This window comes from Stegastes partitus, unplaced genomic scaffold (assembly GCF_000690725.1).
Source record: "Stegastes partitus isolate 25-593 unplaced genomic scaffold, Stegastes_partitus-1.0.2 Scaffold1995, whole genome shotgun sequence".
Taxonomy (NCBI): domain Eukaryota; kingdom Metazoa; phylum Chordata; class Actinopteri; family Pomacentridae; genus Stegastes; species Stegastes partitus.
Window position 1 is genome coordinate 1 of NW_007579726.1, and position 66,815 is coordinate 66,815.

At 39.7% G+C, this 66,815-nt stretch overlaps 2 protein-coding genes and 1 long non-coding RNA gene across 4 annotated transcripts; 1 reads left to right on the forward strand and 2 right to left on the reverse strand.

Moving 5' to 3' along the window:
• Window positions 1–1,493: 1,493 nt before the first annotated feature.
• Window positions 1,494–21,663, reverse strand: LOC103373487 (histone-lysine N-methyltransferase NSD2-like). The gene is made up of 22 exons (XM_008303384.1): window positions 21,556–21,663; window positions 19,459–20,108; window positions 18,647–18,821; window positions 18,320–18,483; window positions 17,242–17,682; window positions 16,475–16,682; window positions 14,593–14,699; window positions 14,316–14,427; window positions 14,057–14,172; window positions 13,873–13,962; window positions 12,667–12,793; window positions 12,370–12,570; window positions 11,360–11,539; window positions 9,767–9,923; window positions 9,476–9,678; window positions 8,996–9,099; window positions 8,594–8,863; window positions 7,379–7,495; window positions 6,881–7,022; window positions 5,628–5,734; window positions 5,233–5,431; window positions 1,494–4,163 (listed from the first exon to the last, which is right to left on the reverse strand). Exons 2-22 carry the CDS (start codon window positions 20,077–20,079, stop codon window positions 3,847–3,849), a joined length of 4,158 nt encoding a protein of 1,385 aa, XP_008301606.1. The 5' UTR covers window positions 20,080–20,108; window positions 21,556–21,663; the 3' UTR covers window positions 1,494–3,846.
• A 3,385-nt stretch (window positions 21,664–25,048) lies between these two features.
• On the forward strand, window positions 25,049–53,866 carry letm1 (leucine zipper-EF-hand containing transmembrane protein 1). 2 transcript variants are annotated; one of them, XM_008303385.1, is made up of 14 exons: window positions 25,049–25,336; window positions 34,083–34,140; window positions 35,692–36,187; window positions 41,305–41,448; window positions 41,636–41,773; window positions 42,415–42,618; window positions 42,759–42,878; window positions 43,538–43,669; window positions 43,772–43,930; window positions 44,344–44,463; window positions 46,053–46,187; window positions 46,876–47,069; window positions 50,725–50,881; window positions 52,214–53,866. In XM_008303385.1, exons 1-14 carry the CDS (start codon window positions 25,258–25,260, stop codon window positions 52,364–52,366), a joined length of 2,289 nt encoding a protein of 762 aa, XP_008301607.1. In that variant the 5' UTR covers window positions 25,049–25,257; the 3' UTR covers window positions 52,367–53,866. The 2 variants fall into 2 exon arrangements, with proteins under 2 accessions (XP_008301607.1, XP_008301608.1); XM_008303386.1 differs by having other exon boundaries at window positions 50,743–50,881.
• A 1,896-nt stretch (window positions 53,867–55,762) lies between these two features.
• On the reverse strand, window positions 55,763–58,350 carry LOC103373489 (uncharacterized). Its single transcript, XR_521068.1, has 2 exons — window positions 56,410–58,350; window positions 55,763–56,340 (listed from the first exon to the last, which is right to left on the reverse strand). It is a non-coding gene; the product is annotated as an uncharacterized LOC103373489 (long non-coding RNA).
• Between the last annotated feature and the right edge of the window lie 8,465 nt (window positions 58,351–66,815).

A 66,815-nucleotide genomic window follows, 5' to 3' on the forward strand; every position in this document is an offset into this window, starting at 1 on the left:
TTAACTGCTGGTTGGAGAAAACTGGAGCCAAAACTAAAGATCTACATTGTTTCTGTTTTGTTTTTTTAAGATCGATTTTTGTCATTTCGTTATACCTTTTGATTTAATGACTTGGGTTTGGTTTGGCACAGTTTTTCTTTGTGTACTTGTTTTTACAAAATTGCAGGCTGAATAGGTTTTTTGTTTTTCCATCTGCAAAGTAGAAGTAACTCATATGTAGTACAATAATGTTTGATTCTGTGTGGTTAAAACCTGGAACGTCTGCTAAAGTCACACTTTTACATTTGCTGATAAAGAAGCTGATTCATCTTTCTGAGGCTTGAGCTGAACAGGGATGAAGCCTACATTGAAGAAACAAGTCGTACAAACTGCAGAACAATCAAAGACTGATCCAGGACCTGCTGCAGCCAAAACACAGAAACTAAAGTCTGAATGTAAATTATCTGCTGAGCCTTGTCAACATGTAGCTCACCTGGCTGAGCGGGTGACCCATAATCAGAGGCTATAGATCCCTGATGCAGCAGTCGTGGGTTCGACTCCCGCTCATGACCCTTTGCTGCAGGTCTCTCTCCACTTTCCTGTCTCTCTCCACTGCTCTAAATAAAGGCAAAAGCCCAGAAAATATATGTTTGGTTTTTTTTAAACAACTTTAGCAGCTGTTCCAGGTTTTAACCAGCTGAAGTTCACAGAAAAAGAAGCTTATTTCTTTTTACTGTATATGAGTTACTTCTGCGTTTACAGAAGCAAATAAGAAAACTGGAGCAGCCAAAAAAAACAGTTTAACCTGCAGTTTAGTGAGTAAAAGACACTTTAAATTGTGTTTTACATCTAATTTACTCTAAAGTGTAATTCTCAAGGAGGCAAATCGTTAAATTAAATATTATATCAAACTGAGAGAAATCAATTTCTAAAACTTCTTTTTAAAAAAAAAAAAAAAGAAGCAATGAACTTGGCCAATTGTTACTCCATCCAACTCCATATAGTGAATAATTGAGCGAATAAAAGATGAATCTTTAGTTTTAGCTCCAACCAGCAGTTAGGATTTGAATCATGCTGTACAGGACTCAGAAAAGACTGAATATTTCTGAATTTAAGAAAGCATTTTTCACCTCTGGTCGTCGGGATAACTAACAAATAGAACTGAAAACAAAATGAGAAGATAAAGCCTTGCAGCGACGAGCGAAAATAATGCTGGTAACCCTTTATAGTTACTCTATAAATAACGTTTAACTGATGCATGACTCATGATGAATTAATAAAGATGACTTCAGGTTGCACACGTTTAACAAAAAACCTTCAATCAGTGCAGCTGGATTTAATTTTAAACCATATCTATGAAGAAATAAAGCCCACAATCATCACGAGTCCTGCGTTATTTCAGCTTTACTTCAACACAAGTGAATGATTTGTCACCAAAATAACATCTGAACCCAAATTTCAGGGCTTCAGACCAACTTGAAGCCACGTTGGAGACAAAACAGACATACAGCGGATGAACGTTTGACCACTTTTTTTTATTGCACGATTCAACTGACGTGAGATCCTGCACAAAAGTGTTTCAGCACTGCATCAGGGGAGGAAAAAAAAACAACAAAAAAAAACATACAACGTGGAGAGATTGTATGATATTTACAATAGATGCATCACTATGACCACTTATACATTATGTACATATTAGTCTCTGGTTCGCTATGACAGTAGTTACAGAGTGAAACCCTCTAACGCCACGTTACGCCTCAGCTCTACAGGGAATTACAGTGCTTAGGAAAAGAAAACGACGACTGGCTGGACTACATTCACTCAACACAAGAATCAGGGTTAGGATGACGGTCGGTACGCAGGAGGAGGAGGAGGAGGAGGAGGAGGACACTCGTACGACACTCGCTGCACTTTCACAGGTGGGACAAAAAAAAGAACAAAAAAAAAGTGCAGGTACGTTAAAAAACAAAACAAAAACAGCCTCCTGTTGCGTCTGTACAAGTCTAATGTGGGGTTTTTTTTCCTTTTCTGGGGATGTTTTTGGAGATTAAAGGTCAAACACGAGCACCAACGAAAACCTCCCAGAACAGCTGATTGAATCTTCAGAACGTCTCGAAGCACTTTTTAAATCAGCATGATGATGACCGAGTGTGGTTGAGGTGGATAAAAGTGGATTTTTCTTGCCTTTTCTGGTAAAATAAGACGATTTTCACTCGTTTAGAGCTCAAAAATTCAACAGAAACTAATCAGAGAAGGCGTAGAAATCCTGATTTGCCGACATAATGAGCAGATTTAAGGCGTCGTGGGAAATAAAATCGTTATTTTGGACGCTTTAAATTCAGCTAGGAGTCGAGCAGCACCGGCACTCACTTAAGATTTTGACTTAAAAATGATAGAAATGAGGTTGAGGTGAAAACGATGTGGATTTCTGAAAGCCTGAGTTGTTCCCCTGATGGCTAAAAACATCCAGGCTGCTGTTAATTATGTTCTCAGTGGTCCTAACGCCAAAGACTTTCACTTAACGTCACCATTTTCAGCTCTTACATCCGTTTAGGTTTAATGAGGCTTTTAGCGAGTAGTGGAGCTTTCTGCAGTGATAATAAAGACCTGAATGTCAGTTTTGAAGCATGAGCGTGTTGTAGGGAGCCGGTGTGGACAGAAAACAGGGTTTCACAGCTGAGATGTGAGTCCTAACATCCCCACCGCGCCGCGCAATCCCCTCGACAGACGATAAACTGAGTTACGAGGTGTCGGCCAGCGTTAAAGCGTCCGACGATAATCGGACTTTGAAGCCTCCTGAGGATTAAAAAAATAACACCGAGGGTCGATAAAAAGTCCAGCGTTCAGGTTCCAGACAGCATCACGGGAGTATTTATACCTAAAAAAAACAAACTTTGTACCTCAGATTTTCAAATACTAAAAAAAACAAAAAAAAGCACCAAAAGGACTCGGCTGTGAAACACAAGTCTCGCTCTCATTCCTTCATTTTTTAAATTTTTTTTTGTTAAATCATCAAACGGAGAGCGTCGAAAACCTCCCGGTAGTGTTTGTTTCTTAGCGGCGGTTTAACCCCTCGTTCTCTGGACGTGACTTGCAGCATCTTTGAGAGAAAAAAATAAACGAAAAAAAAAAAAAGCTGAGCTAAAACAAGATAACAGGTTGTAAAATAGCATCTACAGTTAAACGATCTACGGCTACTGAAGCCTACCCATAGTGTCTCGTTTGATAGGAAATCTGGCATATATATACTATATATATAAAAATAAAAACCATCCATTTGGCAACCTGTTTGACGCCGTACACCAACTCCAGTCATAATAATTTTGGTCTTTGATATACACATATATAGATATAGCGATAAAACTCTGCTGTTCAAGGTAATCCGTGTTGAGTGAAGGAGGGGAGGGCGACTGAGATTCAAGTTAGCAGACGGCCAGTCTAACTTCAGGCTGGATTTTGTCGGGTTTCTTTTGTTTTTCTAATAAAACGACACAAACAACAACAACAACAAACAAAAACAAGGCAGTTTGGTTGGTGGAAGAGTGAATCCAGTAGCTGAAGTAGGTGTCCTGACCTGCTCGTTTGTGCTTTACCACAGATGGTTCGACTCAGTGCAGACAAACAGAAAAACAACAAATAAAAACCTGAAAACGATGATAATAATAATAATAACAAAGAACGAGCGGCTAGCTGAAGGCCGAGCACGTGAGAGATCAGCGGCGTTCCCTGATGACGAAGATGTACAGTGCCTTGGTTCCTGTGATTCTGAAACACGACGGAGGGAGGGGAGGGTAAAAAAAAAAAAAAAAAAAAAGAAGAAGGATGTGAGAGTCTTGGTTTGGTCTGTTGGCGCCCTGAAAGGTCACTTCAGGCCTCGGCTGCTTTCCTCTTGGAGCCCTTCGTTTTGGCCTCGGCTCCGTCCGCCTTCCTGGAGCCTTTAGCGGGGAGGCCGGTGTTAGCGACGGCGGCGGCAGCGTTGGTCTCCGAGCCGGCGGCGTCTTGCGCCGGGCCGTCGGCTCCCTCCAGCTCGTCGTGCTCCATGCAGCACAGCTGGCCGGTGGCGGGCCACGGACGCAGCGCCCCCTCCTGGTGGGCCTTGCAGAAGGAGTTGGGGCAGAGCTGGCAGAAGGCCTCCGAGTTCTTCCCGCAGACGTCACAGTGGTGCCAGGGGCAGTCCCAGCGGCCTGCAGGGGGCACAAGAGCAGGGTGAGCAGGAAGCACACATTAGTCCCTCCAGTCTCTGGCTGGAATACATCCACCAGACACAAATCAGGATTACGTTTTTAACAACACAAAAACTTAAAGCAGTGTCTGGAAAAGATGGAGAGATAAATCTGAGCACAACTGATGAAGCAGAAGGTGAATAAAAACTGATTGTTTTGGGATTTTTTGTTGCTTTTCTGGTGAAAGACTGAACATTATTACTTTTTTTAGACAGTGAAAACTCAAAAGCATTGCTGAACCGTAAAAACAATCCACACATTGACTACTTACAGTCATTCAGAACTGCAACTATAAATAGAATAAACGACTAGTTACCATTCTGTGAACTGATTAATCAGTTTGAGCCATTTTTGAAGGAAAAAAAACCCAAGTTGAAACTGAAAATTTGAGCATTTTCTCAGCTTCTTTTCTCCTCTATGACAGTAAACTGAACATAATTGAGTTTTGGACAAAACAAGACGTTTGAGGACGTCGTTTTGGGCTTTGAATGGCATTTTCCATCGTTTTCTGACGTTTTTAAAACCAAGCAGCCAAACGATTAGTTGAGGAAATAATCCACAGCCACATTATAAATCCTCACATATGAGCATCTGGAACCAGCAAATGTTTGGGATTTTTACTGGAAGACCACAAACGACTGACTTATTTACCGCTAATCTATTCAGCTCAATTAGAATTCAACTAGTCTGCAGTCAAGTCCAGAGCGACATAAACCCAGAAACCAGAACAAATCAAGTGGAAAAACTACGGTATGTGTTTAAAAATAATCTCAAATGAAGCTGAAATGTGTAAAACGTACACAAGTCAACCAATTTACGGGCAGTTTTGGAGTCAAACGGTTCTCTAATCCTGCAGAAAGTCCTCTGTAGAAGATCTAGTGTGTGGAGATTAAATATTATGAAAGTCTGCAGTTTTTTTCATGTTCGACCTTTGAGCTATCAGTCCTGTTCCTTGCTGATAATCTGAACAAACTCTGGTGTGATCCTGCAGTAAAAAGCTAAAGCTGCAGCGTCTCAGGTGTTTTCTCACCGAAGGGTCTCTTGGTGAGGTTCAGGCAGGACAGGTGATAAGCTTTGGTGCAGGTTTTCTTATCACAGAGCACCAGCTGCCCTCCGTCTCTGCAGCGGAAACACTCGTCCTCGGACTTCTTCTTCCCCTCAGTTTTCCTCTTCTTGTATTTCCTCTTCAACCTCTTTCCTTTTGGATCGGCTGCATGGCCGTTGGAGTTCTGCGGAGGAGGTGGAAAACCTTAAAACTTAACCGATGTAGTTTTTCCAGCGAGCTCGTTCTACCACCGTGACCACTCAAACTTCAACAGCAGCTGTTAGTCAGTTAAACTCAGGTTTCTGAGCTGATACTTGCTGTGAATTGCGTTAATAATCTAAATCACATGAAGAAGTTGCAGCTGTGGTTGTGAAGCTCACCTTCGGTCGATCTCCCAGAAAACCGCTGCAGTTCGGAGCTCCGCAGCGGCAGACAGTCTTCTCGTTGCCGAGGCAGTCCAGGTTGTAGTTGAAGGTTAACTCGGTCCCTGAGACCCGAAACATCAAAAACAGGAAAATAAATAAAAGATATAATATTTAAAAATAAATAAATAAATCGTCCAACTTGGTAGAATAACTCCATGAGGCGCGTTCCATCCCAAATCATCACATTTTTAGAGTAACTTCTACTCGACCAGCTCTGATTTGTGTTTTAAAACATCCACATTCTGTGCTGTAAAATTTAAAAGATATTTGTCAAATTTTAGAAGGATACATCAAATGCTTTCCAGGATATGTTTTTTGTTTTATTTTTTAAATTGCCCACTTTCAGCACAGTTTTTGAACTTTAAGGTCTCAAGAAGTATTAAAGATAAAAGGTTAAAAAAAATTAAAATACACCAATATATACTTTTTAAATGATATTGGGAGAATTATTTTGAAACTCGAGGACGTGACTTGGCTCAGACCATCTACCAATATTTGTGTTTTTGTGGAACAACTTGTCAAACCTGCTTCATCGGTTATGGAAGCTAAACAATAACAATTTGACCTATTTTATTTTGTGATGAAGTATTTCAAAATAAATAGTATTTTATTTTTCTTTTATTTTTATTATTGTGACATGCAGCTGAATGTGGTTCAGTAAATGCTACTAGTGGACTCCTGCTTTATCTTTTTTTTTTGCTATTGTGAGTTTGACGGGACTTTTTATGGCAGCTTTTTTTTAAACCTATAATCACAGACTTCTACAGATACTTGTCCAATACTGCAGATTCTGAATCATCAACATGTCGAGAAATACCTGAAAATTTCAGGCTTTAATCTTTAACAGCCACAAATTTCAATACAGAAGAAAAAATGTTGAAAGTGGGTCGATGGTTAATTTTAAAGAAAATGTTATATTATGAAGTATTTGATAAATTAAGACAAAAATTCCAAAAAACATATCTTCATAAATATCTAAACAGACAAACAGAAATTCTCTACAAATTTGCTACATTTTAAAATTAATTATCTTGAAAAGTACGTGATAAATCAATCTAAAATTTACAGATACAAGTTTAAATATTAAAAGATTATGGTAAAAAAAAAAAAACACAGCTTCAAGCGAGTGAGAATTGGCTGAGCAGAAGGCCCCATGATGACTAGAGGTGGAATAACCCATAAACGACTAAAATAAAACCTTCTCTCACCTGACGGGATGTCACAGACGGCGAACAGACCGACCCGAGTGTCGCCGTTCACCGTCCACTTCTGAGTCTCACAGTTGGGCTGACAGCTGTGGTTCATGAAGCGAGAGTAGTTTCCTTTCGGACCGGCGTCGATGATTCGGTCCTTAAAAAACACAACAGAAAGAAATTCTAGTTTCCTCCACCTGAACCTTTTGTTATATTTCTTGCAATAAAAACCAACAACAAACACCTCCTTCCTGCGGTTTGTATCGTATTACCAGCAGATCTGTTTAATATCTGTGGTTGTAAATGTCGTATTGGCTACTGTAATGCTGCAGTTGTCTGTCACGCAACATTCCCAATGCAATACTGTTCATGTAGCTCCCAGTGGAAACGGCTGCTGCTGCTGCTGGGCAAACAGAACCCGACACACTGCGGAGCTGCCCGGAGACACTCAACAGAACCCACACGGGAACACAAAGCACAGCAGACACAACACAGCATAGGACCGGCGCCGACCTTGTCGATGGTGAGCATGTAGAAGTCGGTGATGTTGTTCTCGTGGGCGTACTTGATCCTCGCCCGGCACTCCTCCTCGTCGATCAGCTCCCCGATGTACTCGTTCACAAACTCCCCCTGTTTGAGAAACGCTGTGATCAGAGCGGACACCAGCCTTTTCCCACAAACATGGGCACTTTAAACACGCTCTCTTGCACATATCTACAGCTGTATATTGCAGATAAACAATCATTTTCTTCTATAACCTCCTGCTGCTTGTTTAAAACGGATCAAACTTCTTGTGTGTGTTCACATGTCTGGCCAAGAAAGCAGATTCTTATATCAGCGGGTCATAACAGATGGCCGATAACGATGTCAGCTGAAGGTTTACAGCTTTGTTTGAAAATCTCACATAAAAATAAATAAATCTGAAGCCTGTTCTTATTTTTCTAAGTGAATGTATGCGTTTAAAAGTAGTATTTTAGTTCTGCTGCTGCCAGTGAATCATTAGGATAACAGCTGGTATGATAATATGTTAATTCTGCGTCAGGAAAGATTTAATAGTCTTTACTGATGGGCGGGAAAAGTGTGCATCTATCATCAACCGATCAAATGAATTGGAAAATATCAACATCTGCATTCCAATGTTTATGTTTTACAGCCTTATATCACAGCATTTCATTTCAAAGTGAGAATCCTGCCTGTAATATTTATCAGCATTGTATATAAACTACTCTCGGTAGATGGTTTACTGCTACAAAAGCACCAGAAATACTTCAGCATGCACTCCAAGTAAAGCCAACCAGTGCAGGGTTTTTTTAGAGGAGAGTTTGTAACATTTAAAAATAAATTAAGCGACTGCAAACGAATGTCTTGACATTTTAAAAGATTTTGAAAAAATGAAACCGTTACTGGAAGAATCAGAACTCTGGTGGACAAACTACAGAGAAGAGTGACCTGTAATAAAACAAGTCTTTGGCTTTTCTGTATTGTAGTTGTTTACAGGCTGACACCAACATTAATTAATCTAAAATGAGCCTTGCAGACCCTAATGAAGACTTACAAGTTGATGTATGTTGGTCTGTTTGTTCGCTTATTTGCTTGAAGAATAAATTATGTCAATGCCTTGGGTGGTTTTTTTAGACATACTGACCATTATCAAGTGTAATATGTGCGTTTTCTTTTGACGTCTCACACCTGAGACGGCGTTTCATGGCAGGACGACCCTCTGCTCACCTTCTTGATGTCCCTCAGGGAGATCAGACCCCAGCCTTTGCCCGGCGTCTTGATGATCTGGGTCTCCGGGTAGAGGCGTTTGGTGAAGTCCTGGTTGCAGCAGCGCTCCCCGCTGGGACACACCTGAGGGTGGCACTCGTACTGCAGCATGCGGTTCAGGCACTCGGACTCGAACCCGCACGGCCTCTCGTCGGTCGGCTTGCAGTTGCACTTGGGGATCTCGGAGATGTCGGCGGTGTAGACCTGAACCTTGCCGAAGGGTTTGTTGACCTGAGAGGAGGGAGCAGTAGGGAAAAAAAAGCTATATATCTCTCCTCCATTTATTTATTGATGTGCAGCAAACTCCTCTCATGCAGCAGGTTTGTATCTGAAACATAAAAAGCAAAGAGTGGCTTTTCAGACCTTGATAAATTTATACGGGGGCGGTTTTCGGCTGTTCTCTTGAGCTTCCTTGGCCTCTCGCTTCAACTTCATCTCCTTGAATCGAGCTTCAGCCTCCAACAGAGCTGCAGAGAGGACAAAAAACAGCATAAAAACACAGTACATTTAGTTTAATCTGGGGAAATATTCATTTCAACGCTTAGTTAAAGGCGATCCTTCAAAATAAAAGTCCTTCTGGTTTATACTGAGCAGCAGGTGAGCTGATATTTACACAAAACACATCATTTATTGCGGCTTTTCATGGACTTTTGTACAAGGTTAAAACAGGAAGCTGCATTTTTTACTAGATATTCTTGATCTACAATTAAGTCAATGTAAAAAAGGAATCAGAGAAGACAGAAGTGATTCCTGCAATTATTTCTGTTTTTTGTTCTTTTCATTAGCAATCATTTGACTAAGACATGAATAAAATATTGCAAAGCGGCGGCGGAGACCCCTCACCGTTCTTGAAGACTTTGCCGATGCCGGTCCTCTGATGCTTGCTGCCCCTGTCGCCCTCCATGTAGGGAAACACTCGGCCCTGGTGGGTCCAGAAGTAATCCTTGGAGCCGAAGAAGAACACCGGGAACTCTCCGATCTCGTGCTTAAGGTGCTGGATGTTGGTGGGAATGCTTCTTGGGTGGTGGATTTCTGCCGGCCACCATCTAAGAAGAATATAAAAAGCCAGGAGCAAGAATAAGTCACTTGTTCAGTTTAAAAGCAAAAAGAAGCAGCAGCGTCTGTTCTTCTCACCTGTATGTTCCCAGTTTGACCCAGATGATGTCCCTGTACTTGGGCTTCTTCCCGGCTCGGCAGTCGTTGCAGAACCAGCTCCCGTCGGGCATGGCGATGTTCAGGCAGTCAGGGTGGAAAGCCGCGGGGCAAGACTCGCAGCACAGCAGCTGGCCTCCTGCAGCACGAAAACATAAACCGAATTAAACCTGAGAGGACGCGGAGTAATTTCGATGTTCACTTATGAGTCAGCTCCGTTTTTATAGAGCATCCTTCTGCACAGGGGTGATAAAAACAAGCTTAGTCTGACTAAAAGCCAAAAAGAAAAGGAAAACAAGCTGCCGCATAGGTGTTTGTTAATCGACTCAAACACATGCTGTTGCGTCCTTTGTGAGACAACAAGGAACAAGGCTGGCGGATTTCTGCAGGGCTTCGCTTTGGTGGCTAAAACTCCCAAACATAAAAGCAACCAGACGGCTAGAAAAGACGAGCTCTCCTTCTGTGTTTCTGCATCATCTCGAGCACACAAAACTGGCAGCGACTTCGACTGAAAATCGCCTCCCAGGAGCCGTTCTTCTGATTTTCTAGCAGCATGCGAGATTAACGGCTCCGCAGTCAAGATTTAGAGCGGTCGGTCGTGCCAAAACGGTTTTCTAACTGCCCTTCAGAGAGATTAGGGCAATGGTTTTCATGCTACACTCTGTTGCTCCGGGGCAACACTAGGAAAATCTACAACCTTTTAACGTCACATAACTCTCTTTCTGCAGAGCTGCTGTTGCTGTGCATTAAAGCAGAGACTCCTGCAGAGTTTTAAACGCCGACTCTGCATATTGCCATGATGTTAATAAGTGCAGCTACTGTTGATGCAGTTATCTGCGAAATAAACCGATCGATAGCCAGTGTGAGGCACAATCTGGGCAGCTTAACACCTCTGCTGAATAAAAGAGGGAAAAATGTATAGCACAGTGGTTCTTCTTTAAAATCAGAGGAGGTCTAGTTCAATATTCAGAAGCATCGCATTAGAAAAAGTTTGAAGCAAAAAGGACATTTAGTTAAATAACTGCCTTTTCTGTAGAAATGCCTTTTTATGCTCGCTTGAGGTGATTTTTCACTTTCTTGAAAGACTAATTGCGCTTCAAGGGAGATGAAAACACCTTTTCTAAATAAGTTTTGACGCTAAAAACATTTAATTCACACGACTGATCGGCTGTTTCTTTGGTCTTCGTCTCTGGACAGCATGAAACACGACCAATACCAGTTGAACAAACACAACTTGCCTGATTTTGTCTCACAGATGGACAAAGTTTCGTTTATTTCTTTCAAGTATATTTTGCAACAACAGTTTTTTTCCCCCCCAGCTTCGTCTACTGTTGTTACGTAGCGTTTATCACGACCTTATCAAAAGCAGTTAATGGAAACAAGTCTAATTCACAATTTTTCTTTAAATATTTTTGAGATATTTAAAAAATTCGCCTCAGAATTCACTTGAAAATTATACAGAATCACAACTGTCGTCATCTGACATTAATCTCAGCTGCACAAAAGTGCCTCAAAACAAAAGCCATCAACACCAGTAGCTGCCCTCCCCCGCCGACAACAGGAGAGGTGACGAACCTTTAGAGCAGACGAAGCACCAGCTGACGTTGACGTGACTGTGGTGGCTGTAGCCCTTCTTGGCGTTGAAGTGGTTGGTGCAGATGATGGCGGTGTTGGTGATCATCTCGCTCCCCGCGGCCACGCACTGGTCGCCGACGTGATACGCTACCGGGCAGCGCAGGCAACGCATCAACCTCCCTACAGCGCAGAGAGAGAGAGGATTGGACACCAGATTACACTTAATATACTGATGAACAGCTCTGCAGCACATACAGATCTTCACTGTTGATTATTTACTTGATTAACTGATAAGCTTTTTGGTCTATCGAGTCGTAGAAAACGTTGAAAAATGTCAGTGCTTCCCAAAGCCCAACATAAAATAAAATCACATATGTTGCCCAAAAGTCAAAGAATAAAGAAACCAGAAAACATTCACATTGAAGAAGCAGGAATCAGAGAATTATGACTTTATTTATTCTAAAAAAAAAAAAACCAGACTCAAACCACCTATTCAGTCATGAAAATAGATATTAATTCAGTAGTTGACAATGAATTGATGGATTTGTTGCAGCTCTACTGGTGAACAGAAACTCAGTAACCCAAAATAATGAAACCATCATTTAATAGCTGAAACTACTTTTAGTCACAAAGACGTCAGACCTCTGATATTTTCACATTAAACTATAATTTGCTTTTGTCTTCAGGTCCAAACAAGACAATTCCTGTTGCAGAAACATTTCTGCAGATAAATTCTGAATCCTACATGTAGTTTTTCACTGTACTTTCCACACCTTTATTGATACAGATGTTTTTTCACGTGTAAAATATTTCTGTCCATTAATCATCATCTCATCTAACTTTTCTGAAACTCAAAATGTCATAATGCCTTCCTGGTTGATAAGAATGACGATTTGTTGCCTTTACAGCTGTAAAATCACAAACTTTCAACCTGCTCAGCTTAAAAAAGCATCGTGTGTGAATGTACAAACTGATGATAACTAAATCAGAAGAAGCTTAAGCTGACTCACCCTTGGTCGACCTTTGCTTGGTGCGGCAGCCGTAGTGGCAGCTGAGGCAGGCGTGGAGCGGGCAGCGGAAGCCCCTGTTGTCGAACACCGTCAGGGGGTTCAGGCGGACGCAGGCCTCGTGGTAAAACTTGCCGCAGTGCGGGACGTGACAGCGGCGGACTTTACCATCCGACTGCTTGCAGTTGAAGCACGCGTGAACTCCTGAGAAGACAAAAAGGGAGGAACGCGCTACTAATGTTACTGCTGTTGAAAACTCTCTCGAGGTCGGTTTCCGTGGACGAGGCGCGGCGTCCTCACCTGTGCTGCACGCCTGGCACTGCAGCTTGTCGTCGAGTTTGAGGGACGAACCCAGACAGTGGAGGTGAAACATCCCTAAACACTGACCTTCGCAGGGCACCAGGTCGTCACCGGCCTGCTCACACACCTGCACAAAATCACATACACTCAGTTTAAAACGCAGCAGAAACAGAGACACGTGGAACCAGAATTACAGCGCTTCCCACTGCAGGAACTTTGCAACCATTGTGCACGTTCTGACTGCAAGAACCACCCTCATAGAACTTCTTTCAGAATAAAGTACCGACTTCGGCATCTCAGTTTTGGTTAACTTGGAGAGAACAAACATCAATTTTTACTCTTTCAATTACACTGCCGAGTAACAGCCTTCTCCTCTCGAACATAACCATCAACATAAAAGTCTACATGCAATATAGGCAAGACAAAATATATAAAACTAAAAAAACAGCACTTACAGCAGCTTTGACCATTGCACCACAAAAACAAAAATACTGCTGGATAACCTGATCCAAGTGGAACAAGTTCTGGAGTTTCAAAATGGTTCTCCAAATACAACTCAGATTTATTTTTAAATGTGTGTATATTTTCCATTTTCTGGCTTTAACAGCTCGTGAGATATTGTCGTTGAAACGTAGCATCAAGTTTCGTGCTGAAAGTGGGTCGAGAGACAATAAAAAAGATCTCTCAGAAAGTATTTGATGGATAAAATTTAAAATTGCACTGATATATTTATAAATATCCAAAATTGTAGGCAAATCAGAAATGGTCCATTTTTTTTATGGTTGCAATTGTCCATCATACATCATGTGAGAGGTGTACATGGTGTTTATAGACTTTATTATTTATATTATTTCCCTCTATTTCGTACATTTTGTCTGCATCTATTACGCATTAATTTTTCCTCATTTCTGCTTATGTATTTTGAGCTGCTGCAGTAATTTTATGAGTTGCACCCAGTTATGACTATTTTTCAGCGTTTTGGTGCACAATAAGTCAACATTGTGGTTGTGTTTATGTCTAACAGGGTGCTATTTATAATGCACAGCACTTTGGTTCAACTCCTGCTGTTTTAAATGTGCTTTATCAATCAAACTGACTTGACATGAAGCTGTTGGATCCTACATAGCAACTGTGTGAAAAACCATAAATCACTGAAAAAAACCACCGTATGTCCTTATCCTACAAATTAAAATAGTGAAGACCTACCTGACAGACGAACTCTTTCTTCCGCTCACCCTTCTTCGTCCCGTCCAAACTGTCGCTGGGAGAATCAGGACGTCCTTCACTCCCAGAACCCTGCAAAATTTAGTTGGTAAAGATGAGGCATGAAGAAAAAAGGTGAATCTTTGATAACAAGTTGGTGTGATTTAAGGTTAAAACCGCCTCTCACCTCAGGATCAGGACACGGCGAGGACCGCCTCTTCTTCGCCTTGGAGGGCGTCGCCTGATTCTCTCCGTCCTGCTTCCTTTTCCTCCTGCGCTTTGGTTTCGCTGCATCTTCGTCACCTGCGTGCAGTCAGAATGTTTGGACATTAATGACAGAGCCAATATGTCCGTAAAGCAACTCACAGGAGGTGTCAATTCAAAGGACAAGCCAAGAAATGGTGCTTGTATTGTTGTAACGGTGCAAATACAGAGTGGTTCTATACCAGTAAGGGGACCTTTAGGCTTTTTCACCCATTTCTTGGGCTCTTTCACATCTTTTACGTCAGCTTTCTTTCTTCTTCTCCGCTTTTTCTCAGTTCCTTCTGAATTCAAAGCCTGTGAAGGTAAACTCTCTGTCAGCATTTGGATGTGAAAATCAACATCAGCATTTTTGTAAAGCACAAGATAATTCAACTTTTCAATGGGCAAAGTAGCTCCAATATCAACTAATAAAAAACAGGTGAAATTTTGTGTCTGACATCACCTCAGGTAGAAACTCACCTGTTTTTCAGCGTCTTTGCCAGTTCTGCGTCTCTTTTTAGGCTGCTGGTCCTTGTCGGCCGTGTCTGCTAGCGGCCTTTTAGACATCTTCTTTCGCTCCCTCTTCACTAAAAAAACGAAAGATGTTATTTAACACTTTAATCTGGTTCATTTTAAGACATTTTAACTGTTTTCAGGCAGTTTATCAAAAAAAATGTTTTAAAAGTCCCAGATTTTGCAAAAAAGTTTTGACATTTCTGAAAGAAAGATAAAATGCAACTTTCAAATAGGAGACCGACAAACTTTATGAATAAATTCTGATTTTTTGATGCTGAACAGCTTAAAACACAATACCAATACCCGCTGATAAAAAAACAGAAGTTACAGTTTTGCCAAATGAAAACAATCCATGAAGACTTCTTTCCATTTTTCTGTCATAGATGGCCAAAGTTTTGTTTGTTTGTCGTTTTAATTTTTTTCCCCAGCTGTTGGCAAACAACTGGGTTGGACTTGAAACCTGCCAAACTGCTAAAAGAAACTGTTCAAGCGTGATATTTTGCAGTACGCTGGGGCCGGTTTCTCGTTTTGTAAAGCAGAACTGGACAATACCACGGCCAACACCCAGCATCCTCTTATGGTTTGAGAGCACCGGAGAAGTTAAAAATGTGGATGTTGATGATTTATTTTCCCCTAAAGATGAACAGTTACTTGGGTTTATCAACTGGAATCGGCCAGATTCACAGCGGTTTCTGTCTTCACTGCTAATTTAACGCGAGCTAAACTAGTCCTCCTGGCGTTTCTATTGCTTTGGAAGCATAACATTCCTCTTGCTTCAGTCAAACTGGGGGCCTTTCATCAAACTTGCTGACCGATTGTGTTTTTTATTATTATTTTAATGCGGGTTTGGTCATATTGTGAACATTTTCTTCTATTTAAATTGTCCCACGTGTTTCATTCACACAGCAGAATAAGATGCACAGATAAAGTTAGCCTTTTAACTAAAATCTGATTAACTTAATGGAACAAAAACAATTAAATGATAACTTGGCCTATAATAATACAGAATACAACTCAAGCCAGCCAACATTACTGCTGATGGGAAACGTCTTTATCATTACAGCTGTGTTATGAATGTTCAGCACGCTTTCTCTGAATCAGTATCTGGATTTTTTTTCCCCCACATACTGCAGATTTTGCTTTTTTTGTCCCATATTGCACACCACATCCCACATTTTGTCAGCATCAGCCTGTACTGCTTGCATAGGCGCTTTTGAACGCAGCCCTGGTTTTATTTCCAGCTTCTTCTACTCCGTTTATTACAGACGTTTGTAACGTAGCCTATAGCACCACCCTCTGACGACACTACACAGCTTCACTGAATTGCTCCACAACGTTCAGAAACATTTGCTGATTTGCTTATATGGAAACACAACTACTGAGACCAGGTGTACTTTACTGTGATGCAACATCTCTTTTTCTCCAAAATCAGAACAAGGGAGAGCCAAATTATAAGGATTAGTTGTTGTAAAGTGCAGATTTATTCATGTTTTATCAGTTTTCACCATCAAAAAAGCACACCTTGGCCATTAGAATTGGGTTTTCTCTACAATCAGTGTTCTCAAACAGCATTTTGGACAAATTTCGCTGCATTTCTAAGCTTTAAAGGAGAAATGGACTTGTTTGTATGGGTTTCACTCTTTCTTCTTAAATAAACTGACCACATTGAATGATAGATTCCACAACAAACCAACCACTTCACTGTTTCACTGGCCACATGTTGGCAACTTAAAGGTGAAGAATCTGACCATAGCTGGTAAACACACACCAGCTCGGGCCTGATTTGACCAACACTTGACCGACGGCTATTTCTGCCATGCCACGAGAGTTTCAACTTTCAACCAACCTGGAACTGAAAGTGGAAGTGAGACCGCTTCCGAAACATCATCCGTCGAAGAAACCGGCTTTGTTTTTTTCCTCTTCTTCACGGGGTCAGAAGCGTTGTCCGTCGTCACAGTCGCTTTCTTTCTCCTCACGGTCTTGGTGGGAGACTGGGGCTGTCTGGGTTTCCTCTTTTTCTTCTGAGGTACACCTGATTCAGAAGTTGAGGGATTCTGCAATGGAAAAAACGAATGGAATAAAAGGATGCAAACCAAAATTATACAGTTTTCAGGCGTTTAAATTACGATTATATTGTCTTATTAGGGTTTTAGGACTACTTATATTCCAAAAAGCTCTCAGTACATTCAAAACTTGATTATTTTCCAGATATTTTTAGTTGAAATATGGAATAATTGATGGTTTAAATGACCAGTTCTGCTCTGCTAATGTCTCAGTGTGTGCCTGCTTTGATTGTAGAATTAAACACGTACAAAATATTACAATATTGTTTATTTTCCTACTTCCCAGACTTGTGTAGGAACTAGAGCTGCTCCTACCTACAACTCTGCTAATTGATCAGGTTTCTTGAACGTGTAGATTTACAGATTTTCAGATCATTATGCACTAAATAAATTTGGATTTTTTAAATCCTGGACAAAACAAGACATCTGAAGACATCACCCTGCGCTTTACTAAACTTAAAGATGTTTCAACAGTTTTTGAAATGTGTTGAGCTAAGTGATTAGTAAAAAAATTTATCAAAATATTTGTGACGATTTTAGTTTCTGTTACCTGTGAGGATGGATGTGGTTGAAGCATTGCTTTGGAAGAAACCGTGGCATTCAGCTTCTTTTTGGACAAGAAAATATTTAGATCGCCGGTTCCCCTTTTCTTCCATTCCCCAGCTTTGCGTTTTGTTCCAGGTGCTTTTGTCTTTTTCCCTGTTGAAGTGCTATCTTGGGGCTGGGGGGCCACGGAGGGTTCACCAGCAGGACCCGCCAGCAGAAAGGGCAGATCGGGGCTGAGTCGACACTCTCCGTCCAGGTTCACCTCGTCGCTGTGCACCGGCTTCAACTTCTCCAAGATGAGGGGGTTCAGGTGAGGCCCGCTGTCGTCGTACACAAACCCGAAGTTGGTCATGCGAGTATCCAGCGACATGCTGAGAGCCTCCTTGGCCTGAATGATGCCCATGTTCCACTGAGCCCGGAGTTTACGGGGTATAGAGGGAGTCGTCTGCAAGACACAGGGACAAACCGGCAAATTTCTAAGACAAATGACACATTACAGCGATGATGCTCAAATAGTTGGATATCAGCTATAGCTACGAGAACACTTAGTAAAAGCAGGACAAAGATTAGCTGCCCAAATATGTGTTCCAGTGTCAACTGAAAGTACGATTGACCTAGCTTCTTGTGTAACTGATGTATATTTACAAAAATAATTCACAAAAACGCCTTCAATACACCAAATATGGTCATCAAGCAGTAAAATACATGTCAGTATCTTCCTCTAATTTAGAATTTCTTATTTTATTGTGTTGTATTATGTTCTTACTGTACACTATGTGTGATAGGGGTTTTTCTTATATCAGATTTTGTTGCTTTTATTGAATGATATGCTGTACTTTCACTTTTCCCAAGACAAACTTCCCTATGGGACAATAAAATAAATCTTATCATATAAAACTTGGAATGGACTTGACTAGCTTTCTAAAAACTGAATAACAAAGAAAACGAAACTTGCACCAACCATTTTAAGGAAGTGCAATGTTTTAATGTTGCAAGGAGTCCGAGGCCAGTCTTTCCAAACAACAGCACATCCTCTACACAGTCAATATGCAAAGACATCGCTTAGAAAGTGGCTGATTTACCTTTTTGTGGATAACCCGGGAGGCCGGCTGTTTCTTGCTCTGGCTGAGCTCCTGGTATTGATCCTCCCCAGTGAAGGACACCATGTTCTTCTCGAAGATGTAGCTTCTCTCTGGGGCATCTCCAAAATACTGCACATGGTAAAAAAGGCCCGTCCTGCTGTTGACTGTTTAAAAAAACAACACAAAATGCAAGAAGTTAATAAAAATGTTATCCAACTGGCACTTTTAACCTGGAAATGTACCATATATACTAACAAATAAACCACAAAGCTCTATTTGTTAACTTTACGACAGAAAAGTTACAACTTCGTAACAAGCATATCTCACTTTTCGGTTTCTGTTTGACATGATTGTTGATTTCTGGGTCTGTGGTCACCATGCAGGGCCACCAGGGGTATCCTGACACCTTTGTCCAAACCAGATCCCCAACAGAGAAGCTAATTGGCAAAGGAGGCGCTTCCGTTTTCTTCTCCGTCACTTCAGGAGTAGTGACGGGTTCAGGCTGGAGCAGAGGAAGAACGATTAGACAATCAGTAAATGTTGGCACCCAACACATTTTCTTTCCTGGAATCAGTGCATTTTTTTCCTCACATACTTTTTTTAAACACATGTGAAGTGCTATTTGTGGCAAAAGCTGTGCATCAGAGTTCAAAGATTTGGTCTTCGTAGATCAATTTTCCACAATTTCTAATGTGGAAATCAAAATAAAACCCCAGACATTTGACGAAACTTTTATCACACTTATTGAACATTCCCTGAAGGTCACCTGATGTTTATTTTTTTTGTAGAAATGTACAAGAATACATCGTCTAATGTGAAAATCTATTTCATGTTATAGTTCTCATCAGTATCCCCAATGCATATGAGCAAATACTTGAATTTCAACAGAATTAACCTTTATATTTCAACTCTCTGTAGAAAGCCTGCTACTGTTCAATGACATTTATATATTCCAGGTTCTTTTGTCTTAATACCATCTGCCAGAATAACTGTAACGTTTCTGTGCTATGGTTTATCTTTAAACCAGTATTAGAAATGCAAATTACAGTGTACTACAGTGCATACATTTGCAAAAGGAAAATAGCAGTTCTGGCTTTAATCAAATATTTTTTTCTTAATGATACGAATAAAAGTAAAACCTCAGCAGCTGCTCCAGCTCCCTCTACAGCATTCGTGTGATCAAGTGGCTCCACGGGGATTACGGAGGGACTGAAGTTTGTTTGAAGGTTCGGTTTGAGAGGTCTTCCTCCCTTCCTTTTCTTCGGGTCCTGTCTATCATCTGCTCCAGATATAGTACCATCAATGGCTGTGGCCAAACTGGTCCCATTGGCACAGCACGGCTCGAACAGCGGCTGGTTGATCACCTGGGGTATCGTCACCTTGAGTTCAGGTTCAGCGTGAGGAATGCAATCCAGCTGATGGGTGCCATTGGTAGCAGGGGCTTCAGCGCCCTTCAGCATGGGGGGCTCCGGGGTGCAAAGCGTCGGCAGCGCGTCTTGGTCACCGTTCAGCACAAGGGAGGTGAGGTCTTTGAGCCTCTCGTGGCTGTGGTTGCTGTGACTGTGGCCAGGCATCTTCTGCAGACCGCCGTCTTGTAGTGTGGCAGCCAGCTGTGCAGCAGCTTTGTCCATTAGCAGAGCTGGGTCACTGCCCATGTCCCCCCGTCCTTTCCGTACACTCAGGGACTCCGGTGGCTGCTTCATGCTGATCGGGTTGGCTGGTTCGGGCATCGAAGGCAGGGAGCTACCTTTGCTGTCCATCCCATCTAACCCCCTCCAGGCTCGCTGAGCTGCAGGGAGAGGAGCACACGGAAACTTCTTATTGCACAGGTTCAAGCAGAAAGCATTAAGATCATGCAGGCAATGCTGTGCTCTTCATTCTGCACATTTTGCAAAATGGCATTCTGGGATATGAATCCTGTGAGCATAACATTACACATTTTACAAAATGGCACTCACTTGCTTCAGCGGAGCATGAACGGAGAGCTTGGAGGCGACACAGAATACTGCACCTGTCACGGAATGTTCCAGCCGCCTAGTTTTGGCTGTTTTTATAAGAAAGTGGAGCGACTCGATTGACCACAAGTCTGAAGCAACAATGCCTCTGTCTAGCCAGAGAATATTAACCCCTCAATGAAATCTACATCCACACACTGATCACAACTAATGTGAACGAGGTCAAGTCAAACCAACACTCGATTACATCCATGCATACGAGCAACAAAAAAGGGGGAAAAAAGACACACACAGGGCGGCCGGAAAACCTCTTACCGCGACAATTTTAAGTTGGCTTTCTGCTGGAGAAGGGACCAGCTAGCTGCTAGTTGCAGAATGTGGCTGAGCGGTATGGAGAGGCAGCCTGCAGGCTCCACCGCATGCAGAATGCCCAATGAGTGGGTGGCTAGCCGTGCCGCGTTACCACCGCATTACCGGCTAGAAAAGCCGCGGAAATGAAAGCAGCTGACAAGCCGGACCAGCGCAACTGGAGTGCGAATAATTGCTGGAATTGAATGTATCCCACTCGAGCTGCAAGCTAGTGTGTCTATTGTGCTTAACGGCACAAGGTAGTTAGCTCGGTCGCAATGTAACGGCAGCACGGCTGAAGTTGTCTAATTACTGTTAAAGCGAGCGTTTGCAACAACCGTTCCGTCCTGATGTTAACCATTAGCGTTAAAGTGTAGCCGGTGGGATGCCAGCGATAGCTAGCGGCTGCTCTACCATGTAATGCAAGAAAGGGGATCCGACTATTATCTGAAGCGGAAGCCACGATGTGGGAATCTCATGGATCCCTGCAACGGACAGGCGGACGAGCATATTCCCATCGCGCACAACCGCATCTCTGTCATCACTACAGTCAGCCATTACGCTGGATTCCAGCAAATAGACAAAGCCGCCATCCCGAAGGGCTACACGAGCTAACGATGCGAAGCGAATGCTAAATAAGCCGTAGCGTCGCCGGACGTCTTGTGGCAGCCCGTTTAAGCTGTTCTGCTTTTGTGTCGCTCATATGCTTAATTTGCAGGCGCCATGACAGCTCGTTTGAAAAAGAAGCTAACCGTGCTAGCCAAAGCTAACCAGCTTCCCATTGAAGCCCAGTCAAATTAGCACGGCTAGCTAGCTAGCTCCTCTCGCACTAAAATGGATGGTCGGCCCCGAACATCTGCACATAGAAAAACTCCCGGTCGGCTAACACCGCCGGGTTGACAATAACATGAAAGACCGTGTCTCTCGGGTTACCTGTTGAACGTCCTCTCGGCGGTTAAAGGGAGGAAATGTCCGTATTCATCCTGAAAAGCGGAGGGTTTCATTCAAGTCGAATCAAAAGCTTGCGGGAAACTCAAACTCTCCGGCCGACCAGCGCGAAAAATACTCACTTCGGATTGGTCGGCGGCGCAGAGAGGATCCAACCGGTCCTTTCAAAAAACCAACCGTAGGAAGTAGCTGACCCCGGAGCCTGCCGTCCGTTTTCACCCACTGTCACCGCTTTAGCGCCCTCGTTTTAATATTTAGTGCCTTAAAAATCACCGCATGTGTTTATTTGTTTATTTGAACAACAATGTAAATGGACTGTGACGTCTTAGAAAACAGGAACCCTCAGGGAACGTTTCATGAGAAGTTCCCTGAAGGTTGCTGTTTTTTGGGGCTTTTATGACAAATTGTGACTTTTTTAAAAATAAATAAATAAAATTATACAGAAATTAACCATCCGGGCATCTTAAGGGAATGTTCCCCGAAGGTTATTGTTTTGTGTTTATAAAAAAAAAATGTGACCTTTAAAAAAAAAAAACAAACAAAAAAAAGTATACCAAAAATAGCCATCTGAGCATATTAAGGGAATGTTGAAAGAATGTTCTCTGAAGATTAATGTTTTTGGGGTGTTTATCACAAACTGTGACCTTTATTTAAATAAAATTATACAAAAACTAACCATCGGGGAACCTTAAGGGAATGTTTAAGAAATGTTCCCTGTATTTTTTGGGGTGTTCATAACAAACTGAGGCCTTTTTCAAAATAAAATGATGCAAAACTAACCATCGGGGAACCTTAAGGGAATGTTTAAGAAATGTTCCCTGTATTTTTTGGGGTGTTCATAAAAAACTATACAAGTCATCTGCTTTCTGCAGGATAAACAGCCAAAACATTGAAAAATAATAATATCAATGTCATGTACAATATTACTTTCTCAATGATTTTTGCAATATCAGTTTTTATTATTTTGCAATATTTCACTTTCATGTGCAATATTTTGATTGAATCTGCAAAATGTAATTTCCTGGTGCAATATTTCAGATTCATATGAATATGTCCTTGATTTTGGATGTAATGCTTTATTTGAATTCAAAATATTTTATTATCCTGTATTTAATTAAACCCTGCTGTATTTTATTTAATTTTATTAATCTTTTCTGTTAAAGTGCTTTGAATAACTTTTATGTGTGACAAGGTGCAATGTATATGAGAACATTTACTTAATAATAATAATAATAATAATAATAATAATAATAATAAGAAGAAGAAGAAGAAGAAGAAGAAGAAGAAGAAGAATTGACTTTAATTAACTGGAAAAATACAGCCTCTCATAAGCAGAAAAGCTCAAACAAAAGCATCATTGCTTCTTTGATTTACAACACGTGTCCTCTGATTGTTCTAAGTGGTCAAAGAAAACATTTGACAAATTATTAATCAGTGCCAGATAATGCCGTGAAGCACCAACATGGTTGGGGCACATGGCAGCTTTACAGTAAATTAAAGGCTAAACCTGCAGTACCAACAAAAGAAGCTGAGAGGCGTTAATCTGACTAATACTCCCAGCTTTAAAATAGAAACCACCACCCTCTTTCTTTTTCAACTTAACTTGAATGCATAATAAGTACGTATTCGGATGATACAGTGCTACAGATTTAGGTTTTTTTTTTTATTTAGACAATAATATCACCCCCAAAATCCTCTCTCTGGCCTCAAACAAGGACAGAAGCAATCCCCTCTGAAAAATGACAGCGACATAGGAATGGTTTAATACATCAGACAAATCATTTGGAGAGAAAAAAAAAACAAGACATAACAAAAACAAAAGAAGAACAACAAAAAAATTGTCTAAAAAATACTCCCACACACTATCTAACTTGCAAACATACATTTATTGGTGATTTTTCTGTGCCAGATCAGTCACTTTTACCAATATGACCTGGTGATTGTGTTAATTTCTACATGTATACACTATTGCTGACTGTATTTATATATTGTATATATACTGAGAATTTATTATTCTCATTAATACAGTTATTTGCTAAATGTGTGTATTGTGTGTATTTTTTTCATTGCAACTGCAGGTTCATCCACATATGTGGCCTCTAAGTGCAGCTTTTTTAAGAATGTGGTTCTGGCCTTGGATTTTACTCACTCTATTAAACAGTACGTCTATGATTCTTGCATTCTGTATTTTATTGACAGTTGTCATCAGGCCTTCCTATTGTATGTGGTGTATGTTGATTGGTTGCAACCACTCCCTGCTTAAAATGGCTTTGCGATGTACAAAACCAGATTAAGGCCTGGCAAAAATTTTTTTCAAGTGAGACACTTTGCATGTGCGGGAGTCTTTTTGAAAGTTTTGCAAATGCACATACCTCTGCTACATACCTGTCTCATGAAACAGATATGTAAAGAGTTACATGTCTTCAACAAACACAATCAGCAAACGCGTTTACAGGCCTGCACCACACTAGGTCATAGTCCGAGAGGTGTGCACGCATACACTGTGTGCTTACTCAAGCACGTGCATAAACACACCCGTATGCATTTCTGAATACATCTCTCCTGGAGCGATTCACAGTTCTCTACCTCTGGTCATATCTTGTTGTTCTTTTGTAATTGCTTCCTCCACACCTCATCTTTATCTAGCTGCTATAATATGTAAATTTCCACAGATAGGGCTCATTAAAGTTTATTATATATGAGAACAGAAAGAAACCAAGGTATATGGTTATGTGATTTCTTAACTCTCATATTGATGTTTTCAAATAGCCTCTATACTACAAGTGCAACATCAGTTACATCACTGTTTTTATGATTCCTAATGTATCAAATAAGCATTCCCACTGTTTTCGTAGATAGATAGGGTGCTTTATATAAATCATTAGTATTTACAATAAGGTGCAAATTGGTGATATTCACAATGAAGAAATCAAATTGAATCAACTTTATTCGTTACACAGTTGTACATGGCACAGTGAATAGCAAAATGTTTTGTGTACCGGCTTGTACACACAAAACAGGGTAACAGTGCAAAAAGGACACACAAAACAAAAAGCCTGTGTATGTATAGACAATAAATACAGAAAATGTGATGCAGTATTTACAACTTGGGTATAAAAACTTACGTTTTTTGGGGGAAATAAATAAATAAAAAATAAATAATAACAATAATGAGTATATAGGTGCTGTATTACGCCAAGAATAATTGGTTAAACTGAGTCATTGCAAAGTAGTACCAGGTTTTTTATTTGCACATTTCTTGTTGTACTTTTAAAAATGTCTGATCCGTGTGAGCGCACCGACAGGACTGCTGCTTCATCTTCATTTCCAACAAACGGATTCTATTCTTGATGCTTTTATTTGATAAACGCGCCGGCGGTTCCTGTTTCCTGACATGCGCAGACCGCACATTCCCTCACAAACAGTTTTGACGTCATTCCCGGGCTGTCCGTCCGTCCGCGCGTCACGGGGAAGGGCAGAACATGGAGCCACATTTTCCGACGTGCACTTCAGTCTGAGCTCGTTAAAGCGTCGGAAGGTTTCGGTTTGGCCCTCTATGAACCAAGTTAGCGGTGCTTTCGTTCTCACTTCTTGAAAACCCAGACAGCTGCTAGCTTAGTCGCTTTAGCTAGCCCTGTAACTTTTACTGTAACTGTCAGAAAAGGGAGCGACTTGACTCGGCGAAGCATGGCGTTAATCCTGTTAACGAGGTCCAGGGCACCTTTAATGAAAACCTCTAGGTCGCTAAAGAACGAATTCCGCAAAGGTAAGTTACCTGTGATTTGGCCTTATTTCTTGCTTTAACGCGCTGTTTACGATGGCGAAGTAACAGAGGCTAACAGCTAGCATGTTAGCATCCATGTAAAGAGTGTTTACAGGCAGGTCTGTTTCGGTTTTCAGGAAGACTCAAGGTGACAGCAGATAACTGGGCATCACATTTCGAAAACACTACCGATAATTCCCAGCTACTGCTCCGTATTGAAGCTGTGTTGGCTAATAAAGGCTGTCACCACTGTCTGAATTGAATTATGGAGTGGGGCAACATAATACAGGATTCAGGTTATCTGAGGACAACCTGAGCAGAGCGCCCCCTCCCCTCGCTGCAGTCTGAGAGGATGCTGGTTGCTATGGCACACAGCCTCCCTCCTGATTATTCAGCATCCACCAGATATCCTCACACAGCAAGATAGAAGGCACCGAGTCATGAACAAAGCTGTGTTTTGCCTCTATGGTATGCAGATTTTAGTTAATTTATTCAAATGTCACAGTATAGCACAGTTTATCTTTGTGCTGTTTCACATCAAATACTGTGTCATAACATTGTAGCATTGTTGTAAATGTAAAACACTGCAGGAAGCCGGCCCACAGCGTTTGATTTGCATTTTGGGTCGATATTAATGCTGGAAAACAATGCAATTTGCAAACAACGAAGGTTGCAATTTAGGTTATTTGTTCTGCAGCACATAACATTGTTGTTATGTCACAGTGTTAATGGTGTCTTTTGGGGAAAAGCTCCACCACCTTTTACATCTATTACACAGTGAATAGTGAGCCGAAGCAGAACTTTAAAATAACAAATCCTTCAGGCCTTGTAATTGTTCTGCACACCTTTTTAAATGATCAACCAACAGATCAATAACATGTCTAATTCTACTTTTTTCCCACAAGTTTTATCACATTTTTTTGGTCTTGGAGCATGAACAAAAGCTTTACTCTCACGTAAAGTGAGTCAAAAATACCAGATTTATTACCTTTTCTCTCATGAGCAGGGATGAAAACATTTGAAAAGGTAACTTCATGCACCCAAGTAATTACTTAACTCATAATATGACATAGAAAATAACCAACTTTTTCTGTTGTTAAAGCAGAAAATGTTTGGTGTCATTTTAATTTATTATTATCAAAATGAGCATTAGATTAACTATTAAACTAATTGTCAACCCTTTTTATCATAAATTAACCGTTTTGAGTAATATTTTAAGAAAAAGAAAGCCCAAATCCTCTGATTCCAGCTTCTGTAATTGTAATATATTCTATTTATTTACTCTTCACTGACAGTAAACTGAATATATTTGTGTTTGTGGACAAAACAAGACATGGGAGGTTGTAATTTACTGCTTTGGGAAACACTCATCAACGTTTTCCAGCCTTATCTGACGCTTAATACATGCTTAATAATCTCTAGTGAAAATAAACATTAGTTGCAGCCTGCTGTGGCATATACATGTTCATTATGGGATATTTTGCCTTACTGTTTATACCTTGTTAATATTTTTTGATGTGTAAAATCCTTGTAGCGAATGCTTCTAAGAATTACGCAACATTGCTCTTTTATAAGCTTTTTGCATCAGTGGCTGTCAGTTTTTTAATCCTGTGCGATGATTAACAGATAATTCTCAGCATCACGGTGTAAAGTTATATTTTAGCTTCATGCATCAGTCACTTGCATGACTAACAGGCATCATAGCACTGCCTAAACACTCAGCTAGACATCATCGATTTTATTCACGTGTCCACCTTTTTTTAAATGGATCATATTCTTACATTTATCTGCCCACTGACTTCTCATGAACCGGACTTCAGTCAAAGTGAATGTGGCTTCACTCAGTAGTTTCATATCACTGCATGTGTTTAATAACCCTTTTAACATAGCTGTTGTATAGCCAGTGCAGATATAAACGTGATTAATAGGAGTCTCACAGCGGACGGCGAATAGCATCAGAGGCTTATGCTACAGGAGAAACCTTTTATGTGTGCGGTTAGCTTGATGTGTTTCCTCAATGCATCCAGGCTGCTCTTATAAATAGATGAGAGGGTCATAATGGGGATTTGCCTGTCTGCAGTGGACGGACTGAGACTGTGCTGTTGGCTTTGGGCCCAGATTATCAGACAAATTGCAGGGCTTCCATGAGGAAAGGTCACTGCCTTTTATAACTCCACCTGGGACACGCTTGGTTCCTGGAGTTGAGTTCCTGTAGTTTGGCAGACGCAGTTGCTTCCCGGTAATGAAATCTTCTTTGCATATTCCTGAAAGTGTTCTGGGTGATTATCAATAAACAAACGAATGAATAAATGAAGATAAAGCAGGAAACTGAAGCTTGAAGTTCACAGTAATCGTGGCTTCTTGTTGAGCTTCGGTTCTGCTCTGACAGCTGAACATTGACCAGTTTGTCGTCTTTGCAAAGTAGACGTCTAACTGTCATCAGCGGTGGTAAAGATTAGAGCATTATGTAATGCGGCTCCGGTGTACTACAGGAGAAAGTTTCAGCTGGTACATGTGCTTTGGCGTACTGGTCTGCTACACCTACATGCAGCGGTGTGTTTATTTATTTTAGGCTGCTTTTATTTATTTTTTTTTCATTTTATGTGGTTTATAAGATCATTGTTATTTAAACTCAATTTGCTGAGTTTAAATTACAGAGGTGCACTGACAGAACTGAAAATGTGAGTCTCAGTTGTCTCTGCTCCTGTTTTCAGTGCAGCCAAGAGTGTTGACTGAATGAAACTGACCCAGAAACGTCAGATTTTATGACTCCTGTGAAAGGAGACGCCCGACAACAAGAGCCCCCATACTTAGAGCGCCAAAGATTCCCAGATGAGCTGCAGCCTGGAATTTAGTTTACCATCCCGCTGCCCAGTAAACAAAGGTTATTTTGAATTCATGTCACTTCTCTGTCTTTGTTTACATGTCGTCAGCGCGGATCTAAACAAGAGAATTCGCAGTAGATGCAGTGATGTAAACTTTTTGGATTTAAAACAAAAGGAGATTTCTGTCATGAACCAATACAGCCCTGTTAACTCACATTTATGATAGGATAAATTATATTAAATATACTGTTAGATATCCAGGTAGTAGCTTCATGTTCGGATTGTTAAAGTGCAAAACAGAAAGTACAAAAAGAGCGGTTCAAAGATTTGGCCTCAGTCCTCTGTTTGGCGTTAAACTGCTCACACGGTGAACGAGGACGAGTCCTGTAATTACACCACAGTTTTAGCACTTTACAGGCAGACAGCTGCAGGCCGAGGCCACCGCGGCTGCAGGTACAAGTCAAGCAGGCGTTGCCCCGGAGGGCAAGATGTGATTCACTCACCTCCGTCTGTGGAAAGATCTAATTCGGTTTGGGTCGAGGCCAAATCAGTGCTGCAGAAAAAGTCAAAAGAAGCTTTACAAGTGCAACAGTTGTGCTTTAAGAGTCAGCAGGGATCCAGACAAGTGTTGCATTATAAGTGGAGCTGCAATAGTTAATCAACTAGCTTTCAATGATTAAATGAAGTAGAGAAAGACAACAGTTTTTATTTTCTGGTTTCTTTCCTCTTCCATGACAGCAATCTGAATATCTTTCGAGTTGTGCACAAAAACAAGACACTTGAAGATGTAATCTTGGGCTTTTATCAGTCTTTTTTCACATTTTCTGATGTTTAATATACAAAACAAGTAGTCGACACATTAGTTGACATTAAAAAAAATCATTATTTGTTTAAAAAAAAGGAAGTAGTGTCATAAAATGTCAACGTAGTGTGAGTATTTTCTGACATTTTAAAGCTGGAACCATTAACTGCTTGTTCAAAACACAGCTTTATCTTGTTTATGAATGAATGAACTAATTGATCAATTGAGAAAATGATCAACAGATTAGTTGACAATGGATGTAATAATTATTTGATCAAAAAAAAGGAAGAAATGTCTCCCACAGAGTCAGGAAATGTCAAAGTTATGTGAGGTAGGACGAGTAAAAGCAGCATTTTCTCGTATTGTAAGGCCATGAACTAACAACTGTTTGCTTGAAGAACCACTTTTCATTGTTTGTTTATCAAATATCAAAAGAGTTTTCGATGGATCCATGAACCTTTTGCGGCTCTGATTGGTAAAATGAAATGAAAAGAAGGAAAAATGAGCTGCAAAATGTATAAAAGCACCAGTATGGCACTTTAAATATCACGATAAATGCTTCTTTTTAATTGATTAATCAAAAAAATCTTAAGTTGCAGCCCTAATTACAAACAGTGTGAACTTTATCTCATTATATCAAAAGTCAGAGGCAGGTTCAGAGAGTTCAACTGACAGAAGCAAATCACTGTTAATAATTAACCTGAGTATTCTTGGGTTCCAGACAGACAGAAACTTAAAAATGATTTTCTCATCTGGACTGTTTGGCTCCCATTTGGTTTATTTCTTAACTTTGCCACACATTTTTTCTTCGTGGAGATGTTATGAGGGACAAACTGACCGCTTAAATCCTGAATAGAAATCTGTGGGAGATTCTCTTAGCGGTTGAATGCCACGTTTTATTTCCATGCTGATTTTGGGGAACTAATTTTAGTGTCTAAAATGTTGTAATTCATGTATGAATGCATGTGTATTAGAAGTTTAACCTGCAGGGGAAAAAACGCCTTTTAAACCTTATTTTTAGAGGAAAAGTCACCAAACCTTTTAATCATATCTGACTTATGATTCTATTTAATGTCTCATGTCTCACTTGGATTGATTCCTGGTCTTATTAGTATGACATAACTACCTGAGGATGTCACCAAGATGGCTGCTGGGTGGACTTCTTTTTTAGTCTGGTTTTGGGAAACACTGCTGATTCATGTTTAGTCACAAAAAGTTAAATCTCACACTTAAGCTTTTGGCTTATTGGACTCATTTCAAGGATTAAACAGTTTCACTTTTTGTTGATTGACTGATTTTTTTTGCGTGCTGCGGCCTGTCGAACTACAGCCATGTAAGCACAGAAACAGCAGTGAAAGTAGTCGTATAAAAAAACGAAATAAAACAAAGATCTGTAAGTGTATTGCCATTCTGAAATACTACACTACTTTAGGGAGTGTCTGCGTGCAAAAGAATCCAGCAATAGAAGCGTCACCAAGATGGCTGAACTTTGTATTTTTTAATCAGGGTTTAGAAAACTCTAACCACATGTTTCATCACAAAAGTTGAATTTCACTTTTGCTTGCATGACTGATTCTTTAGCGTACTGTGGCTTGGCATCTGAAAGCCGTATAACCTGAGAAAAGACACGTAAGGAAGAGCATAAAAAGGCTGCAAGATTTAGTGTCCTCATTATGAAAGACTACACGATGTGGAAGACAAAGCGCTTTGTCACTTTAGGGAGTGTCTGAGTGTTTAAACAGAAAACTGTAGAAACGTCATACATACACTGTAGCTCCACTGCTTTTTTCTGTTTTTTTATATACTGATTAGTGGAAACTCTATCACAGTGTTGGGATTTATTTATAAATGCACGCAAAGTAGAGGAATAAAACACTTTTAAACTTTATTTTGGGGGCAAAGTCGCCAAAACAACAACTGCTGGTTCTATTTTATGTCTTAACATCCATTAAAATTCCAGTTTTGGTTCTGTCTCATGTTCATTTAGACAGGTATCCAGTCTTGTTAGCCCAAAGTAAGTGCCTGAAGATGTCTATGAAGATTCTCAGTCATCCAGGTCACGGTTATTCTCACAGTTTAAGCGTAGAAACTGGACGTTGCTGGAGACGTTCCACCTCTCATCCAAGAGGCTTCATCAGCTCTGACTGACTAGTTGGCAGTTCCAGATACTTTCATCCTTAAGGAGCCATTAACAACTGAATTTTGGTTTTAACTGGGGGTTTGTTGCTCCCCCCCCTCGTTATGCGAGTCATTAGTGCTCCCCCCTGACACAATGGGGTTCACTAGGTGTGGATGTGGTTTCATCTTCCTGAGGAGAGATCTTAGGACTGAATTGTAAAAAGGTGAGAGGTGATGCCTCAGACCTCCACCTCTGGTGATGGATGGTCTTTCCAGTTTGACATAGATGGCTTCTTTCAGCCCTCTCTCAAACCAACTAGTCAGTCAGAACTGATGAAGCCTCTTGGATGAGAGGTGGAACGTCTTCAAGGAACTCAAGCAAGTCCAGTTGCTGCGATTAATCTTTGAGAACTGCCAGAAGATGTTACCAAGATGGCTGCAGAGTGGATTTGGTCTGTACTCAGGTCTTAGTAAACTCAGAAAGTTCATTTTCTCACGATTTGTGCCTGTTTGTGTCAAAATCGGAAAGGTTTTATTGCCAAGTAGACTTGAAGGAATTTAACTTGGCATTTTACAGATTAAACAAAGCGTTGCCAGTCAGGTGTTTTAAGACAAATTAGGAGCAATCAAGGGATTAAGTAATAGAGATACTTCCAGTGTGCATGAATGTGCAAAATAATCGCCTGAGGATGTGCATGCTTCCATAGCATGTAATGTAAACTGCTTGAAATACGCAAAATTAGAATATAATCACATTTGAAAGCTGTGCGAGTGTTGAAGAGGCCCGACTTTAGGTTTATTTAAACTGTATTTCTGTTCTAATTTTTCATAAACGTTGCCTAAAAAGGCGCTAAACACACCCTGTGTAGTGTAACGATGCAAGAAAGCTGGAATTAGAAAAGTATACCCACAATGGGACATATCTGAAACTGAAAGAAGCACGAATGTGAAACAGAAACTATAAAACCTTAGAAATATCAGCTCTGTCTGTCCTTTCATTTAGAGACTTGGTGTTGTCAACCTGAAATACCTGCCCTGGGATGTTAGTAATGTGGCTGTGGAGTGGATTTTGTCTTCAGGAAACTCATGTTTAGTCAGAAAAGTTTATTTTCTCACCGTTTATGGATGTATTTACAGTGTATTTCTGTTGTAATTCATCATAAAAGTGGACAAAAAATGCACTAAACACACCATCGCTAGCGTATCAATACATGATACAGCCAGAATTTGAAGATTATAAATGTAATGTGACTGACAGAGGGACGAATGTGAAGCTGAAACACAGAGGAAACACTGAGGCCGACTGTATTTTCAGCCCAGTGCGGTGATCTACTGTATTTCCAGGGTTTTCTTTGTGCGCCGGCCACAGAGGTGATCCTGTTCCAGTAAACTCTGTGTCCTCCTGGCCTCCAGCCACAGTTTGTCGTGTTCAGCCGGGCCTTGCTGGATTCTCTCCAGCCGGCCATGTGAGTGCCACAGAGGGGGGGGGCGGGGCCTCAGCCGTCCGCCCCGATCTGATTGGTTAGAAGTGTCTCCCCACTCCACCTTCTTGAGGCATGTGAGTGTGGGAGCCCCACTGTGGGCCTCAGAGTGGGTGTGAATATCCTGACCACCAACGGAGATCACTGTGAAGATATTAGCAGAGGAATAGCACTCCTCAGCAGAGCAAAATGTGGAACATACAAGGTTTTAAAGCAAAAATAAGTCGTAAAAATCATCTCTGCACATGGCTATGGCAACAGATGGCAACCAGAGAGAATATCTTCTTGCAAAATCTGTCTTTAAAGTGTTTTTTTTATGCATATTAGGAGAATTAATGCTGGTTATCCGAACTCCTTGTAGATAAATGTGGAACATATAAGGTTTCAAATAAGTAATAAGTCGTAAAAATCATCTGTGATGCTGGTTTATGCAACAAATCTCAAACAAAAGAGCATATTTTTTGGCAAAATCTGTCTTTAAAGTGTTTTTATTGCAGATCTCAAAAAATAACACTCTTCAGCAGATCTCCTTACAGACGAAATGTCAAACATAAGGTTTTAAAACAGTAAAAAGTTGTAAAAAAAAAAAAGGTCATCTGTGACACTGGATTTGGCTACAAATGGCAAACAATATATTTTTTCTGGCAAAATCTCTCTTTAAAGTGTTTATATCAGGAGAAGTAATGCTGGTTAGCAGAGCTACTTATGGACGAATGTGGAACATTTAAGGTTTTAAAACAGTAATAAGTTGTAAAAAATCATCTGTGACGCTGGTTTTGGCAGCAAATGTCAAACAAGAGAGACTGTTTTTTTTGCAAAATTTTTCTTTAAAGGTAAACATTTAAGGTTTTAAAACAGTAATAAGTAGTAAAAAATCATCTCTGCACATGGTTATGACAGCAGATGGCTGACAAGACAGAATATCGTTTTGCAAAATCTGTCTTTAAAGTGTTTTTTTATGCACATTAGGAGAAATAATACTCATTAGCAGAGCTCCTTGTGGACAACATGTGTAACATAAGGTTTTTAAAAAGTAATAAGTCGTAAAAATCATCTATGAAGCTGGTTTTGGCAACAAATGTCAAACAAGAGAGCATATTTTTTGCAAAATCTGTCTTTAAAGTGTATTTTTGCACATTTCCTGAGCTCAGCTGATCTTGTGAGGCAAGAATGAGCGAAGCCCCCCTCCAAAAATATAACATAAAGGACAGCCCAAGATCAACAGACGTCTGTTAGGCTCCTGTAGATGATTGCATAAGACACCAGGAGTGATTTCTCTTGCCGTTATGTAATTGCATAACCAGTCACAGGCGCTGCATGCTTGAACTGGTGTGAGCACATGATGAAAGTGCATCGGACAGAAAGCTGCTGATGTGTGATTTGTCATTTGTTCGTCAGCAGAAGTTCATGAACTCTGTGAATACAATATGTGCGTGGGTGTGTCTGTGGCTCTGCTTATCATATGTCTTATTTTCAGAACACAGCTGCTCATGTGTGTTTTTTTTTTTGTTTTGTTCTTACAGGAAAACTAAAGGAAGGATCCTGTTTCAACTGCACAACCCTCAGACTCTCCAGTCAAAAGTAAGATAATAAGACGTGAAGTTTCATGAAAATATTAGAAAATAACTCCGGTTTATTCCACCTTAAGTCATCAGAGGCCTTCTTTCTGGATTTCCAACCCACTTTCAGCACTTTTTTTTTAACCTGATGCTATGTTTAAATGATAATATCCCAGGAACTATTTCAAAATAAAAGCCCTGGATTAGACTTTCTAGCAAAATTCTTTGTTTTTGTGGCACAGCTTGTCGTTCAGTCAGTTCAACAAAAATACCTTTTTTTTTGTTTCTGTGACCAAGTATTTCATATTAAAAAAGTGCTCTATATGTTTCGTTTTGTAATATTGTGACATGCATATTAAGTTTTTGTTAATATGAGCTCAAAGATGGGACTTAGCAGATTCTGAATCAATGACATGATGAGAAATAACTGTGAAAATTTCATGGATATTTTTAAAGATATTTGTGAAATTTCAGCTTCATAAATCAAGTACTTTGCAAGATATAATAATAATAATAATAAAAAAAGAATCCTGTCCACCACTTTTAGCACCTTTTTTCACACATTGAAATGTGGGGCCGTTTAAACAACAACATTTCAGAAACTATTAAAGATAAAAACCTGAAATTTTAGCTGTTATTTCTCATTCTGTCATTGATTCAGAATCTGTAATATTGACCAAATAGATCAGATAATCTTTGATTATGATTAAAATAATATAAGCCGTCATGAAAAGTGTCATCTTTGAGCACAAATTAACCAAAAAAATGATGATGCAGAAGTTAACTAGTGTTTTATTCTGAACTAAATGTAGCTGCATGTCACAATGATATAAATCAGAATATGTAAAATGCTTTCTAAAGGAAATACTTGGTCATAAAAATGAAAGTTATTTGCGTTGCAAGAATCAGGTATGACAAATTGTACCACAGAAACTAAAATATAGCTGAATAGCCTGATCCGAGGCTTTTATTTTTAAAAATTTAGGAGATATTTTCTGAATTACATGTAGCTGCATGTCCCACTAATATAAAACTTGCAAGTTTTTATATTTAATAGTTCCCGAGATATTGATATTCAAACATAGCTTCAGATTTCAATGTGTTGAGAAAAACCTGTTGAAAGTAAAATAAAATAAAGTAAAAATCTTGAAAAGTATTTGATACATCAAGCTACAATTTAACATTTATCTTTGTAAATATCCATATTTTATGCAACAAAAAGTTCAGACAAATCAGAGATGATAGAGCAGAAATTATTCCAAAAATGTTGTGATTTGCGATGGAATGACTTCACATAATATGCAGAACATTTTAGGACTAAATTCACTTGCACAGGTAATACGTTTGTTGTTTTATGTGTCTGGGAATCCTATTTAATCCATATTTAAATGTAATTTATTCAGTGTGAACGTCAATGTGGCGGAAAATCTGAAAAATGTAACATATGCATGAAAAACTAGCCTCAGAGTGGACGCTGTGCAGTAAGGTGCTGCTCCTACTATTTGCTCGTTATTTGACAATGGTGGTTTTTTTAAAATTGTTCCCTAAAGTTTGTTGTCTTTTGCCTCCTTAGACCCGATGGTCTCCGACTCGGCAACTTGTGCCAGGTCTCCTCGTTCGGTCCTTCCCTCCCCCTGTCAGATGATCACGTGTCTCAGACCTCGGACCCTCAGCGGCTCTACTGCGCTTTCGTTTTGGGATCCTCCTCCTCCTCTTCCTCGCCGTACCCTGCGTTCACATCGGGCTCCCCGTGGACGATAGCGCGACCGCAGGACATCGCCGGCGTCCGGTGGATCCACACCTCGGGGCGGAGGTGGGACGACTCGAAGGTGGAGAAGTCGCTGCGTGTCCTGAAGGACAAGAAGAAGAAGCTGGAGGAAGGCGGGCCGGTGTACAGCCCGACGCTGGACGCCGAACCCGTCAGAAGGACGCTGCGGCAGCGAGTGTTGGACGAGATCAAACACTACTACCACGGCTTCAGGCTGCTGTGGATCGACACCACCATCGCGGGCCGAATGCTGTGGAGGGTGCTGAACGGGAACGCTCTGTCTCGGCGGGAGAGGAGACAGGTGAGCGTGGACGGAGATGTTGATATACCGCAGCGCGTAGGCATTTTCTCTGGAGGCTAAATGGTGTTAAAATCATGTTTTTAGTCACTTTACTCAAGGAATTGCTTTGCTTGTAATGCAATCTCATGCATCTACCACATCTTTGTGATCTCTGTTGGCCTCTCATTTAAAGCAAATGGTCCTTGATTGTTTTATTAGAGGTCGGACACCTTTGAAAATTAAAGTGCTCAGTCAAAGTGAGTTTGGCTACAAAAAAGGGGTGAATATTAAAATCTGATTGCATTAATGTACACCAGAATCAGAGCAGCCTAAAAGAACGAGAAAGAATATTCATACTTCCATACTTCTACGTCTCCTACTGGCTCTGTTTAAACGCTGCCTGCCGTTCAGCTGAGTGCAGCCTAAAAAGTTCCTCAATTTTTGTCACGTGACTCTCGGTCGCATGACGGTCACTAAAAGCTTCACAGTTATGCTGAGCGCCGTCAAATTTTTCTTATTTACAGAATCTGGTTAGAACAAGCCGTTTATTTTGGGCAATTTTTTAGACATGTAGAATAAAAGGATTTTGATGAAAAATCACGATTTTAAGCTTTGATATGGTTACGTTTTCACAGTCACTTAGAGCTGTCACTTTCAGTTTCTTGCTCTGATAAATGGTATAATTTTTGCAATTTTTAAAAAAGATAACATGGCTTTTAAACCCACAAGTAGATTTTGGGGTTCGGAAGGCTATTTTAGAGACAAATCTATGAATTTCCTTTACACTCTCTGTAATTGACTGGTACATTTTCAGTCCCTCTGTGAATCATCTGCACTCTTCCAGCAGAAACCCTTCAAAAGTCTGTTCCCATCTTTGCTCAACTTATGTTTGACTAAGCGTCTGCCACTGTTTCCATCGAAAGGAGACCATTTTTCCAGCGTGACTCAGAGTTTACACGGCGGATAATGCCAGAGAATTTAGAGAGCGGGGATGACCGAGTGAGGTTTCGAGTCTCGCGTCGCAGACATCTTGTTCTATAATGTTTAATCCACGGCCTCTCGGACCTAATGGGATCAATTATGGAAACTGGCTGCACACCGAGTGTTTTGCTCACCAGACGCTCGGCGGATTGCGGCGCTCGATTAAAGCTCTTTAGGATGAAGCTTTATGTGTGTCGAAGCTGTGATCAGAAGACACCTCGTTTGCCGTTACGCAAATTTCTCCGGTGGTTGAGGCCTCCACAACAAAGACTGGAGAAAGAAAAGGAAAGCACAAATTCACTTACTTCAGCTGCTAACTTGCTCTAATAAGATGTGGCAAATGGCAAACACTAACTCAATTTATTTTTACTTTATATTGTCATTACAGAAGATTTAATGCGAGTTTAATGAAATTTTAGCTCAGCTACCGAGGAAACAGAAAGAAAGATTGATTATGCAAGTGGACTCTTGCTCGTGTTTCTTCTGCAACTCCTGAATTCGTGGCAGCTTGTCGTCTGACGTTCAGAGCGCCTGTCTGGACCGAAGCCCACTGCTGTAATCTGATGAAGGTGCTGCAAACAGGTGTCATTTCAGGGAAGGTGAGCGGGTCAGCTCCGGTCACGGCAACTCTTACCGCGGTCCCTGCGTCGTACAGGGCGGTACAGATTTAGATAACATGATTGGCAAGTTGCTCCTCTTAAGGGTGCGATATATTCAGTCCACGTTGGGGTTGATTCACAGAGTGCTTTTGCTTTTTAACGAGCTAAAGTCAGGTTTAAAAAAAGATCTGTTGTGAGTTTCTTGTTAATCTCAGATGATGAAAAGGATTCTTAAGAATAAGGAGTACGTTTTTTCATACCGTACTCACTTATGTGATTTTGTAAAGTGATCTGTTTTTGTTAAATTGCGCCACAGTGGCCCCAAAAAATTCAACAAATACTGACAAAACTGTCTCTGAGTTCAAAGTTGCACACTTATTCCTTTTTCCTTCTGCTATAGCTGCCCAAAGTTTCATGCACACATTTGGAGCAGGCCACGTAGGGTCGGACTGACTGTCATGGCCAATAATTGGCAATTTTCCGATTATCGACGAGTCAAGTGCAGCCTCCTCTGTTTGTCTTTAGTCACTCTGCGGTCTCACAAATGTCTCTCAAGCAAAAACTGAACAAGAAACATCACAAATCGGGACATTAGCCACTCTCATGGTGGCTAACGGCTATGCTAATGGCTAGCTACTATGTTAGAAGTTAGGAGTCTGGAAAACAATAATGAATAAAGCTTTAAGATATGGACCTTAGTTGACAATAAAAGTGGTAAAGCTGCAAAATATTAGGAAAATAGAGCAGAACAGCAGAAGACAAACTGATGAATCTCAATCGTAAACAGAGGAGAGCATCCTAATTTAATCACAGCTATTTCCATTTTGCATATTCGGTCATAGTGACCCTTATTAATGAGGAAGCCTACTTATGAATGACAGGTTCTCTGCTATCACATGCTGTTAAAACATTGAATTTAATGTATAATTGTTCCAAAAAAGCATTAATCGGCTGTTCTTGATGACCAATAAATGGCATCAGTCCAAAAAAATTAACTAAAAATAATATCGGTAGATCCCCAATGCTACATCATAATATTGTGCCTTTTACCGTTTTGCTCATTTATCCGTCGCAGTTGAAACCACCTGTTCATGTTCTCTCATGCTCACTTACATACTGCAAACTGCGTCCAGACTTAGTAGGACATCCTGGTATTTTTGCCGAACTGCATTTGACTTCACGTGGATTGAGACACTAAATTTCGAATGATTATTTGATGCAAAGGTGCGCTGCAGCAACGTGGAGGAAGGTGCAGGAGTTACACTTGCACAACTCAGTGCAGACACGGAAGTTTCACAATTCATGCCGGCGCACAAGAACAATGAGACCTTTCATACTTTGCGAAGAGGTGGCGCAACCTGTCCTGCAGAACTAATAAAGCGACGAGCTGAACTGTCTCTGCTACCTGCACGCGTTGGAGCTGCAGCCGTCGGCTGGAGTCGGATCTTCAACTGATTGATTGGTTGCGTGGTTTAAAAGGATCAACACATTAGCTCCAGATGAACGTAAAGGGCCACGGTGCATTAGGTCTACTCTACCTGCTCGCCTTACTGGCCTAATTCAGTTCTAAACATAGAAAGTTTGAAGTTGCAGCATACTGAATCATTAAAACCTGGTTGTTTTATACTGAAATGACGAGAGCGTACTCCAGCGAGCACCTGCACAAATTCATGTGATTTTTGACAATTTGTCAACTGATGATGATAGCAGAAGAACTATTATATAACGCAGACATGTTGGCTGTTAAGCTATGGTGCTAAAACTGCTGTTTGCAAACTTTAAACTCCACTTTTGATCCATTTGTTTAAACCAAAAACTTTTTCATACATCATTTTTCATGCTAATTTAAATGTAACACCAGTGCTTTACAGATGAAGAAGTAAAAATGCAATAAAACATATGCACATAATCAAATAACTAAGTAATAAACGATACATTTAACAGGCTAAAATATGCAAATAAGTGCATAAATGGAGAAATCAATGACTCAAATTATTTCTAAAGGAGTAATACATTATTAAAATTGACCAAATCAATCAAAAGCCTGACTAAAAAGGTAGATGTTGAGTTTGAAATTGTAAAAAATGAAAATTAAAAAAAAAAAAACTGTGTCAGTCAGTTTGACTCTGATTAAATATTAAATAGTCTAAATGAAACCCAGCTGTCTCCTTTCGGAGTTGAGAAAATGTTGTGTTTTTGGCAGGTTGCCACCAAAAGTTAGATATTAATCCTGAAATCCCGCTGCACAAAAACTGCTCATGAAAGTAGCTTCAGCGATTTGTCCCAAAAATGAGAATTTGGTTGAACGAGAGCTTTTTTTATGTGCACCGCTAGATAGATAACATGATAAGATACGATAAGCTTTTAGGAATCCCTCAGTGGGGAAATATAGTGCAAACATTAATACAAAATAAACCAAAAATATGCATATTTCAGATTCTTTGCACACACTAATGGAGTTGCATGTAATCTGTCAGGAGTAGAAATACTGATAGAAGTATTAATATTACACAGATTCAGCTTTTAAATGTGCAAAATATTTAAAATTCAGTATAACGTAATCATTTTAGAGCCCTGCAGTACACATACTGACATACACCATGCTCTACGTCCCTAAACTGCAGCTCAGGCCGACGATGACCACGTTTCCCCCCGTCGAAGCCACACCGTGACCCCATCTGCACCTTTTCAAATGCAGCGAGCCTCCCTCGGAGTGCATGTCCTGAGCCCATCCACGGCCCATTCATCTAACCTGCGCTGGCTTTGCCTTTCTTAATCTCCCCCTTTCATATTCACTTACAATACTCAGGCCTCCGTTTAAGGCTCCTTCTTTCTACATCTGTCAGCCCCCCCTCCTCCCCCTCTTTTGATGTGGAGCTCTGGGAGATGATATACATGTCAATGGGCCGCCGGACAAAGGCCTTTTCACTGCGTCCGGCCTAAATCCTTCACCCTACTGGCCCGCTGACATGCAGGTGGGACGGCTGGAGAAAGAAGGACTCGTGTTTTTGGCCTTCTCCCCTTCTGAGCTGCTCCCGGTTGGGATTGTGTTCCCCCTCCGGACGGTCAAAAAGCCACAGTCGGACAGCTGTACAATGACCAGCGCTGGCCCGGCGCTTCTGTGCTCCGAGGATTGTTCAGGTCCGAGCTGAACAAATGTGCTTCCTGTTGGATCACAGTTTTTGAGCCTTGTGAGGCAGAATGTTCACTTTGGTCCGCAGATAATGTGCCAATGAATTAGCTCCGGGGATGTATGGGCACCGGGTGGAAAGTGCTGACTGCTGGAACTCTTATTAGAGCCACTGAGCGGGGCGATTGTACCAAGAGACAAAGGAAGAAGGGGTAAACATTTTCAGTATTGGTGGTGGCCTTTTCCTATAGTCCCCCTCGCTGCTGCTCTCTGCTGGAGGTTTGCACGAACTACAACCTGCTAAATGTGCTGGCTGCAGTGATAGATGATATTAAAAGCCAATTTTTACTCTTTAAAATCCAAACAGAAGTGAGTCAAGTGCACATATTCCTCTGCAGAATTTAACCTAGTGCAATATTCTCCCCCAGTTTCTCAGAACGTGTGCGGACGTCTTCAGACTTCTTCCCTTCCTCGTCTTCATCATCGTTCCCTTCATGGAGTTCCTGCTTCCTGTAGCTCTGAAGCTCTTCCCCAACATGCTGCCGTCCACCTTCGAGACACAGTCAAAGAAGGTAATCGGACTGAAGCCTTGTGAAATCAATTTAGACAATCAGTTTATCTAATTTTGTGGATGCAATTTAAAATGTATCCACTAGATTGGAAGACGGAAGACTCCACAAAATGTCATTTAGCACTTTTATTTAAAAAAACAAAGAGCCGCTTTGCGTGCCACACTGAATTCTGTTTGTGTTTTGTTAGGAGGAGAGGTTGAAAAAGGAGCTGAGGGTCAAACTGGAGATGGCCAAGTTCTTGCAGGACACCATCGAGGAGATCGCGCTGAGGAACAAAGTCGCACAAGGAAACGTGACCGAGGAGTTTTCCACCTTCTTCCAAAAGGTTGGTGTTGGTGTCAATGGGCAGCAATCAGCATGAAATGAAGGAAAACAGGCTCAGTGTTGCTCTCTGGTGGTGAAAATAGGAAAAGGTCTGTGTGTCTGGATTGATGTATCTACAGTCCCTTAAGTTTTTTTTTAAGGCTTTTTTGAAACCATGATATGCAAATGAAGTGTTTTTTTTTTCGGCATTTTTTTCTCACTCAGTCTTCTTGCTAAATATGTATTCATTTGTAAAGACACATGTTATTCCAAAGCTTTAATTCACACAGAAAAGTAGCGATGAAGGGCAAATCAATGGAATGCTGTCTAAAATGTATGTAAATCTGAATTTTTTTTTTCATTTGGTTTGAAACCCAAACTTGCAAGTGGGTTTGAAAGACAAGTTATTCTTTTTAAAAAATACCCAAAAAACAACAAATTTACACCATTTATCCAAACTTAAAACTGTAAAACTGAAAAGAACAGTCAAATCTTTCATTTTCCAACTGTCTTTGAAGCGATCAAGTATGAAAATCACTTTGTCTCGTAAGAAAAAGCATGACAGGAGCAAAAAAAGAAGCTGCTTTGAGTTCTGAGGGTTGATATAGATCAGATTGTTTTTAAGAAATAATTCTAATAATAATAACTTCTACGTTGCTTTAGATCCGGGACTCTGGGGAGCGTCCCAGCAACGAGCAGATCATCAAGTTCTCCAAGCTGTTCGAGGACGAGCTCACTCTGGACAACCTGACCCGACCTCAGCTGGTGGCGCTCTGCCGCCTGCTGGAGCTCCAGTCCATCGGCACCAACAACTTCCTCCGCTTCCAGCTCATCATGAAGCTGAGGGCCATACGTGCTGACGACAAGGTACGAATAACTCACGTCAAGCTTAACAAAACTTGTAATTTTCCTGTCTCTATAACCATTTTACCTGTTTGGCCTCAATGAAAATAGAATTTAGGTGACGATGAGGAGCTCTGCGTGACCTCTGTGCTCTGTTTGTGCAGCTGATAGCGGAGGAGGGAGTGGAGAGCCTGAACGTGAATGAAGTTCAGGCGGCGTGTCGCGTCAGAGGGATGAGATCTCTGGGAGTCACGGAGGACAGGCTGAGAGAGCAGCTCGTCCAGGTAACGATGACAAAAGATGTGCAGCTGATTATCTCAGTTTCAATGCCTGAAATTCTCCTGTTCATCCTCTACTTTTTGATTCACACATGTTTAATAGACTTTTTAATAATTTTTAATATTTCCTCTCAGTTTTTTTTTTCTTTCAGACTTTTCTTGCTGATTATGGTTTTATTTGTAAAGAAGCAAAACTTGAATTTACGCTGAAGAACAGCAATACGGGGTTGAAATCTGAAATGTATTTTTAAAATATTTCCCCCTGAAACACGCCGACTGGTTTGTTTATAATTTTACAGCATTTATCAGAGTCGGAAACTGCAAAAAACAGAAAGAATTGTCTGATTTCTAACTTTCCAAACATCCTTGAACTAATCTAAGCTTAAAATTCTAATATTTTGACACAATATATTCTACGAGTCTCATTTAAAAATTAAAAAAATCCACAAAAATAAACCATTTGCACCAGATCCTGTGAAAACAAAAAATTCTCTGCTCCTTGATGCAACCGCAAAGCTCTAAGTGACTCAGCTAAGACCAACAGTCACTTGACAAAAATTCAGTAACTACTGTCACTACTTGAATCCGACAGTTATTTTATGAAGGATACTTGATGTTGCATCTGTTAAATCGTGCGTTTCTTTTGTTATGTTTGACTCTTGCAGTGGTTGGAGCTGCACCTGAACCAGCAGATCCCCACCTCTCTGCTTCTCCTGTCTCGAGCCATGTACCTCCCCGACACCCTGTCTCCCGCCGACCAGCTGAAAACAACACTGCAGACGCTTCCCGAAGTCATGGTACGATCACGAGACGGGGGCAGAACGAAGAGAGCAGCTTCGGGTTTACTCGGGTTTCGCTGGGATGGCTGACTGCTTGCTTTTTCTCTCTCTCCTCTCCAGACCAAAGAAGCCCAGTTGATGATGTCGGAGATGGAGCTCTCCAAAGTGGACAACAAGACCAAACTGGAGACGACGCTGCAGGAGGAAGCGGCCATACGCCAGGACAACAAGGATCGGGAGCTGGAGAGGTTGGCCGACGCTGTAGAGAAAGCTGCCAGGGTAAAGATTTTTTAGTGTTTAGAACCAAATTTAATGAGACTACTGCCAAAAGAGGACCAGGAGGTGTCTTTGAAAACTGACTTTTGTTCGCTAAGTTTAAGTTTGACACAAACCGTAGCATGTACACAAAGTGGTATGTACAGAATTTGACAATATAAATAGGTTTTGTGGACAGATATTTACAGAAATATAAAAAATATAAATAAGTAGCGCAAAGTAATGTTAGTGAATTAGTTAGAATTGCAGGCGAGGTAGCAAACTAGTTTTATCATTTATATGTGGATAAGTCTGATTTAAACATCATATTTCCCAGTTTTGTCATTTGCTTAATGTCAGAATCCCACCACATAGTCCTCTTACTGGCTGCTATAATGTTTGAATCGTGGCTGATCAGTTGTCGCTGTCCTCTGCAGGAGGGCGAGCTGGAGCTGGAGGCTGTGAGGGTGAAGGCCGAGCCGGCGATGTCCAAAGCCGACGCGGCGGCTCATTCGGAGACTCTGATCGACGCGGCGCCCGTCATCGAGGGGATCAAGGTAACGGCGGCGAACACCGGATTTTACACGACAGTTAGCCGCAATTTAAAACATGAAAGTGGATTGTTTCTGGTCACGTTTTTAAAAAAATGGTTCAAATCTCATACTTTATATTTTTACATTAAGCTCATACTGCAGCTGCTACACAAAGTACATGTTGTCTCATTACTACGTCATTGTATTATCGCACCTTAAGCTTTCATTGTCCTCGTCTGTGATGCAAAATGAGCCGTTATCTGTTTGCATTGCAACATAAATGACATAATGTAGTAGAACATCCTGGTGTTTTTGGTATACTACATTTGAAATACTGTTTATTTGAACATACTAAGTATTTTCTGGCACACTATATAGTATGATAGTATAGGTATTTGAACGCAGCTTATGTTTTAAACAACAAACTCGGCCCTTGAGACCTTTAGTGGCAAAGATATGTAATGTTTTATATTGTTTATATACCAAATTTCATGCAATATGCTATTAATTTTATAGATTTTTCTCATTTTGATGTTTAAATTCAGTCTTACACATTTGTACTGACAACATTTTATTTATCGGGACCAGTTTTGTCGCTAACTTTTCACTTTGCAGGTCATTTTTCTAACTTTCTCCACCAGCAAACAGCATTAATACTCGATGCTCTGTTGTTGTCACTCACTTGTTGCCGCCTTTTCGTTCTGCACCGCACAGTTTGAACAGTGGCAGAGATTTCTGCGCTACCAGGTTAGGTTGATTCAAGCCTTCTTCCACACGATCCCCCCGATTTCACACCAGTTTATCCCTGCACGCCTAGAACCCGGTGTTCCTGCGAGCAGACCCGGACGTGGGTTAAACAGAACTTGCATGTAATGCTGGCATTTCATTTTAAAACATTTCAAGAGTGAGAAACATAATCAGAATCGAAGGAAGTAACCTCCACGTGCAAATCTAGCATGAAAAAACAAATGCACATTTGGAAGTGACAGCTGAAGAAAATAAAGTTAACACAAAAAGCTCACAATCGGCAAAGTGAATAACAGCAAAGACAGATTATAAAGCCTGAAATCAAATTATATTCTCTTTGTTTTTGACTATTTACACCAAATGAAAGGAAATTTTAAATCTATCGTCAATATTTTCCAGCATTTCCTCACTTTTTTAGACAAAATCCCACTTTCTGATTTCAATAAAGAAATGCTAAATATGACTTGCAAATTCTGTTTATCCCACGTCTACATGGACTTTTCCCTCTTTCCCTTGTGGATCCTGCAGGCAGCGTAATGTTTCCTTCCCTAACTAACCACCTTTGCAGCTCCACAGAGTTTTTATTTTCCCATCATGTTGTCATGTGTTGTTGGGTTATGGGGAGAATCCCACTGTCCTCTCAATCCTCCCTCTTTTACCAGTGTTGTGTCTTTGGGTTGGGTCCTTATGTGGGTTTATATTAAATGCACATGTGGTGGTTGTAATAACTGGATTGTATAGAGGTATATATATGCATTTTGCAGGGAGACATGACCTTAAACAGCTAAAATGTGACTTAAAATACTGTGAAGAATGCTTGCCACCAAGTAGAGGATATATTTCTGGATTCTGCCTTTACATTCCAGGGTGAGGAGATCACCAAAGAGGAGATCGACCTGCTGAGCGACGCCTGTACGAAGCTGAAGGAACAGAAGAAGCTGTTGACTTTGGAGAAGGAGGAGCTGGAGGAGCTGAAGGACGACGTGCAGGAATACAACGAGGTGCTTCACTTTGAGAAATTCAAGCTTTATATGTACTCAAATCTGAGGATTTAAAAAAAAATGTAATTTAGCCTCAAAATCTGAAATGAATGTGTGCATTTTCAAACTTTGCTTGTGCATCAAGGCAGATTTTGCTTATTTGGGTTTTTTTTTTGGCTCAGAATGGGCCTTTAGGGGGTTAAACATTATTGTCCAATAAGGAAATAAAGCTGTGTTGTATTTTCTTTTTGTTTTGACCATTTGATAAACAAAAATGTCATCATGCATGAGTAATTCAACCGCAAACTGCACATTTTTGAGTAATTTTGCAACCAATATCTGAACCTAATCAGTGTAATGTGTGCATTTTGAAGCTTTGACTTTGCAAAAATGCCGATCTGAGTTATTCAGGGTTTTTCTTGCCTCAGAATGGGCTTTTTAGGGGTTAAGCATGATCGATCCAGTAAAGCCAAGACACAAATCTGTGCATTTTCTTGGAATTTTTGTCCATTTAATGAAAAAATACCTAATTCAGAATCAGAATCTTTGATGTCATTATACAAAAGGTACAACGAAATTATTCATTCAGTGCAAAGAAGCAAAACTGATGAAACCACGTGCAAATATTAAAATTTCAGGAAACACTCTGCATGAGTAAAAGTGCATTTTTTCGCTGTGGCTGATCCGTGTGTCTGTCTTTGTTTTCCAGGATCTTGAAGAGATCAAGAAGGAGCTTTCTAAGACGGGCCAGGAGAAGGCCCTGGAGGAGTCCAAGGCCAGCCAGCGCCTTACCAAGAGGGTGAACCGGATGATCGGTCGCATCGACAAGATCATCCTGGAGCTGGAGAAGGACAAGGTCATCTTGGATGGACAGGTGGAAAGTGGAGCCACGCCGCCCGTTGGGTAAGAGCTGAGCGACTTCACCGCAGCGTAGTCTGTCAGGACAGCAGCATAGAAGAGCTTCATTCCTCCTACTAGTGAAAATTAGTCTACAAAAAGCAGTTTAGTTCGTCTGCTAGCAGCTGCTGTAGAGCAAACTTTAGTTAGAATAGATTTATTTAACCCTCTGAACCCCCAAAGCAGTTTCTGGGTGTTTTTTTTTTGCTTTTTAACTAAATTTTTCTGCAATTTAAAGTCCTGTAGCTTTATGGAAACACAACAACATGGGTGGGAGTAGTGAGAGCACAAAAGTTGAATTTCTTTGATTATTTATTTTGCAAAAATTGTGAAAAACCTGAAACCAACATGTAGAACATTTTTACCCACAGGTGTTACCATTATTGGAAAAAAAAAGGTGACTCCACATACGACCATAGACATTTGTTTTCATACTTGTTTTCAATCTGCTCTGTGTAAACACGGCCTGCAATTTAGCCAAAAATATCCAGAATTTTTGTCACGTGACCGTTGGTTGCAGCTGAGTCACCAATGGTGTCACGATTGCGTCGAGGTGCGCAGAATTTTTTCTTTTTTGCAGAATCTGGTTAAATCAAGCAGTTTATTTTTGGCATTTTTTTTTTTTTTGTAAAATAAAGTTATCTTGGATTTTGGAGTTTAGAGTTGGTTAATTTTTCCTACAGATGAGTAGTTCAAAGACTGTCGGAAAATCAGTTGAAAATCTGACAAATACAATTTGATAAATTGTGTAATTTGGGCAATTTTTAAAAACAGATAACGTGCCTTGGGTTCAGAGGGTTAATTGCACACATTTTAGAAATACCCCAACGACATGCTAAATAAGAGAGTGAGGCTGATAAAACACACCTGACCCGCGCTAGCTCGTTAATGCTAAGATACTAAATTACTTTCAACATTTTATATTTCTGATTTTAGGTGTTTTAGGTTTCATGATGGTTTTACTCTTCAGAGGAAAAGTTCAAGATTTGGGAAATGTGTTTATTTGCTTTCTTTCTGAGGAGTTTTGTGTGTGTGTGTGTGTGTGTGTGTGTGTGTGTGTGAGCTGGACGCAGGACAGGATTAGCCTAGCTTAGCATAAAAAACTGGAAGCAGGGAGAAAACAGCTAGACTGGCTCTGTGCAAGGTTTAAAATTCTGCCTAAAATTCTCTCAGAAAGAAAGCAAATAATCAATTTCCTCAGTGTTGAACTATTCCTTTGAGAACTTCTCGTGGCTTTGCACCATTTCACAAGCTTTAGTGTTTGTGTTTGCGAAGGTCGTGAAGCTTTTGAAAGGCAACTTTTTGATGGAGAGAGAAAAAAAAATCACAAAATCTCTTGTTAGGAAAATATAGATAGTTTATACGTAAACTCCAAGTTTTTCCTGGTGAGGAATCTTAGGATGTCTTTAATCAAACTGCTTTTAGTGCTCTCAGTAGTTAAAGATCCTCCCGTTTATGGCTAATATCTCTCGTGGTTACCGATCGTTGATTTTTATTAAGCCCCTTTCAGACATGCACTCCTTTTCTTTATTCTGACAGCGACTAAACATTTCGGCTTCATGTCTAAATTTGGTAACTTTACATTTAAAGACAACAGCGGTCTTACTTGGTCAGATCCAGTAACACTTCTGTATCGTTAACATTAATCCAGAAACCTCACATAGAGCTAAAACGACACAGCGTGCTTCCAGAAATCACAGAAGTCTGTAACCGTTCAGACTCACCAATAATTAATGTAATCCAGGTTTTAACTAACAGAACCAGAAGTTTAACTCGTTGCTTCTGGTTGTTTAGGAATATTTCCTCTGAGTTTATTAAAGATCTGCAGAATCAGACAGCAAAGAGTCTCCAAAGCGACAGAGTTGCTGCAATGAGGCTCAACTGCAGTAATTATTAATTACTAGTAATTATAAATTACTCCTGACATGGAGACAGAATGGATCAGGATCTAACAGCAGGTAACACTGAACTTTTCTTCAACCTCCCAAGGAGTCACAGTTTGTCAGCTGGAAGTAAATAATTTGCTACGTAGCAGTACTTTTTCCACATTTCTGCCGTAATGTTGAGCCAAGAAAAGACCTAGTTTGTTTCCAAACTCCAGACGCCTTTATCATGCACTTTGTGCTCCAATTTTGCGTATTATTGTAACTGAAATGTACATTTTTACCACAAATGTAATCCCGGTTTTGACAAAACAATAACTGGAACTAGAGTTTAGCTCATTGTTTCTGGTTGTTTAGGACTATTTCCTCTGAGTTTATTAAATATCTGCAGCATCAAACAGCAGCAGGATCCACATGAGCGTCTTCAAAGCGACAGAGTTGCTGCATTTATGCACAAATACAGTTACTAATAATGATAAATTACCCCTGACACGGAGACAGGATGGAGTTAAATCATTAGGATGCTTTTATTTTACTGTTAAGGTATCCTCACACATGGACAGAGTTTTCAGTGTTCTCAATCCGTATGATAATTAGCTTTTAGGGAGTTTAATTAGTTTGCTGTTATTCTTTTGTTCATTAGTGCATTATTATGCACTCTGTACTTTATCTGAATAACGATGAAGCTGCAACGTTACATATCGCATGTCTGAAAAGGGCTTTAGTGTACGTCTGATGAATCAAAATCCCAATCACCTGATCTCCATCTTACAGTCATTTTGAGTATGAATAAAATATCTATTAATGGAAATATAGATACATATATACACACATAGATATAAATGTACAAGGTGGCTGCTGATGTCGTCGTTAGATTTTTGTGTTTTTTCTCAAAATTTTGCCTGTGCCTCCTTTACTTTAACTTTCCATCTGTGCTTCATAAATCATCTTAAATCATCTCCTTCTTCTTCATCATCTTCTTCTTCATCATCATTACTTTCATTGTAAAATGGTGGTGGAGATAAGATAAATTAAAGAAAAAAACACAAGGTTTCCCCCCAAAATATACAAAAAAAATTACCAATTGTTTGATGTAATTTTCAAGTCCAGTCCCTAATCAGTTTGACATTTCACAGATTATTCTTTACTAAATATAGCGATGCCACCAGGTAAGCTGGAACGTGGTAAACCGCCATCTGCTTGCTTGTGAACCGCTAACATCTTTTGTTGCCAGATGCTGAAATCGTAAAGGATCAACCATCACTTTCACCTTGTTTTTTAATTTTTTTAGCTTCCATTTGTGCTCCAGTCACCAGAGTGCTGTGCTCCCAATTTACTAAACAGTTGTTTTTTTTTTGTCTTTTAATGGAATTAAAATCACGTCATGTAGCATAAAAGATGCAACTGCTTGATTGACAGATGGTGTTTCAGACGGTGTTAAAGTGTCTGACAAAGGTTCAAGCTACAGTATGTGTTTCTGTCAAACGATGAGTACAGCTTGTCAAAATTAATTTATCTTTGTTTAAGGTTGTCTTGTGCAACTTTAAATGCACCGTATTCAAGAAAAAAAATCACCTGAAACTGAGTGTGCTGCATTGCATTTCAGCATGATTTCAGCCAAATTTAACCTGCTCTGAATACAAACTGAATCCAAAAACAAAGAATCGGTTTGATTGGTGTGATCTGGGGACCTTTGAATGCAGCATGTCGACCTTTTGGGAACTTTCTCCACCGCATTTTACGTCCGGTCCAACCTTGTAACCGTTTCCTGTATGCAGTCTGTTCTACACCTTCAGGGAGAACCTGATCAGCATCGACGAGCTCATCAACGTCATGCGGCAGATCCAGAACATTCCAGAGCACAAGCTGCAGAGCATCGCCGAGGCGCTCGACGACAACAAGGACGGCAAGATCGACATCGACGACGTCATCAAAGTACGTCGCTTCCGCAGTGTGCTGTTTGCAGATAGTCTGTCTGTCTGGGTTCCACGAGAAGCTTTTTGCTTTCATGTGTGATGAAGTGCTCAACAAATTTAATATGTTAAAATGTGGAGAGTTGCAGTTGAAACCAGACGTTTATATCCACTGTATAAGAAGACATAAAACCTTTTTTTTTTCTCTCTATCTGACATTAAATCAGACTAAACCTGTTTGAGGTCAGTCAGGATCACCAACATTATTTCTATTTGCTAAACGCCAGAACAATGAGAGACAGATTTTTTTTACTACTTTCTTCACAGTCAGAAGTTTACATCCATCTCCTCAGTATTTGGTAGTGTTGCCTTTAAACTGTATGACTTGGGTCAAATGTTCTGTGTTTCCTTCCACAAGCTTCTCACAATAGTTGGATGAATTCTGGCTATGTAGGCTACACTGTATATGGCATATATGTGACATTTTTACTCACTGTAGGCTCATTTTTTTTACTGCAATATCAAGTCCTGCACCTCTATGGAAACAGAACAACCACGACTAGAAGGAGAGAAAACTCAGAAATGTCTCTTATTCAGTATGACACCAATATAATGTCGTAAATCGTAAAAAAGACAAAACAAAATGTGAATTTCTTGGATTATTTATTGTAAAAAGCTGAATCAACACCTACAACATTTTTCCAAGTGCCCACATGTGTTACCAATGCCGGAAAAAAGTCTGGTGGCTCCACTTGCTGTAGATATTTTACTTCTTACACTTTTAATTTGTTTCCTCACTCGTCTCCTGTCTGCTTAGTGTGAACACTGCCTGCAGTTCAGCCAACAAGTTCCAGAAATGTTGTCAAGTGACTTGGTGCAATATAAAGTCCTGCACCTTTATTGTAACAGCACAGCAGTGTTCTTTTTGTGCAGCATGACAGTTATAATGCTGTTTAAAATAAAAAAAAAAACAAAACAAAACAGAACTTTAATTTCTTTGTTTTGCAAGGCTGCAATTCAGCTGGAAAGTCACAGAATTTTTTTCATGTGACTGTTAGTCGCAATCAAGTCACTGATGGCTTCATGGTTTCATTAAACTGCAACAATTTTTTTGTTTTTTACAGAATGAGTTTAACGCAAACATTACATTTTTGGCGAATTCTCAAATAAGACATGTAGAATAAAGTTTAAGATTAGATTTTTAGAGTTTTCCAAAGAAACGCACATCACAGATGAGTAGTTCGAGGAGTTTCCTGCTCTGATAAATATGCAATTTTTCCAATTTAACTGAGGATTTCACACGTACTTCTGATGGTTAAAAGACTAGAAATCACTCTGAGTTTTGCCTCTCCAGGTGGTGGAGCTGATCGACAAGGAGGACATCGACATCTCCACCTCGCAGGTGGCCGACATCATGGTGATGCTGCAGAAGGAGGAGAAGCTGATGGGGAAGGAGAAGGCCAAAGAGAAGGCCGAGAAGGAGCAGGCCGCCACGCTCAACAGCTAACTCCTTGTCCTCGCAGGCAGAGTTTGTGGGGAAAAAAAAACAACAAAAAAACACACAACAAAAAAAATCAAATAGACCACTGAGCAGTCGGTGACTTTCACAGCGAACTCTGGATTCTTCCGGACGAGTCGAGGGAGAGTCGCGAGGTAACGGCTGCCTTCCTTTGATAATGTCACGTAAACTGAGCTCCGGAAAAAAAAGGAGGCTTTAAAAGAGTGAAAAAAAAAAATGCACAAAAATCCACTTAAATTATCTTTTTCCGGACGGATCATGTATCATACGTGGATGTTTGGCTTTTTGTGTGATTTTACTCAGTTATTTATCAGCGCAGGGAACACGACGTGGTCAAACTTGAAAGCTGGTCGAGGAGAAAACAGAAAAGTGTTTTTTTTTGGGAAACACGCGAGGAGATTTACGTATTTAAAGTTTTGAGGTGAACCGTCTTGCCTTTCATTTCAGTCATCTCAGAGAAATGAGAGATCATTTCTGGAATTTGCACAGTAAACATCATTACCGTCATTCCACTCACTTTTTCTTTCTTTTTTTTTTTTTTTTAGTTTGTTTATCGATCATACTCCCATTTTGTAGTTGTTTTTTTCTCTGAATTGTACTCGGACAGGTAGCTAGATGTTTAAATGGTGGCTGCAACCAAAGACGTTGGTAGAAATATAAAAAAAAAAAAAATAAAATCATAGAAAATCTCAAAATCAGTGCAGGTTTAAAGGGTTAAACTATAAAAACGATAGTCGTAGGTTCGTCATTCCTTCTAAAAACTGTGGTTTTCATCAGATTCAAGTGTTGGATGTTTATCTAGAAAGCAAAGAAGTAAAGTTTTAGATCCAAATATAAACTTAAAGTACTGTTTATTCTTTTTTTTTTTTTTTAATTTACCAATCGCGGATTTTCTTTTTAAAATTAACAAACAAACCAGCTGGAGGATCGTAAACGGGCTGCCAAGGAAATACCAGCTGCTTTCGGAAAATAACGAATCTATGTGGAGTTTGTGTGATCGGAGGCGTTTTGTGAATGTTCAGCAGTTTTATTTTGTGCACTTGAGTTGTATAATAATCATGCTAGTGTTTATTATTTCCTTTTGTAGCTTAAATGCCAAGTGGCCTTCTCGCGACTCGGATGGTTCAGAAACACTTTTGTATATTTATTTTTGAGTATTTTAAGGAGACAGCAGTGCTTCACTTGACACCGATTTTTTTGGGGCTGAAGAAGTTGGGATGAATTTATCTGTAGATCAGGTAGTTTTGAATTTATCGGCACATACAGATGAGTTGTTTTTTGCACTGCAGGCGTTGATGTTTCCTCAGGATGAAGCGATGACTTCACATGATTTAATCCTGGTACTTGTTCAAATGTCTGTGTTCACACTGCAAGCAGCTGATGTATGTTAGTGTTTTCTGTTAAAATATTCCAACCAGAGCTGCAACTCATGATTATTTTGATGAAATCTTGCAGCCAATCTATTAAAAAATATCAGAAAAATGCAAATTACAAGAATTCTTTTTTTTTTTCTAATTAACTGCAGTTAAAAAACAGAAAACGAGCAAATTCGGACATTTTACAATCTGCTTATGATCAGAATTTACTACTAAACAAGTCATCTATCATTTAAATTGCTTATTTTTTTTCTTTCTGGATGAGATTAATTGGATAATTTCAGTGCTGTTTCCAACTCATGTTGGTCCAGTTAGATAATTAAACTTAATGAATGAATTCATATAAAAAAAACAATAAAAACGTATATATTCTTATGAAATATTCCAATCAGGGCTGCAACTAATGATGCATCACCAGACCAATCAATCAAAAATGTTCAGAAAAATACAAATTACAAGGATTCAGGGTTGTTTTCCTTTAATTAATTGTTGTTAACATAAATAAAAAAACAGAAAACCAGCAGATTCTGACATTTTACAACCAGCTAGAGCTCAGACTTTTTGCTCTCTCATCACTTATAGTTTAATTAATCATTAAAATGTAATTTTCTGTTAATGAATGTATAATTTCAGCACTATTTTCAGCTCATGTTGGTCCGTGCCAGTTCAATTTAGCCGATAATTAACTTTATTAAATGAATCCATATGGGGAAAAAACCAATGAAAACTCATATACTGTGATTAAATGTTCCAATCAGGGCTGCAACTAATTAGTATTTTGATTAAATCCTACAGCCAATCTGTCAGAAAATATCTGAAAAATGCAAATTACAAGAATTTAGGGTTGTTTGTTTTCTCATTAACTGCAGTTAAAAATGAAATAAAGCACAGAAAACCAGCAAATTCTGACAATTTACAACCAGCGTATGCTTAAAATGTATTACTAAACAATTAATCCATCATTAAAATTGCTTTATTTTCCTTTAGGGATGAGATTAATTAGAAAGTTCCATCGCTGTTTTCAGCTCATGTTGGTCCATGCCAGTTAAATTAGCAGATAATGAACTTTATTAAATGAATTCATATGAAAAAAAAAAACAATGAAACTCTCAACTAATTAGTATTTTGATTAAATCCTGCAGCCAGTCTGTCAGAAAATATCAGAAAAATGCAAATTACAAGAATTCAAGGTTGTTTTTTTTCTAATTAACTGCAGTTAAAGTTAGATAGAAAACAGCAAATACAAGTAATCAGTCATTAAAATGACATTTTCTGTTGATGGATGAGATTAATCAGATTATTTTAGGGCTTTTTTCAACTCGTGCCAGTGAAATAAATCTTATGATTAAACTTAATGAATGAATTCATGAAGAAAAAATGCTGTAAAAACTCACTAAATCCGAATAAACAGGAATTAAATTGTTTAGTTTCTAAAGAAAAAAGCAGAAATTGATGATTTGAGTGTTGATTAGTGTCTTGGTTGTTGTTGTTTGCAGTGTGAACCTGCAGTCAAACGCCGATTCGGACCGAGCCTTGGTGCTGCTTAAGGCTGACAGAGTGGTGCTCGAGATAATGCCTCGTTTAATCCGTTTCCCAGAACCCTCCGTCACACGAGCCGGGCTGATTAACGGCCGGCTCGTCCCTCCAGCAGGCATCGAGCGGCGGCTGCTGGTCTGGAAGCGGTCAGGCTGACGGCCGCCGGGTAAACAGTCGGCCCGTACATGGGCCCCAGCGGAGGGTTGTGTTTGGGTTAGCGGGACGTGGCATGTTCTCTAAATCAGCCGCCGGCGTAAACACGTCACGGGAACATTGTGGCAGCTCCTCGGTTACACTCGGCAGCAGCAGGACAGCGTTTGCCTCGTCCCTCCTCGAGCCTGACAGGTCGAACTGAGGGCAGTGGTGCGCGAGTTAGACGCCGATTCTGGGCACGAAGGAGTCAAAGGTCAAGAATCAGGCCTCCAGCGTAGCTTCAGACACGTTTGGTGGCTACTGTTTTTGAGTTTCTGACTTTTTACCTGGAGATTTATTTACTTCAACTGCCTAAACCCTAAGTGGTCCAAAAATCAACCTGCAGAAAACTGACAACTGTACAATAGTTGAGTTTTTGAGCCCCAAAAATCACAAGTTCCAGCTTCTCTCATGTGAGGATTTGCTCATTTTCCTCCTGTTGCACTGTAGTAAACTGACTCTTTGGTTTTTTACCATCATTTGTAAGCTATGATGGACATTTTTCACAATTTCCCAACATTTTATATGTTGAATGACAAATTGAGACAATAATCTGGGTTGAAAGATTTTCCCAAAAGCAAAACTCCAGTTTTGTTTTTTAAAAAAGCAGCTCTGTTTGTTGACTTACTTCCTAGAAGACAAGGGATCTAGCAGAAAAAAAAGGACAACTTATTCTTTCTAGTAATTGATTTTTGCAATCACTGCTAAATATTTTGGTTATTTTTCTGGTTAATTTTATTTTCTGCAGTTTTAAAGTCAGTAAAACGATCCCCCATTGCTCAAATGTTTGTGTTAAATCAAAACCTAATGATCAATTTTTTTTTTTTTTTTTTGGTGATAAAACAGAAAAGCATTCACCTTCTAAACTGCAAGGCTTGTCCGATTTTTTTTTTTTTTTTTTTGGTGATAAAACAGAAAAGCATTCACCTTCTAAACTGCAAGGCTTGTCCGATTTATTTTACAATAATATAAAACCAGACAAAAAACAGCAAATCCTCACATTCAAGAAGCTAAAACTGCAGATTTTTATTGTATTTTTCTTCAAAATCTAAACCTCCATAACTAATAAATTACTCAAACTATTCAGCAGTTGTTAGATTTGTTTCTATTCTCACACACTCACCGTCGTTTCGTGAACACGTTTATTCATTAAGAGGAAAACGTTTCTGCCGTTCAGTCACATAAATGACACGACAGTCGTGTTTAGAAAAACTTGTCAAATGCACTCGAGAGATCCTGTAAAAGAAAACCTTGTCATGAAAAAAAAGCCCGATACGATCGTCAGCAAAGAAGCGTATACGTAGGTTTACATCTTCCACAAGACGTCACGAGGTTCAGCAGCCGAGCGTCTTAGCGTGTCGTTAGTATGTTGTCGTCTTTGGCTGCAGGAGTTAAAGTGTTGCACTGCGTTGTTTAAGCTGCTGTCTTTGAAAATGAGAAGTCTACCTAAAGGAGGAGGAGAGTCGACGGCGAGTCAGTCCGTCATCGCCAACCACCATCGGTTGTTTTTTTAGTGACTCGGACGAAGAAAGATGCTGATTTTTCAGCTCGCTGTCGTCGACTCTGGCCTCCGGAGTGTTGCCACTGTGTAAATGCACTATTCATTGTTTTGACACCGTCGTGTTTAATCGGTGGACTCAGGGTGCAAACGTCGAGTCCGACGATACGAGCCGTCCGCTAAGATTCCCGTCGAGTTTGAGCGACTAGAAGAACAAATGTTTGAAGCAATAAGTCATCGATGCATCGCGTACCTTTTGTATGTGTTTTGATTTTTGCCCTTTTTTGAGGTGGAACAAGTGGGTTTAGATCAAATGTAAAACTCGTAATTTAGAAAAAGCATCACAGATTTGACTTCTTCTTTTTTTTTTTTTTAAATCAGTCGAATTTTCGGGGGTTGATGTGCTCACAGTTGATTGATGTATAGAGTTTATGAGAGCAGGTGTCCCCACTTTATTTTTCTTTTAACGTGTTTCATAATTTTTTTAATCACGAGATGGAAGCTACACACACAAAAGAGGAGTTTTCTTGGAGGTAGAGGAGCATTTGCAGATAATAAAAGCCTAAAAAAAAGGAGCAGTTTTCTCAGACTTGCACTGAAATTAAATCGATTTAACTGCGTTTTGTAAATAGCAGTGCAGCCACCGTCGTTTTAAAACAGAAAACTTGTGCTAAAGGTGTGTTCGGGAGGAAAACAAAGTGGGTTCTTGTTGCTTAAGTCGCACAAAACTCCTAAATAACCAGCAACTGTCTTTTTTTCTGCATTTTCTTCATAAAACCCAAAGACAAATTTCTTCCATTTCCTTCCACGGACACTGTGCTGCTGCTTCGTCTTCTTTCTGAACACGCTTAGAAATGTTTAAAAGAACCCTGAATGATATTAAAACCCCAAAATAAAGTTTCCACATGAACTCTAGAACAAAAAAACATGTCCAGTGTTGAAGTTTTGGAAAGAAAATCCCCCCAAAAAACGAGACAAAAATGAGGAAAACTGTGTTGGGAGTTGCAGTATGGATGCAGTATATTATCTTACCTGATGTTTTATATTATAATTGTATTAAAATATATATATATAAAATATTAGTCATTGCCTCAGTATGGAGTAAAGCTGTAGCCTAACAGGTGCTCGTTTGGAATAATTATTGTTATTTATTTATTTAATCAAATTTTCCATTTTTCTTTTCTCATCCCAAAGTGGGGATGTGATGTTCAGGACTTGACTTGATTCAGATTTTTAGTTGAATGTAATACACACTTCTTTTTTTTTTTTCTTTTCTTCTTTTTAACACAAACTTTGTGTTTATGTAAAGAAAAGCATCATTTACAACATGAACCATGAACGTGTTGAATAAATTAATGATCCTGTGTTTGCTTTTACGTTTGCTTTTCTTCCTTTACCGTTTCCTTTCACATTTCCACTCATCGTGTGTCACCCGCCGCCTCCACGTCGCCATTTTAAGCTTCGTGCGTCGCTTTTAAAGCCCTCCGACGCAGACATTTTCTGTTATTTGTCCCTCATTCCTGAGTCCTGACTGGCCTCGCCGCACGGCCGCTGGAATGCAACCAGACTTATTTTTTCCAGCGACAGTTTTAGGGTCTGTGTGTGTGTGAAGCGGTTATTTGATGCATTGAAAAAAAATATCTGGTTTTTAACCCTTTACGTGCACCGGCCTTCCAGTCGGGAGCTCGTGTGACTGAAACGCATCCATGGAGGCTCAGAAAGAAGATTCTGTTAAAGTTTTGTGGAAGCTGCTTTCATGGTTGGGGAATCTCACGTGTTATTTATGATCAAGATCCTAAAAGTACAGTGTTGGAGTGGATGAAACCTGGAAAAATAATCAGAGACATTATAAGGATCTCTTGTTTATTTAGGGGAAAAAAAGAAGAGAGCAACTGAATTCTCACTGTGGACATACGTTTTGAGAATAATGGCTCCAGTGTAGAATCATCCATCTATGATTACTGATGGTTTTCTGTGTCCAATACATGATCAAGTGTCTGACACTGTTTGTGTTGGAGGCCAGGAAATCATCTAAATGCACTTAAAATGTTGGAAAAACAGCCTCCATCTGTTGGCTGCATGATTCCAGAGTTTATCCAACATCATTTGTACCCTCCTGACGGGTAGAACGCAACGTTTTTGTGCAGGCTGCGTCTTTTAAAGCATGTTCTCGATGCTTCGCAGCCTGTCAGGAGCATAAGTGGTTTGGTAATACGACTAAACTGGAGCCTGGTGCAGATAAACTGCAGCAGTTCGGCTGTCAACTGTGAACGCTGAGATCTGAGGTGCAGAAGCTGCTCGCTGTGAGCCGACCTGGACGCTGTGATGGTTTTTAATTTCTGAGTTTGAGAAAAACCTCATGAGAGGGCAAAAAAAACCCCCCAAAAACTGGAGTCGGGAGCGAGTTTTCAAATGTGAAAAAAATAAGGTGCGATTTTGGTTTGCTTCGTGTCGCCAGAAGGTGGCGGTACAGGCAGCAGGGCTTTAATAAAGAGGAGGAGAAGAAGAAGCTGGAGACGAAATCCAACTGCTAAAATATCTTATAAAGGAAGTAAACTTTGTTCATTTATGAGAGACAACTGATGAAGTCCAGAGACGGTGCAACAACAGTTATGTGAAATAAATCTTCGCTACATCAGAACTTAATTAGAAAAGTTGTTTCCATTTCCCCATAAAGCTCATTAGCATCCATTTAAAAATAAATAAATAAAAATGACCTCAAGCAAACGTAAAAACTTTTGAAATTGGACAAGCTTCATTCGAGTGTTGTCGTCTCCACTAATTCATGTCCAAAAAGCAGAATTAAATTGACCTGGATTCAATGCTAAACTGCAATAAGCGGCTTTATTATTTGAAGAAGTTCAACATGAATGTCAGATTTGGTCACTTCACTCACATTCATATTGTTTCTGGGATTCTTTGTCCACAGAAAACTAAATTTTAAAATTTAAAAAATGTTCCTGTCATTGCCATTTGACCTTCTATTAAGCTTTAATGCTGTCTTAAAAACATAAAACCAACCTTTAACACGTTTAATTTTTTATATATTGGCATTACTTTGTAGAAATCTGTTTTCACTTTGACACGAAAGAGACTTTATTAGTACATTTTTGTGCAAAAAGCCCAAAATATTGACTGATTCAATGTTAAAAAGCAATAAAACCATCAAAGAGGGTGAATATTTTATATTTATGAACTGAAAAGGTCCCTCTTTCTACATTTTGAAGTGATTTTAATGCCTTTATGCTGCTATGAAAACATAAAAACAACCTTTAACACTTTTAATTTTTACTAAATTGGCATTACTTTGACACAAAGGAGTCTTTATTAGCACATTTTTGTCCAAAAATCCCAAAACATTGACTGATTTAATGTTAAAAAGCAATAAAACCTTCAAAGAGGGTGAATATTTCAGATTTTTAAATTAAAATCGTCCCTTTTTCTGCCATTTTGAGCTCCTTTCATGCCTTTGTGCTGCCTTAAAGACATAAAAACAACCTTAAAAACTGGATGTTTTCTTCAGTCGAACACGTTTCTGCTGAAAATCAAACCCAGTCGTGCAGAATCTGTGTGGCAGAATTCAAAGAGCCGCTGACGGAGATGTGAAAAAACAAATCGACCTGAACTTGCCGAGAGCTAAAGACGCCCTGTAATACTCAGTTAAATGTTTTCCCACTTTGTCTGCGTCCTTCATCACCTCCCCGCCGAGAATCAAAGATGTCTTCCAGCTCGGTCGGTTCAGCAGGTGCATGTCGGAGGTTCGTCGGCTCACAGCGACGGCCTTTTATTTTATTTCAGGCCCGAAGCTTCGAACTGACGATCTCAGGAAGCTGTCTGCTGCAGGGAGTTTCTGCCTTTTGACTGTTCTGATGAGGAGGTGATGATTACAGAGGATTAAAAACACGCCTGGGAGGCCTCAGAGACGATCATGTTGACAGTCTGCTGCATGCAGTTTGCAGTCGGGTTCATCAAGACAAAGACACGGATCCCTTTTATTCCTGCATCAGAGGTCAGCTGCCTTATTTGCAGCTGCAGCTTGTTCAACATCAGCAATTTAAATCATGAAAAGCGTCAAATATGAGGGTTAGAAATGAGTTTTTGCACTGGAAATGAAAGCCTTTGGCCTGAATTTAAACTGTAAGGCAGCCTGGATTTGTAGATTCTGAGTATTTTTATGGTAAACTGAGGCGGACAAGTATTTAATCATAAAGAAAAACTACCTATTTTAGAGAAGCACTCAACTGTAGGAAGCTGATGGCAACGTGTCAGAGGTATTTGTAGATATGATAGATGATATATTGGATATTTTTGAAGTATTTGATGTGACGTTTCTGCAGACGGAGCAGAAGTTATATGAGGTTTTTGAAATACAGAAGTCTGAGGGGCGTTTTGTTAAATAGTTTTCCTACATTTCTTACATCTTGTTCACACTGATGAGAGTTTTAACGGGAAAATGCTGCGTTATTTTATGAAATCATTGATTCTCCGACACTTTTAGAAACTGAAGAACCTCAAGGAAAGTTCTGGGGGTGCCTCACCGCTGCAACTCTCTTGAGTTTGTTGGAGTTTAGGGTTCCATTTTGAGCTCATTACTATGATAAAAATCCATTATTGTGGTGTTTTTTTTTTTACACCAAACATAAGAATAAACAACAGGGACCACATTCAACTCAATGTGTGTCCATTGATTTGACAAGACTGCGCATGTTCCCTAAATAAAACAGGCAAATAGGAACCTTAGCTTTAGTCAGATGAGATTCTAATTTTCAATGTGCTATTCATTATTTTATATCAAACTGATTGTGACAGAGCTTCGAGTGTGAAGAACAAAAAACAGGCCTGACCGTAGCATTAAACAGATAAAATGGAAATGCACAAATTCAGAAGATGTACTTCACTTTCCACCATTAAGTCTGGAGCCTTTTAGACTTCAGATTACTTCTGGCAGCCCTTTAAATATAGTCTCTCTTTAAAATAACCAGAACTAAATGTGGACACAGATCTGACAATAAAACATTTGTTTAGATCAATTCTTTTTGTGAATTACAACTGGATATACACATTGCATACAATAGTCAACTACAGTTTATTATTTTCTCTGCCTGTTTAGTTTGAGTGAAATCAAGTCTTTTTTTTTCTCTTTAAAGAAGACACAAAAACTAAACTTTGCATTTCCTAACATCTGTAATATTGGTCAAAAGAGATCCACAACTTAATATAACTGGTAATAACTTCTTAGTATGTTTTTTGGACTAAAATTAAGAATTACAATATTCTCAGTCTTGTTATTCGAAATTATTATTATTTACAAAGTAATTCATTTATACAAAAGTATAAATTCAAAGTGCTCCAGCAGCCTGTTCTCTAAACTGAGCTGTTAAAGGTTCCTCCCAAGCATGAAAGGTTCCTTAAACATCCCCAGAATCCCTTCAGGTTCTTCTTCTATTTCTAAGAAAGTTGGCTCACAAGTATCCAGATCATAACAATGTCTTTCTCGTCTTCGTCCACCAGAAGTCTTGGTTATATGCTGCTAATTAACACTTTGATCAGAAGAATCGAAGCAGTGCTGGGTTTTACATTTAAAAGTTAATTGCTTTATTTCACATGTTCAGTATCTGTGAATTGTTTGTGATTTGACAGATACGACCAGTATTACTACTACCAGGCAGTATTACAAACCTTCTGAAACATGTACAGTAGTTTCTGTGCATGTTAGCGGCTTATAAATGGGATTTCTGTTGGACGGGCTGGTTTGGTCATTTTGAATTGCATAAATGATAATATCTGGAACACATGCTCGCTAGTATCCTGGTTACGAGTCTGAATCACATGAAGACGGATGATTCTGATGTTATCAGGATTCGATGACTTTATGATGAAGACAGTTTGGTTTTACACATAAATCAAATCTAAACACTGACATACAAGCATTAAATGTGGTGCATGTATGACAGGTGGAGTTTTTTTTGGTGAAGAAGTGTGGATACGAGAGGGTCACTACTTTGCCTCTAAGCTTGGTGAACATTTCAGCGATTGTCAGTGATAATAAATACCAAGAGGAAGTGTACAGGCCTTCTGCTGAAGTACAGATCCTCCTTTAAGGGTGAACTGGGCATGCTCAGTCCAACTAGCATGCTGGAGAAGTTATTATTCGGGTTGCATGTTAGTTTACAGATCCAACTGTAACCCTGAGGTTTTCTTTTTTGTAAATACGACACTTTGGAGCTCCTCCTGTGTAAAGTTTTCTCAGATGTGTAAACTGGCTCGCAGTGACTCTTCAAAACACAAGAAGAAGAGCCGCCGACTTTACATTCGTCTCATCACTGGTGCTTCATGCTGCTGTACTGGAACTTTCTCATAAACGTCTTTTACTTCATCTGGAAGCTCCGTTCACTCATCTGTAAAGAAAAAAGCAGTGCCTGTGGATGATTTCAGCTCTGCTCGGTCCCTGTTGTTGGTCACAGAGCCTGAAACAAGCTGGTTTTTTTATTGTTGTAAACACATTAATTGTTAACATGTTGTTCGCGGTCGCAGCAGACTTTTATGTTAAGCTCTTATTTCCTCGACGACAGGGAAGCTGTTTGTTTTGTTTACTCTGAGGGCAAAAATGTCACTTTAGAGGTTTCAATTTCAAACATTTCTCATTTTCTGCATCGTTACGTTTGTCAGGCAACATAAACTTTGAAGTTATTTTACTGCCGTTTGGACCGAAAAACAAATGTGGTTATAAATATAAAGTTATGATTTCTTGAAATAATTAGGACGGCTGTCGTAGGAAGAAAACTTGTTCACAATGGGCGCACCAGAAACAAAGTTTATTTGTACAGCACATTTTGCACACAAAGCCACTTCAAAGTGTTTATACACGTCAAAAAAAGGAACAAAAATACAATAAAAAATGGAAATAACTCAATTAAAATGGAATAAAATGGCTAAACAAAAGATGAAAAATTCTAGAAATCACAATCGGTCCATGTGAAAAAAAAGCACCTTGTAAGTGCAGCTTCATGGCTATTATTATTATAATTATATGGCTGTTATGCTTTAACCTTCAGTTAAACCAGCACACTGGCTGTTATTCCTGTTTCGCTGGGTTTAAATCTTGCAGCATGTTGAGCAGAACCAGCAGCTGTATGACTGTGTTCAGTGCCTCTGTTTTAATCTGCAGTTTAATTTCAGTGAGTTTTAGGCTGCTTCATTGCGTAGCTGCATTAAAGAGCCCATATTCTGCACATTTACAGGTTGATAATTTCATTTTTGGGGCCTATTAGGATATGTTTGCACACTTTAATGTTTAAATAAAACACATTATTTTTCTTCTATTACTGTACATCTCTTCTTATGCTATTTTTAAAATGCTTCATTTTAGCTTTGGTCTCTTTAAAGGACCCCCTTCTGAAAGCTCAGTCTGCTCTGATTGGTCAAAACTGATGAAACGTTGGTTAATAACACCCAGATTTATGAGTAAAGGGATGTAGCTAAAGCAGAAACAGCTTTGGTGAAGAAACAGCTACTTAAACTAGCCGCTATAGGCAGGCGTTATGCAGATGTGTTACATGATGATGTCACAAAGTAACAGGGAAACAAGCCTGGACTTTGAACGAGGTGTTTCTATGGAAGAGAATAACTTAATTTGGTGTGGACTTTGCTAGTTTGCGGACCTGTGACGTGCACAAAAAGCAGCTGTTTAGCACAATAACGTAAAGGAGAAAACCCAAAAAGCAGAATAAGGGCTCTTTAAAATATATTTTTAGCCACCTAGCGGCCGTGTGTACAGTATTGGCATAAGCTATTATGAAGTAAGTTGTCTGTTTAGAGCTGCAGCACCACATTAGCTGTCATTTGGAGCCATGCTTCTGCCCACCTGGTGAATTAAAGTTAAATACCCGCTCTATTTTCAGCTCCATTGTAGTCTCCACTGTCTCCTTTAGCTGCTAAGTGCTACCAAATCACAGTTTTGGTCGTGTTCAGGCACAAAGCTGAGGATAATACGCTTGATAAAGGTTTCAAATCACAGTTAAAAGAGACAATAATCATCAGTAGGAAATGATAAATGAACAGAGAAGCTTCTTGAAGCAATAATTTGAACTGTAGGTGATGTATTATCACACATAGATGCAAATATTAACAGACAAACTGCACTTCAAGAGGCTGCAAGAATTAAACCATCCACACAAACGACTCACTGGTGCTAAAAGATCAGATGACAGTAATAAAATATCCACACACTCTAATAAGTAAGGTTTAACTGAATAAAAAACACCAAATCTAACAGTTTGCATCGACCTTTTTGAGTTGTGACAACTTTAAAGAAAATTATGTTCAACCAACAAACCATAATGAGTCACAGGAATCAGCTTCTCCCTCTACAATCAATTATATTTATTTAATTCGAAGTCTTAACTACTTAAAATGGTCCTGGAATGAAATCCTGACCTTAATGTCAATGTAAAGTCAATTTCAGTAACTTACGTCAACTTGAATTTAGTTTTAAATGAACTAATGCTGAAATTTGAGTTTAAATTACACACGATATTAAGTTGATGCAACATTATTACATCAACGCAACCTTTAAAAATAATGGTTGCCACTTAAAAGGTTTATTAAAATGTGTAACTTAGGTTTGATTTTAATCTCTAATAGATCCCTTGAGCTGCTTCCAAAGCGTCTCTGATGGTCGGGCACCAACAAATTGTTATATTGTTTGAAAATCCCTTAATTACACCTTAAGGGCTTCGTTGGCAATAAATCTAAAACAAAAATGAATGTACATGTGTTATTTTACAAACTATCTTGATGCTGTAACGTTATCTGAAGGCTTTTACTTTATATTTGAGTCCATCATTTGCTTCATTTTAAGTCTTCGAGGTTCATTTAAAGGTTTGCGGCTGATTGTTTGGTTCTATACGATGACATAAGAGGATATAAGAGGCGTCTGGTCTTGAAGTGGTGCTCAAACTAACTGTCATTTTGCATTGTACACTGAAAAAGAAGAAACAGTCTGTAGCTTCGATGTAAACGCTTCTGAAACCGACCCGTCTGCTGCAGAGTGAACCTGTTCGTCTGTCTGCTCCGCTTACTAGCTCTGGAAACACATCTGGACTGTTCAGAAGCTGCTGTGATCGCGTCGCTTAAAAAAACAAAACAACCTGCAATAAATCTCTGAACACAACTCCTCTCTGCGGTTCTGTCTTGTCTGGTAGCTCCCCGTTGGACCGTTATTGGATTTAAATGTTGCTGGGCTGACGCTTCGGGCTCAAGCGTTGGATCACTCCGCTCCACCGTCATTCTTGCTAATTGCATTTCCCACGTTTAATGTATTCATTAGGACCTTTAATAATGTTCTGATGTAAATTAATTCCTCACTAAAAAGCTGAATTAATTCATGAAATTCCCCATCTGCTAGAAACATGTGGGCTATGTCAAGATGGATAGATCAAGTTTTTCCACCAAATAAACAATGAAAAAGATGCTTCGTTTGTGGCAGTGAAGTTATAATTAAATGTGTCCTGAAGCCGATTACTGATCTTCTTAAGTTTCAAGGGTTCAGTTGGTGCCTCTGTTGTAGTCCAGTGTTGGATATACTGTTAGACACGAACCAAAATGAAACCAAAAGGAGTCCCTAAACTACTAAAACAACCAGATAATCACCAATAAAGCACATCTAGGCTCAACATAGGTCATTATGTTTGTGCAGATGTGAACAAAAGTTTACTTGTAAAGACCATGGACATCATGTCAGTCTTCAGTTTCTAAAGATCCCATTGGATTTTCTATGATCACTGAAACACATGCATCAAAAAACAATCCTGCATTTTGGTTCTTTCATGAATTC

Excerpts from the sequence above, each read along its gene's own strand:
- LOC103373487 (XM_008303384.1), bottom strand. The coding sequence starts at position 20,079 with ATGGACAGCAAAGGTAGCTCCCTGCCTTCGATGCCCGAACCAGCCAAC. Across the intron at positions 9,679-9,766 it reads GTCAAACTGGGAACATACAG|ATGGTGGCCGGCAGAAATCC; the intron begins GTGAGAAGAACA and ends TATTCTTCTTAG. Across the intron at positions 7,496-8,593 it reads CCCTGAGGGACATCAAGAAG|GGGGAGTTTGTGAACGAGTA; the intron begins GTGAGCAGAGGG and ends TTTCTCAAACAG.
- letm1 (XM_008303385.1), top strand. The coding sequence starts at position 25,258 with ATGGCGTTAATCCTGTTAACGAGGTCCAGGGCACCTTTAATGAAAACC. Across the intron at positions 41,449-41,635 it reads TCGAGACACAGTCAAAGAAG|GAGGAGAGGTTGAAAAAGGA; the intron begins GTAATCGGACTG and ends GTGTTTTGTTAG. Across the intron at positions 42,879-43,537 it reads TGAGAGAGCAGCTCGTCCAG|TGGTTGGAGCTGCACCTGAA; the intron begins GTAACGATGACA and ends TGACTCTTGCAG.